The 72,089-nt window shown below is 31.8% G+C and overlaps 3 protein-coding genes across 4 annotated transcripts; all 3 read right to left on the minus strand.

The window, feature by feature from the left end:
* Positions 1–9,708: 9,708 nt before the first annotated feature.
* On the minus strand, positions 9,709–17,694 carry LOC134701040 (plexin-A1-like). 2 transcript variants are annotated; one of them, XM_063562182.1, is made up of 7 exons: positions 17,647–17,694; positions 14,482–14,562; positions 12,827–12,981; positions 12,148–12,295; positions 11,700–11,831; positions 11,283–11,366; positions 9,709–10,662 (listed from the first exon to the last, which is right to left on the minus strand). In XM_063562182.1, the coding sequence occupies exons 1-7, from the start codon at positions 17,677–17,679 to the stop codon at positions 10,558–10,560; spliced, it is 738 nt and encodes a 245-aa protein (XP_063418252.1). In that variant the 5' UTR covers positions 17,680–17,694; the 3' UTR covers positions 9,709–10,557. The 2 variants fall into 2 exon arrangements, with proteins under 2 accessions (XP_063418252.1, XP_063418253.1); XM_063562183.1 differs by lacking the exon at positions 17,647–17,694 and adding an exon at positions 14,974–15,104.
* Positions 17,695–18,157: 463 nt separating this feature from the next.
* Positions 18,158–36,539, minus strand: LOC134701038 (plexin-B1-like). Its single transcript, XM_063562180.1, has 14 exons — positions 36,355–36,539; positions 34,992–35,061; positions 34,248–34,451; positions 33,416–33,580; positions 32,181–32,406; positions 29,259–29,407; positions 28,281–28,411; positions 27,761–27,820; positions 26,991–27,062; positions 26,724–26,790; positions 26,200–26,346; positions 20,654–20,810; positions 18,723–18,887; positions 18,158–18,288 (listed from the first exon to the last, which is right to left on the minus strand). Exons 1-14 carry the CDS (start codon positions 36,471–36,473, stop codon positions 18,173–18,175), a joined length of 1,848 nt encoding a protein of 615 aa, XP_063418250.1. The 5' UTR covers positions 36,474–36,539; the 3' UTR covers positions 18,158–18,172.
* A 1,632-nt stretch (positions 36,540–38,171) lies between these two features.
* On the minus strand, positions 38,172–45,710 carry LOC134701044 (plexin-A3-like). The gene is made up of 6 exons (XM_063562186.1): positions 45,686–45,710; positions 42,686–42,747; positions 41,157–41,299; positions 40,352–40,457; positions 39,273–39,418; positions 38,172–38,217 (listed from the first exon to the last, which is right to left on the minus strand). The coding sequence occupies exons 1-6, from the start codon at positions 45,708–45,710 to the stop codon at positions 38,172–38,174; spliced, it is 528 nt and encodes a 175-aa protein (XP_063418256.1).
* Positions 45,711–72,089: the final 26,379 nt, after the last annotated feature.

The following is a 72,089-nucleotide window of genomic DNA, read 5'->3' on the forward strand; positions in this document are numbered from 1 at the left end:
CTCAGCATACAAAGATACAGATTTGAAATTTTGTAACTCTCCCTTTTGAGGTCGAGAGTTAGAATCCCCACTTTTTATAAAAGAAACAGATGACTGGGATAAAAAAAAAAAAACTTTCAGCAAAGGACTTTTAAGGAGTAATTGAAGGATTTCTTTAATTTAAAATAAATGCTTAATTTTTTTTCGCTATTGGAATTTCCTTAAATAATTATTTTTTAATATCTTGAAACAATTTGTAGTGAACACTGTAAGTAATTTCTTGTGTTCATGCTATTTAAAGAATAATCAATTTCTATTGTTACGAATAACAATGGACTTTGTTTGCGGGATGGAGAAGCAGAGGTTTCCAGAAACCCCGCTTGTCACAACCTGTGGTCAAAATCCATTGTTATTCGTAACAATAGATCTATTCAATTTACACGTGTTTCAAAAATAGAAACTTTGAAGTATAACAATAGAGCTGGGGTATAATTACGTAGAACCGAATGCAAAGTTTTCGGATAACTTTTCTAGCAGTAAGGGAACGACCATTTGACTTCAAAAAGGGGGGATGGAAATATTCCGATCCCCAATTGGATAAAAATAATCTGATCATACAGATGATAAAATAAATATTCTTATTCAACAGTTTCCCCATAAATTGTAGTGAGATTTTGTTTTAAACGTTCGCGAAAAAAAAAATCTCATTCAGATATCCCTCCCCCGCACCCATTTTGAAGTTAAGTGGTTGCTCCTTTATGAAAGTCATTTTGATGATTTGCAGTAGTTTAAATAAACTAAAGATGTCTCGATTGCGCATTAGAAAACGTAAGCTGCAGCTGCGTGCTTACAGACGAAAAAAAGTATTGAGATATTAGGGATCACTACATTTTTATCTTTTCAGTTTTTTTCAAATGATATTTCTTCTCCAAGGAGTATATTTAGTGAATAAATGCATTTATGCGTGAATCGTTGTTTGAGTAAAAACCAGGGGCGAATATTTCTATGTACGTCTAGTCGATTCGGGAAGACCTTTTCAAATGAATTAGGCAGCAACTATTTAATTTTCGTAAGGGTAGGTATGGATTTTATCATGACAAATTTTGATGACAAGTCGAAAACATTTTCAATTTTAGCATTAAATATATTGGCAGCTGAGAGCGATTTTTTTTTTAAAATTCAGTGTAAAAAACATTTATTTTCTCTAAAAACTGGAATGAACTTTTTTTTCCAAAAAAATCCATAGCACCCCCCACCCTTCCCTTCCCCCGAAAATCAATGGGTGCTGTCTAGTTGGTTCGGCAATGATGCTGCTTTGAGTCTTGAGCAGGGGTTAATAAAGTATATTATTTTTTTTTTTAAACAAATAAACAGAATTAAATTTTAGACAACAATTTCTGTAAAAAACTTTATTAATAATTGTTGAAATTGTCAACTATATTCAAAAAAAGTTTCCTCCTTAAATATAAACACGGTTTAACTAATGTCATAAATGCCTACTTTTGTGTACACTTAACCTACACAAGGCCTACATTGAGTATCGACTTTGTGTAGACAAAACATGATTTAAACTACATGTAAACATTGAGTTTAATCAATGGGAACGAAATTCAGTTTAGTTTACGTGTGAGTTACACTAACACAACACCGAATTTATGTCAATGTGAACACGGCCTTACTTCATTGTACATGTACATGTGGTAGACGAAAACACGACCTATAATGTGTATAATTCTGTAGTAAATGATTAACGACGACTAATTAGGTACATGTACACTGGTGGTAAGCGGATGGTCGTAACTATTAGTTACGACCATCCGGAGTTGGGAGATAACTCTAGGGATAAGTTTTTCTTTTCCAATTTTCGTGCACTTGAAGGTTCATTTGAACCAAACCGCTTGTCTCGTACATACTATTCGGCAGTCCGGTGATATAAAAGCCAAATTTGATGCATTAAAACATTCCAATTTTCGTAAAATAGTCATTCAAAAATTCAAGCATGATGGTCGTAACTAAAAAAACAAAAATATTGAGGATGGTCGTAACGTAAATTTGTGATGGTCGTAACTCTGTTTTAAATAAGACCGAATAAGGCAAGTCAATGGTTTTAAACGTGTCTTTTATTATATACATACTAGTATTTAATATGATGTATTTCTGAGAAAAAAAATCATTTTTTACATACAATGTAAAATAAAGCAATTTCAATGCGTGTAACACTTATCAATTCAAAAAATTTGAAATATTAGTTTGTGGGAATTTTGATTAAAGTTCGATTTAAAATTTAAAATTTTTCAAATGTCTTGAACCGAACCAGTCAAGAGTTCACACTTGATTATTTTCAAATCTTCAATTAAAGATTGATACATTAAGTCGAAAGAGCATTAACAAGGAGTCAAAATAAGCTTAAAATATTGATAGGTTATGAAGGTCGTTATCGAGACTAGAGCATACCCGCGAATTCGCAGGTCCGCACCTGAGTTAAAAAACATACGCTTTATTTTTAGCCTGGATGCTTAGACGTCATATTGTTTTTTTGGTGAAATCAAGCAGATAATCAGGTGCACAGTATTGTCCAATGACGAAGTCCATGAGTAGCTTGTAGCCATTCCTACAATGTAAACATATAACTTACCCATGATTTTCAACCTGATTTTTCAATACCGGGATTTGTATGTAATAGTTGACGCTGTACATTTAGTTTGACCTAAGTCCTTGTAACATTATCCTGGCTACAAGCTTAAGCCTGGCTGCAAACTAGTATTTTATTTTACTCTTAAATTCAGTGCATGTAGCAGTGTAAAATATATATCAACAATATTCCTACTTTCGAGGTTAACACAATGTTCATTGCGACACCATGGATTCAGTTTTCATTCCGTACCAATACTTAAAACTAATATCAATGCTATACAGCAATATATAATCGTTATATAATCGATAAAAAATAACGACAACACGTAATAAACTCCTGGATTGAGTTCAATATCGTACCGGCTACGTAGCTGATATCAATATCTATGTAACAACTAGTATATAGCTACATGTTCAATCGTCAAAATCTACGTAGCACTACGTAGCAACTACGATATGAACTCAACCCTGACTCAGAAGAGTATTTTTGGATTCTATTGCCTCATGAACGACCAAAAGACGAATATTTGAAGGCCAATAGTTTATAAGACAATAACAATTTAAAGTCAAGGAGTAAACAAAGACTCAAAGACTTATAAGAACTGCAATAAATGATTTAAAGATGATTGTTCAGTATTGTACGTTTAATAATTTCATCTGCCAACATGATTGCAGATATAAAAAAAAAAGCCGTAGATAAAAAACACTAAAAACAAATATTTTGGAATACACGTGCATTTAATAATTTCATGCCTTAACGTAGAGTACAAAATATATTAATTCTAAACCCTAACATACTTTTGGGCTTAATGCGAGTTGATTAGTTTTCACTGTTGCTCCTAAATGATGAGCGTTTGAAATCAATCAAAAATGTGTGCTGTATGTTTAATAATTTTCTAGCTTAATTTCTGCATATCATTACCAGAGTAACAAATACTATTGTGTGTAGCAAATCATTTATTACATCTGAGTCTATTGCCTTTACAATTAAAAAAAAATAATAAAAGTTTGTCTAAATACTCGAGTTACGGTCATCTTTCAAAGTTACTACCATCTTGTGTCGGTTACGACCATCATCCAAAATACTATAGTTGAAGTTACGACCATCACACATTTAAAGTTACGACCATCATGCTTGAATTTTTGAATGATTATTTTACGAAAATTGGAATGTTTTAATGCATCAAATTTGGTTTTAATAACACCGAACTGCCGAATAGTATGTCCGAGACAAGCGGTTTGGTTCAAATAGACCTTTTAGTGCACGAAAATCGGAAAAGAAAAACTTATCCGTAGAGTTGTCTCCCATCTTCGGATGGTCGTAACTAAAACTAAAACTAAAAGTTACGACCTAAAGTTACGACCATCCACTTACCACCAGTGCATGTAGCGACTATAAGAAACATTAATGTTTTGGTAAACGTTTATATGTACATTGTATCATAAGCATGTTTTATAATCAATTTCAATTAATACAAACACATTTTTTTAAAGTACAAAACGTAAAACTTATCTTACCTTTTTATCACTTAACGTACACTTTTAAAATGGAGTTTAAAACATAATTATCTTACATCTAGATCCAGGTGTTATAGTTCCTAATATGCAATTCTTCCTTGTTGTGTAAACTCATATGACGAATTCATTATATCTAAATAGCTAGACTACTTTAAATTATCTGTTTTCTTTTAACATTGAAATTCATATCCTTGTGTATTTTATGTTTTAAGTGTAAATTTAGATACATATTATGCTTTATTATAATAAAAACTTCTTTAACATCCAACATTCGGAACTCTTCGTAAACCAGCTTAGCGAAGGGATTATAATAAATTGTACTGCTTGATCAAAACGATTTATTGTGCTTCCGATTCAAGTACATGAGCTTCGCTTTTTTGAAATGATGTTTGGTTAACAGTCAAAGGGATTTCAGTTTGACTTTTGCAGACATGACCTAATGCATTTATGTACCTCTTAATTTTCTTTTTATCATTTTGCAGCTCTATACTTTCCAAAGAATACACTGTTCCTTTGCTTTATTACCTATTTTGTATTCGTGACTCCTCCAAGTCCCCTCAACCCTCAAATAACAAAATGTTCTCACCATTTTAACCATGTACTAGTAATGCTAATGTAAATTTGCTATTTTGGGGTGTTTCCTTCACTAAAACATAAATGCTCACGTTGTATTGCTTTTGTGGTATCCATTGTTGTATCTTCATCTCGTCCGTACCTGCTTATTACAACGTATTAACAAAAATTAATACCCATATTGATGACATAACGCTATTGAACACATTCTATATTGTAATCTTATTTTTTGGGGGTATTCAATAAGAAAGCATAGACGTTGTAAGGGGCTGTTGTATCATTTGCTCACATCACCTTTGACACAGTGGTGTCGCAGTAAAATATTATAAGTATAATAGTTACTATAATATATAATATTAAACTCACAACTGAAGTTTTTTTTTAAACTGCCAAAGTTTTTTGCTTAACCAAATAGCATAGTAGTACGAGTAGAACGCGTACATGTCACAGCTATGTAAATTATATAAATATTTAATACGTTTTATTTTAACGAAACCTTCCTTAATATTTTTTTAATGGGAATAACGAAACAATACAAATGAAGAATTTTTTCCTCAACATTTGAACCCTAATAACAAAAAGCTTAACAAGATTAAAGTCGTAGATAAAACAATCACTAAACAATTTATAATTCCTTGAAATCAAGTTTTATCTTTTGCCAGTTTATCAAATGACTTGTTTGTAAATACACAAGTAAGATTATAAAATTAAAGCTTCCTTTTTGTGACTTAGTTTTCCTCGAGCATTACTGAGGAGCTATGCAATATTGAAATGTGAATCAGGTGCAATAGAGGTGTAAACGTTAATGTAGTTTCAGTCTAATTTGATTTCACTTTGGATTTGAGATAATAAAAAAATACCATTTACAGAATTAATAATACAATGTGAATCTGACGAGGTACGTTTCAATATAAAAAAATATATATAAATTTTGAAATTTGAATAAAACATGCAATATTTACGTAGTAAAAATCAATTAAATTATAAAACATTATATGTGCCCAGTGGCCTCACGAAAATAAAGATACACTACATGTAATACATCTCTATTCAAAGCTTTATGATATTCATGACTACCCTCCTCTCCGTGTCGACTGGTTCCTTTTTCGGTATTAGAGTTAAGTTAAATTTTAGGAACATTGATGATACACCAGCTGAAGTCAAGGTCATCACAAATATTAAAGTAATTTCATTCCGCTAATGATCTGTAGGATAATTTTGAGATAAATGCATTTGCTAAGAAGGAAAGTGTGAAGAATAGAAAAAAAAGAATAGGTCACAACAGGCCTTAAAGAAGATCGGTATACATGTATATTTTCAATATTAATTTATATAAAGATAAGCTACTGGAACGTTCCTGATGGATATATAATATATTTATCATGAAATTGTGCTACATACAGTGAATATGAAAGTAAGGAGATGTGCTATGATTGTCAATATAATACAAAAACACACAAGGCTGTAGGTTACTATTATAATAGATCATCACACAGGCTGCAATAATAAGACATCCACATACTATTAGACTTAGTTATATCATGATGGCTTATTGTCATGGTAGCAGGGATTAGGCCAGAGTATCCAGAATGAATCAGCGACCCTAAATAGGCAACTATTCAAATACAGCACTATGTTCTGATATGAATCAGATCATTCTAAATACTTCATAAGTTGGTATGCATTTTGAATAATCATCTGACTTCTGTTATTATTTTGTTTGTCATGTAAAACCTAGATTGCAACTTTTCATCAAGATGAGTAACGGTTACAGACTGATAACTTTGATTTGTTTTTATTTCTAGATACATTTGTACTTGTACAATATGATGTTTCTTCAATTCAACGCTTTATTTACCGAATGTGCTATGATACGATACTGATTCTGAAATTGAATATCAGTTCTAGGGCTTATATCAAAGTTCAGTGTTTGATAACAAGTGGATTCAAAAGATGAAGGGCTGGACATTTGGACTGCCACTATTGAACGAAGATGATGTAGATGGGGACAGAAATTAAGCAAATGGCTACCTACAGGACCCAAGCAGTTGTTGCAAGTATTTTTTTCACATACAAAAGTTTAGGCACTTTCTGTATACGATGCATCATATCTAGCTAACGTTTTTCTATTCTGACAGGATATGGTAATGAATTGATATAACACATCAACAAAACAGACGCCCTACCTTTGCAATGATTTTCATACTGCCAGTCGAAAGCATACGAAGAGAGGCAATATTTCTATTTTCAGTCATAGTGTCGTCTGTGTGTACTAAATGTAGTCAAACCTGACTGGAAATATATGTATTGATATTTATGTGATGATGCACCGAACATAATCTACTACAAATGTAAACTATGTTATTATATTATACTGCAGATAGTGGTGGTACTGTATTCTCTATGTGCCTACTGTGGAAAATTGCAGAGTTTTGAAGCCGTTTTTGTCAAATACAGATTATTTATTTTAACGCATTTTGAATAAATTCATTTTTTAATAGATACGCAGTTTGAAATTTTAAAAGCTACGCATTTTTATTGTGAATTTATGATACTATGAGTGGACTGAGCAATCGTGCCACTTATGAGTGTGGTCATAATAAAATCCAGTGTTTTTTTGTGTACATGCAACGATCTCTGTAAGGTTGAAATCATATTCTTATACATTACATGTTTCATCCGTACCCAGTATTTCTATATTACTTTTGACTTTTTGATTTTTTTAATAGAGATTTATTTCAATTATCGAGAGAAATCAGTTAGTAATGATCTGTAATGTGTTTCGCTGTTCTATAAAATTGATATTTAAAATTGATTCCAATGAGGAAAAAAAAAGACAGAATACAGTCCACTTTTTGAAAGGTTCCAGAACTTAAAAGTTGAGTTTGCGTTTTAACTGTTTTAATTGAAGTGCCACTGACGAAACTTATTCACTGGATTAAAAGCACATCTGGCATTCCAAGTAATGAAACGGGGCATTTTGCCACGACTATTTTTCCCCAATGATGACACAACTTGCAGCCAGTTCGATATATCCTCCGCTTTTACTATCATCCCCTCAACACAGCTGTGTGTTGTTTATTTTACATTTAGTGTTTGATGTTGTTTCTAAAATTATGAATTGCAGTGGGAAAACTATCATTTATCATAACATCTTTTTGAATCTAAACTTTCAAACCTGTTTAGGGAACAACAGTATATAAGTGCATAGTGAGAAATTTAAACAATGACAAATTAAATGCAGAAAATGAAATATGCCCACATAACCAGGTGATAAAACGTTACACAAATTTCATGTAAATACACATGTGATATACTCGTATGTGCAGATCCTTTTTATACGCCCGTCAAAATTTTGACGGGACGTATTATGGTATACAAATGTCCGGTGTCCGTCCGTCTGTCTGTCTGTCTGTCCGTCTGTCCGGCGTAAACATGTCGCACCGTAACTTGAGAACAACTTATCCAAATTTCTTGAAACTTAACATGGTTGTTTCTTATGATGGTCAAATGATCTGTATACTTTTTGGTGAAAATAAGATTAAAACATTTGAGTTACGGCACTTTGTAACTAAAACAGGGATATGTTGTTTTTTTTCACATGTCGCACCGTATCTCAAAAACGATTCTTGATTATGGCTTAAAACTTTAAACAATTCTTATTTATAGTAATTTTAATATCTGTATACTTTTTGGTGATGATTCAAAATTTTTTTTTTTATTATTGAGTATTTTGTAAAAAAAGGGGGAGTTTTTTTTACATGTTGTGTCGTATCTCAAAAATAATTTATGATTATTGCTAAAAACTTTACATTCTTCTTTGTTATATTAATCTAAAGATCTGTATACTTTTTGGTGATGATTTAAAACTTTATTTTGGAGTTATTGAGTATTTTGTTAAACAGGGGAGGTGTTTTTTTACGTGTCGCGCCGTATCTCAAAAATAATTTATGATTATTGCTTACAACTTTACACATTTTTTTGTTATATTAATCTAAAGATCTGTATACTTTTTGGTTTTGATTCAAAATTTTATTTTAGTGAAAAAAAAAACAGGGTTTGGGGTTTCACATGTCCCGCCGTGTCTCTAAAACAATATATGGTTATTGCTTAAAACTTTCTCAGAAACTATTTATGATTATTGCATAAAACTTCCACACAAGACGTCGGGCGTATCATACACTCATGGCGCAGCTGTTTATTGAGATATGTTATACATCATCAATCACGCTGATAATCTTTCGAATAACTATTAGAATATTTATGTATATAAAAAGCAGCTACGAATTTGCTGAAAAAGACGTGTGGCTAATAAATGCATGTGAGCTTACACATTAGCAAAACATTTTACAATATGCTTTGGAAGAAATTCATGGGTCCGTAATCAGTTGTGGTCAACTCAATATCGGTAAGATGTATATTGGTAAATTTTTGCTATCTTCATATTTAATGTTTTTATGGTCAGTGTGGTCTGTTCGACTATCTTATATTTTGTATGGATATTTATTTTTAGCTTTGTTTAGGGTCAAACTCGAGAACTTCATTTATCTTATTTACTCGAAGCAATACTGCTGACACAACTTATAAGGTTGCAATAAACAAACAGACAAACATGATTACGTGATTAGTTATTTCAATAAATATTAACTAAATAGTTTTAAAAAGAATACATCACACTTAGGTAAAGCACATGATGAATGTTTTGAAATCGAAAATGAATATGTATTAACCAAATCCTGAGCAGAAGTACGCGTACAATGAGTAGTACAATGTGGATGCGAACAGATATGATATTGAGATAAAAATAGATAAAAATAGAAAACATCACATTTGTCTTGATAAACGATTTTTGTTTAATATAATATGTAAAACATGACATTTAACAACAACACATAATTAAACACAATATACATTACTCAGTTAATGATATAATATAAATACACTGTAGATATAATTTAGCAACATTTTGCAACATTTTGTAAAAAAAAAACACAGACTCTTTTGCTTTTTTTTTTTAAATTTAATTTAAAACCGCGAGGTCTTTTAAACTCAGCCATCAACATGAATACTCTAAAAATAAAAAAAAATCATGACCATTTGCCAATATTTATTAAGGTTTGCATTTGAGTCTTATCAATATCAGGTGGTTTTTTAAATGTTGTAAAAGTATCATTAGCATGTAAATTAATGCACTGTTCATAATAAAAATCTTAGCTAAAATATATGATGTTGTTGATTTTTGTTTTTTAAAACGTCAATATCAAATTTTCTTCAATTAAAAATAGTTGTGGTATAAAATGATTTTTCATATAATACAGTCATAAAGTAAAAAGTCTGTGAAAAAAGACGTATGAGGAATGATATAACTAGATGTAGTATGTAAATATGTATAATGTAATTAGTAAAGAAATGTATAATATATAATGTAGTGAGTAAAGAAATGTATAATGCATATAATGTATTTTGACTCTGAAATTTTGACTCCACTTCTAACATGTAATGAAGAAATGTTTAACATTTCTGAAGAACTAACAATAATGAATTCTTATTAAAGTACAAAAGTACAATTAGTGATAATAATTATATAAAGTTTGTACACATTTTTTTTTACATATTATAATTGCACGTTCAATATCGCATCAATCCATTTGCCAGATGGTTTTTCATTTTACGAATTCTAAAATAATCCGTTGATCTAACAAAACATTTATTATTGATCTCACCTAATCTATAATAATACCCGAAAGTTACTGGTATATCGTAGTTTGTTTTTATTCAATTACATGTCTACAGGCAGACAGGTTATACAACACATTAATCAACAGTTACTTGAGATGAGAGAGGTTTCTGAAACTAAGAACCGGCTGCTGATTCGTCCATCAAATCTGTGACTTCTTCAAGTTTATTTGCAAATTGTAGATCTTTACTTTCTTCCATGTCCTCAAAATCATCAACAATCTGAATAAAAGAGATAATATGAAATATATTTAAGTTCTTTTGAAAATTGTATTGATAGCACATTTACATTACAATCACCAATGTGTACTATAAGTTTTAATGAGGCATTTTTGCTGTGGTCATTTTCAAGAACAGCAAAAAAATATTCTGACAACCTAACACACATTACATTTAATCACATGATTTAAGAAATAAATAAAACTGTTAAGATAGACAAACAACCTATTTTCTAATATACAACTTATGAAAAAAACATGAAAGTAAATTTAAAATTACAATATGCGCAGATGCAAAAGCTACTTTTAAAATATTTCAATGATATAGTTCGACATGAATCTATTCGTGGTGTAACTATGAGATAGACAATAAAATCATCGTTCTAATTTGAAATAAGATCACTGCCGTCGAACGACGTTACTTCTTAAATTCTAAAACTATAACATCTATATTATGTAAAAAAAGAGTGTTCGAAAAACATGTAATACATCCTTTTAAAGCCTTAAAGATGAAAAGAATTCATAAACTAAAAAGAGCTAAAAAACCTTAAAACTATTTTGTTGCGCTTAGCAGGTACATGCACATGATTTTTTAATAACACAAGCTTTTCCCTATTTGCTTACCTCAGATTTGTACTTCCCAATAAACAAATTATACAGCTGATGAATTGTTGATTGTCGACTGAACTTCAGCTCTGATCTCTGTGTCTGGAAGGAGAGACGATTATAATTAGTGTAGTGTGGATTTGAAACAGATTTTGTTAAATGAATTTTATTAAACTGCTGCATCTCGAGATTTTTGAGACTTATTTTGTCTATAACTACAATCAATATTACAGGGAAAAAACGTTTCTCATCATCAAACGCAAAGTCATATTCCAAAACGAGGAGTTTCAAAAAATGACAAAATCAAACGTTATTCATTAACAGAACGAGTGGAAAACACTGCAATATTCTCAACTTAGAACAGGCATTTTCCTGGTTTTATCAGATAATAAGCATGATATAAATACAGAATGAGATATTAAAAATCATAATTACATTTGATATTTCGTCTATTTCACTCCAGAATTCCTTGTCAGTCACTGGTTCTACTCGAATGAAGAAAGGGTCGATGAGTTTTCTATATCTTGGTATATCTTTATGGAACAACAATTTCTGTGGTGGTGATTCCTGTTCAATTCAATAGTAAATAATCAATGATGATTAATTGCACATTTTACTATGTATCATATTTTTAATGGTACTTTCCATATGTAGATATTCTTAAGAAAACACGAATTAAATAAACGGAACTGTCAACATTTGATAGTGAAAACCACCCGGCAAACAGCAGGTACTAAACATTGTTTTCGACAGGTAATTACATTTAGATTTAGTAAATTATTAATGGCAATATCAAAGTTACTAAATGAAGATAAAAAAACACAAAAAAACAAAAGAAAACAACATGGTATAATGTTTTATAATGAGTACTTATAAACCTGACCTTGTTTACTTTGTGAGCTGTCTGTGTAAAGCTTTCTACGAACACTTGTCTTAGAATATCCAAACATGGTTCCACATGACCAGGTACATTAACATCAAACAGTATGTTTGGTTTACCAATCAGTGGAGCCCAAACTCGTGTACCATAACTAAAATTTAATTATTAGTATCGAAGATATACAACATAAAAAATGTCCTGACTTTTTAAATGAAAATAATTTCGTTCCGGTCCGAAGTCAGTAGCCCGTATTGAAATGGTTGTCGTGTGTTACTGTACATCATATTTGTTTTTTGCTCATTGTTTTGTATATACAACATGCCGTGATTCCTCTCCTTTAATTGTTTTACATTTGTCATTTTAGGCCTTGTATAGCCGACTATGCAGTATAGGTTTTGCCCTTAGTGAAGACAGTACGATAATCTTCTGAATCAGTTCTTTGTTATTTGGACTCTGATGGAGAGTTATGTCTTTGCGAATCCAGTCACATCTGCTGTTTTTATAGAAGTTTATCTGAACAAGAAAATAGCAAAAACATAAAAGTATGAAATAAAATATATATAAAAAATCTGATCAGTTCATCATTGAACAGGTATACGTTTAAAACATGTTACATTGAAAGGAAAATAGCATGAAGTGACCTCCAATATTTACCTGTTGTTTAACATGAAAGTACACTTACCACTCATTTTTCCATGCTTGTAAAACTTCTGTTTCAATTTTAAAATCGTTTCCAATTTTATCCAACATGCCTAGGAAGTATCGCATGGATATTGATAGTGATTGTGGGTCTATCAAACCCTCAAAAGTGGAATCAATGTAGTCCGTCAGAAGCAGCTAGAAATTAAATATATGTTTATCTGTCTAGAAATATTACCCATATCAGCTATTCATTCAAATGATTTGTCTAATATGTATGCATAGTTGCAGTGTTTTCGATTAAGATTCTTATCTTAAAAGGCAATACACTGTTGATAGGTCTATTTCTAATAAGAAAAAGACAAATGTTAAAGTTCACATCCTCGTCTTGGAATATTTGTTCTTAAATCAGAAATCATAACTCAAAAAAAAAATTCATCAGTCAACACTGTATGTGTCACAGATATATAATAATCTCGTTTAATCATAATAAACAGTTGGAGAGCTGGCATGTTTAGGGTACTTAAAAGATTGAGTTAACGGTTTGATTGTGGAAATTTATAGAAATCAATCTAATTTGATTCTGTTTGAAAATTAAATTATAATCCTTTATTATGTTTATTACACCAGACAGAAGTAAAGACACCAAGAGATGGATAATTATAATGTTAACAATTTCTCCTGCCAACGTTGTTATAATGAAAGATGCTACACGTAAATCTCCCATTCTCTTTTGAATTTCGGACAAGTTGTAGGCATTGGTCGCGTGAATTCGTGATTTGTTGATTGAGATTTATGAACAGGTAAAGTTAGCAATGTCAGTTTACAAAGTAACTTCATAATTAAAAATATTGGTAAATTTGAACTAGGATGTTTTCACATTTATTTCAAAATATGTACTCATAGCTTGTAGATCGCTCACATGTTTAAGTTTAAAAAATATCTCAAGGCTGCTTAGTCGCCAGCTATTGAACAGAGAATGTTTACAGTTAAGGGCATACGATACAGTTACAGGGAAGGTAATGACGTTGCTAACGTAATTTGTTATTTTCGCGACGTCAAACTGTGACATATCGGGAAAAGATACATTTTTCGACTGATTTTTATCATTCAAACTGATTTAATTCGAAAACGAGTTCATGGACACCTATTTTTCAAAACGGCATTTGGTTTCATTTTGCAGGGAGATTATGTGACCCAAATTTTATAAAACTGTAAATAGAGGATTTTTTTTAATTGTGATAAACATGCAGTAAACAATTACGTTTTGTCCACATTTCATGAACATTTGAAAAATATGAGTCATTTCTGAATAAAAAAATGCATATTTTTTAAAGATATTTATAAAATACAGAAATTACCGATTATTTAACAAAAAACAATTTGTTTTTATCTTTTATAACAAAAAAGTTATGTCTTTCTTTCGAAAAAGAAATTATGGCCAAAAATCTGAATTTCGAGCAAATATACCAAATTTCGACTTCATTTTACGCAAAAAGTAGCACATGAAGGTATATTATTTATTACATATTTGATTTAATCAGGTAAAAAATAGCCTATATGCAAATTTTCATGAATTTGTAAATACAGGATCAAAACTGTATCGTATGCCCTTAATAACAATAAAGGTACATGTACCAATTTTACTCAACATTCACGTAAACATATGTGTCTGTTTTACCGTTTGAAGATTCTTACCTTGGTATGGAATAATCTATTTAAAAATATGTCCCCGAAGTCAGTTTCTCTGTTTGACTTTATGTCATCTGATAGATTTGGCTGGAAAAAAAAACCACGTAACTTCTGTTTATTTTACGTACTAAGTAAAGGTTTTTTTTATTTTAAAGTAACACATTATTATTCATTTATCCTTGCATTATATCATCATAATGAAATTAAACAAATGAAAATAAATATGTGTGAAAAAAACAATGAAACATATATCAAATTTTTGTAGATTCATGTTGAACTTTATTTTACTCGCTAATTGAAAATGATCTTTTTATTACATGCAAATATAATTTGTTATACATTTCAATCACGCATGTAAAACACTCCATTATGAAACGTGCACCACTTCATAAGATTTGTAAATTGTGAAACGTCAGGTATGTCAAAAAGATGACAATTGAGGTGCCCTGTACAAATGTGTACCAATTTTTCACTACTAATCATGCTAATGAAACGCACTAGCAAGCCGTTCTTCATATCCATACTGTAAACAATTTCAGCAATACAATGCGTCAAAACATTAAGTGCGTATTATAACTATTACTATTTGATTTTAAATCGCTCTTACTTGATGACCTGTTATATCCGACAAACTGATTATGTGGTTATTTTGTCACATGAAAACAAAAACGCATAAAAAAAATCCAGAGTTATAACTGGCTACCCTAGACGCGATGTTTTTTTCATAAACAGTTGGAAAGAAAAATCAAATTCGAAGATGACAAGTATGAAAAACCAAATATAAATTAAGTACGAGCTAGACTTTATATTGTGATGTCATTCTAGTTAGTATATTATATAAAGTTTACAGTTCTCATAAATGTATAAGTTATTGGAATTTTATTAAAATGCAGTACCTAAAGATCGGACAAAACTATTTTGGGCGTTTTTTACTGATCGAACGAAAAAATAGAACTATGCAGCGGTATTTAAATAGCTGAAACATGTTACAATTAAGCGTTAAGTATAGTATTTACCGAATATGTGGAATGCAAAAATGACAACGCGCAAATTATGAAATCTAAGCTGACACAGAAAGATTCATCGGGTTTTCTAATTGCAAGTCTATAGAAAATATGTATTCCCGATTTCTAAATCAGTATTTATTCTTGAGTGAGACAAATGGATTAAATATGCTTGATATCAGTATGTTTGCAATTACAACAATTAAAAATGTCCTAATTTAAAATAAAACTTATGAAATTAGAAAAAACAATTGCATATAGATATCGCCTTTAGTAGAACCGCCTTGAATATTTTCCTCTGCTTCACGTCTTGGACTAGTTGAGTTACAATTAACTGCTTTTATTCTTATGGACAGTAATAAGTGTAACATATTGACCCTAGACATTGTCCAACTGTCTTTAAACATTGTACTATCAATCTTAACATCGCATAGCTAGCTAAGCCTCAAAAGTTCAATGGTCACTAAACAGACCAAAGGCAATATAATACCATATTTTAAATGAACTCTCACGCGTTATAATTTATGAAGCAACATAAATCAACACATATGCAAAATAGGAGAAATGATGATAAATTTCCCAAGTTGTAAACATACGTGTATCATTTGATTAGTGTCGAATATACATTTGTAAGAATCTCGAGTATGTTGATACAAACATCATGTTTTTAGGGTATCTTTCTAGCACTTGTTATATAAGGCATACTGGTCGATTAATATAATTTGTCCATAGAAGTTTGCCAAAGATAAAGATAAAATAAATGTAAATATCTTTTAAATGTTATACGCTATAGCAAAATATCATGCTAGAAAACAAAATGTATTTAAAAGAAAATACTGAGATGAACACATTTTTTGTATTATAAATATAGAATTATTTTCTCAAGGACACTTATAACAAACATCGAAAATTACATGCAAAGGGATAATAAAACAAGAATGTGTTTATAGTACACAGATGACCCATTCGCACTATCATTTTCTATGTTCAGAGGACTGTGCAATTTGGGATCAAAACTCTAATTTGGCATTACAATTAGAAAGATCATATCATAGGGAACATGTGTTCAAAGTTGCAAGTTGATTTTACTCCAACATTATCAAATACTACCTTGACCAAAATTTTTAACCCAAAGCGGGACAGACGAACGAATGGAAGAACGAACGGGCGCACAGACTGAAAAAATATGCTCTAAGGTGAGGCATACAAATCAAATGAGTTTTTTTTCTATCTCGGATAGTCCGGCCAAAGTTTTCTTGATAAACTTAAAGACAGCGTCTAACAAATCTATAAATGCACTGTATAATATACGAACTCAGAATTTAGAAAGTGTGTTCACTTTCATGTTTTATGTTTTATAATGGGTTAGTATGTTTAAAAACAGAATACATGAGGTACAATGTATTAGTTTTAAAGGAGACAATCACCAGATGACACATAATACATATATATATGTAGATAACAGCATCATACGTTATGTATTTGTAAGTTCAAACAAACGTCATCGATCTTATACTACAGTAAGACAAACGAACGTTTCGTCTACATAAGACTCATTGGCGGCGCTGAACAAAAACAATTAGGAAGCAAACCCAAAAAGAGAACGTTAAAGGGTTTGGAAATTCAAAAATAATATCTATGATATGGTGGCGGAAAACGTTAGTTCTTGAGTTAAAGGTTTTATTAACAGCTATAGATTTTAAGCTTTTTCAGTGTTGTCTTGGCCTATGATACTCTCCGGGATAAAAAGTCCACTGTCAGTCTTATCAGTCCAGTGGCTTCATTAAAAATCGATAAACATACAAAACTTATAATGTGCATTAAAAATTTAACTGCGCGTTCTGTTACATAAGTATGGCTTTAGTTATCTCTTGCATGGGTCATGAAACACTAACGTTTGAAAATAAATTAACATATTGTGAACGGTTAATTAGGACAAAAACAAAAAATTGTATCGTATTAGCAACGGTTTGAATATTACTAGTGACAAAAACGTCAGCCAGGAGTGCCCTAGACCCAGATATATTATCAAAGTAATACACATCTATACAATTGAAAGCTATCATGGTTATAAGAACAACAATATTGTTACAGCTATATTAATTAAGCATCATTCTGTAGCAGATGGTTTGAAACTATACACAGAGGATCACATCACTCTACTTACCGAACATGTTTCCTTAAGAGAAAAATATTGCATAATATTATAAACTCTGTCATACGTATTATATATCTGTTAAAACAAACTTATACATATCTTCACTTACTGGTCATTTGTACCTGCTGGAATTAGGGTTTCACTTTGACATTGCATAATTCAGTCAAGTACATATACAGTCTTTACAGTAATGTTGAAGACATGTACATGTATAAATACATATAAATCAGACTAGAAAGTTGTTATCGAGTTGCAAAAATGTATATGATGGTAAAGAAGCAATTACAACTAGTATATATATAAAAAATCAGATATATAAAAGAAAAATTAAAAAATCATTTTTCAAGTTAAACACTTTCTTACAGTTTATTGATATCATAATCGTAACGGCTAATATAACAGTTTTGATACTTATGATGCAAAAGTTGATCTACGTTAAGGACTTTTCTTGTTTGTATCTCTACTGAAGACACACATACACACATATGTTGACTTTAATGTTGTCAACAAGAAATACCAAGTAAATAAAAAGAAGTTAGTATACCAAGTGCCATTTCTGTGTTTCTAGTTCTTCACCTCCACATTTGTCCGGCATCAGTAATGTGATATCCTCTGACGTCACACTTTCAGTTCTTACTCCAGTTGAATTCACTAGCAAATAAAAATAAAATCCAAAAATGCATGTTCAAAGTGTAATAAAAATTCTAAATAAACGTTATGCATGTAATTGAATTACAATAAATTATATAATAATATGTCTTCAATGTATAATCAGTTACTGTTTAACTTTATATATATGCCACTTATTTTCCCCAATACGTTTTAAGACGCGAGACAACAGAAATAAATAAATAAAAAACAAATCTAATCACAGTAACGTGATGACCAACTGTTTCCAACGTGTATGACAGGATCACTATACAATGTTCCAAATCACGGTTACACCTACCTGAAGACAATCAGATATCACAAGTGAACTCAATATAGACTGAGATACTAAAACATATGCACATTTTATACAAACACACTGTTTTGAAATCTACTAATGACAGTAAAAAATGTCGACATTTATGACAACTATTTACCATAAACATCGTCGTCGTCATGTTGTTTATACATAAGCGCCATTTTACTGTCGTCCTGAACGATATAATGTTTTAATGTATTCAGGCAAACCAATCCATTGTTTCTATCACTAGTGTTGTCAATATCATTCAGCAAAAGTTTTCCTGCTTTTCCCTGTTGCCATTCTAAGATAATAAAGAGATATTCGATAACAAAAATTAGTCTGTCGGGAATATGTCCACTGCTTAAAGGCGTCATTAAAATATTATTAATTACACGTAATACAATGATCGTTATTTAAGTATCCGCTGATAAAGCTGTTTCAGATTATTTAGATTGAAAGTAAAAAAAAATTCTTGTCTGAAGTGTCTAAGTCTTCAAAATTACTCGTATTTTTTTCAACTCAAGAAAGTCTTTGACCTTTTGAGACGGGTGCAAACCGTGTCATGCTTACTATCAACTGCAAAACTTAAGTTGATATATTTTATGATAGAATGATTCTTGAGTTAAAAAAAGCGATGTAGTTTTGGAATCATTTTTAGCTCACCTGGCCCGAAGGGCCAAGTGAGCTTTTCCCATCACTTTGCGTCCGGCGTCCGGTGTCATCTGTCGTCCGTCGTCGTTAAGATGGCCACCACGCCTAAAAATAGAACAAAGGGGGTAAAATGCAGTTTTTGGCTTATAACTCAAAAACCAAAGCATTTAGAACAAATCTGAGGTGAAATTGTTCATCAGGTCAAGATCTATCTGCCCTGAAATTTGCAGATTAATCGGACGACCTGTTGTAGGGTTGCTGCCCCTGAATTGGTAATTTTAAGGAAATTTTGCTGTTTTTGGTTATTATCTTGAATATTATTATAGATAGAGATAAACTGAAATGGTCAGCTGACCCCTTTAGGAGTTATTGCCCTTTATAAAATTGAGAATGGAAATGGGGAATGTGTCAAAGAGACAACAACCCGACCAAATAAAAAAACAACAGCAAAAGGTCACCAACAGGTCTTCAATGTAGCGAGAAATTCCTGCACCCAGAGGCGTCCTTCAGCTGGCACCTAATCAAATACATACTAGTTCAGTGATAATGAACTTTATAGTCCATTTTATACAATATGTTCGTAAATCTTAGTTATCTTTTACAAAAATCTTCTCCTCTGAAACTACGTGGCCAAATAAAATCAAACTTGGCCACAATCATAATTTGGGTATCTTGTTTAAAAAATGTGTGGCGTGACCCGGTCAATCAACCAAGATGGCCACCGAGGCTAAAAAAAGAACAGTTTTTGGCTTATAACTCAAAAACCAAAGCATTTAAAGCAAATCTGACATGAAGTGATATTGTTTATCAGGTCAAGATCTATCTGCCCTGACATTTTGAGATGAATAGAACCATCCGTTGTTGGGTTGCTGCCCCTGAATTGGTAATTTAAAGGAAATTTTGCTGTTTTTGGTTATTATCTTGAATATCATTATTGATATAGATAAACTGTTAAAAACAATAAATGTCGGCAGAGTAAGATCTACAAATAAGTCAACATGACCGACATTGTCAGTTGACCCCTTTAGGAGTTATTGCCCTTTTTAGTCAATTTTTAACCATTTTTTCGTAAATCTTAGTAATCTTTTACAAAAATCTTCTCTTCTGAAACTACTGGGCCAATTTAATTATAGATTGAGATAATTGTAAGCAGCAAGAATGTTCAATAAATAAAGATGTACAAACACACCACAATCACCAAAACACAATTTTGTCATGAATCCATCTGCGTGCTTTGTTTAATATTAACATCGACCAAGGTGAGCGACACAGGCTCTTTAGAGCCTATAGCTATTTTAATTATTACATTATTGGGAGTCGATTGATTGATTGTTAATAACCTAACAACATCCTGTCAGTTGAAGAATGCAATTATGCATATTTGATACTATATGTCTCGTAATAAGAACTACATACCCAAAGAAAGTTCATCATTGTGTGGAATCTCCGAAGCAGGTTTATTTTTATAAATCTGTTCACAACATTTCTGTTTCACCTGTGATATTGTATCACAGTCAAGAACCTTAACAGGATAATGCTGGTCACTGTTTCCATTCAAATCTATTTGCAATGTCTAAAAACAAAAGTTGTAAACTTATAACTTGATTCATGTATGACAGAATGTTTTTTTGTTCCTCGAGTTATATGTATTTAATATATACTGAATAACATAGAAAAAATGAATATCTACCGTATTGGAAATTGTATTTTAATCTTATAATATTGATACCTGTGGAATTACCAGAAAGGCAAGAAAAGCTTTGAAGACGTACATGTTTAAATAAGATACACAAACATCACAATGATGACAAGCAGGTCGCAAAGCACTACATTCCGATGATAAGCTGACTTTGAGAGAAAAAAGAAAAAAGAAAATTATCACAGAAATTTTGGATCGGTGAACATGAACTCTTAACAAATTAATAAGGGTCAAAACTGTCTGAAAAAAATACATTTGTTATTTGCGGACTTCTTTACCTTCACTTCAAAACCAAATTGATGATTTCTTATCACTTAGGGTGCATTTCTTTCTTACACACACGATGCAAACGGCTAAGCGCGCACATGTTTTGTTCATTTGTTTCTAGCATACGTTTGTAAAGTTTACATAAACTTCGACAAACTATACACTCGCTAAAAATGCGTCAACAGTTTGTCGTTCATCGTGTGTTAGAACAAACGCTACATATGTTTCTAACTTCACCCTAATTAAACGACGTATTTATGGCACCCTCAACGGAGTTGGGGTGACATATTGTTATTCTACGTTTCTTTTTTTTCTTTTTTTATGGCACCCTCAACGGAGTTGGGGTGACATATTGTTATTGTTCGTTTCTTTTTTTCTTATTATTATATTTATTCTTCCACACTTTTTTGTCCATGCTATTTCTCAGAATTGGCTTGAACAATATTGATGGAACTATACCATAATGAGGACCACTATATGAAATTGTGCAATCGGGGTATGGCACCATCAAGATGGCTGCCGTTGCCATGGAAACGAAACAAATGTGAAAAAATACGGTTTTTTGTTTTGGTGAACTTTTTGAATACTATTTAACTCAGAATCATTATATTTTAATACAATGTAGGTGCCCACTATATACAGGTGTTGAATGATTTTGGCACTCATTGGAACTACTATGTTGCCATGGCTACTACTCCAAAAAATTCAAAAATCTCAAAATTTTCCAAACTTAATGAAACTTCACAGTAACGATGAGCAACATTGGAAGATGTGGAATTTGGCGTTGGAATTTCCAAAATATCTGTTGTTACCATGGAAACAATGCAAAAAGGTCAAAACTTTGAATTTTCACAGAACATTCTAGAACTTCAATGTTTAATTTATTCTAGAGACATTAAATGGTATATGATTGTGGAGGGAAAAAATTGCAGCGGGGGTTTGACTTTGGAATATTCAAAATGGCCGCCGTTACTATGGAAACAGCAAAAAATACAAAAAACTTCAAAATGCTTCAAATTTATTGAAACTTATAACAAATGTTGCTCAGCTAATGTAGATTTGACTTTTGAGTTTGGAATTTCCAAAATGGCCGCCGTTACCATGGCTACCGCTCACCTGGCAATAGGGGAAGGGTGCCATCCGCTATTGCTTGCAATCGCAATTCTAGTTATGGCACCCTCAACGGAGTTGGGGTGTCGTATTGTTATTCTACGTTTCTTTTTATTTTTTTTATTTTTATTTTTCTTCCACACTTTTTTGTCCACTCTGGATCTCAGAATTGGAAGAACCCAAGTTGATGGAACTATACCATAATGTTAACCACCAGATGAAGATTTGCTTTTTGGGGTTGGCACTTTCAAGATGGCTGCCGTTACCATGGAAACGGAACAAATGTGAAAAAATCCAGTTTTTTGTTTTGGTGAACTATTTGGATACTATTTAACTCAGAATCATTATATTTTGATACAATGTAGGTGCCCACTATATACAGGTGTTGGATGATTTTTGGCACTCATTGGAACTACTATGTTGCCATGGAAACTACCCCAAAAAATTCAAAAATCTCAAAATGTTCCAAACTTAATGAAACTTCACAGTAACGATGAGCAACATTGGAAGATGTGGAATTTGGCGTTGGAATTTCCAAAATCGCTCTTGTTACCATGGAAACAATGCAAAAAGGTCAAAACTTTGAATTTTCACAGAACATTCTAGAACATCAATGTTCAATTTATTCTAGAGACATTAAATGGTATATGATTGTGGAGGGAAAAAATTGCAGCGGGGGTTTGACTTTGGAATATTCAAAATGGCCGCCGTTACCATGGAAACAGCAAAAATACGAAAAACTTCAAAATGCTTCAAATTTATTGAAATTTAAAACAAATGTTGCTCAGCTAATGTAGACTTGATTTTTGAGTTTGGAATTTCCAAAATGGCCGCCGTAACCATGGCTACCACTCACCTGGCAATAGGGGAAGGGTGCCATCCGCTATTGCTTGCAATGGCAAATCTAGTTATGGCACCCTAAACGGAGTTTGGGTGACATATTGTTATTCTACGTTTCTTTTTGTTTTTTTTATTTTTATTATTATTTTTCTTCCACACATTTTTGTCCAGTCTGGAACTCTCATATGAATAGACCCAAGAAGATGGAATTATACCATAATGTTAACCACCAAATGAAGATTTGCTTTTTGGGGGTGGCACTTTCAAGATGGCTGCCGTTACCATGGAAACGGAACAAATGTGAAAAAATCCAGTTTTTTGTTTTGGTGAACTATTTGGATACTATTTAACTCAGAATCATTATATTTTAATACAATGTAGGTGCCCACTATATACAGGTGTTGGATGATTTTGGCACTCATTGGAACTACTATGTTGCCATGGAAACTACTCCAAAAAATTCAAAAATCTCAAAATGTTCCAAACTTAATGAAACTTCACAGTAACGATGAGCAACATTGGATGATGTGGAATTTGGCGTTGGAATTTCCAAAATCGCTGTTGTTACCATGGAAACAATGCAAAAAGGTCAAAACTTTGAATTTTCACAGAACATTCTAGAACATCAATGTTTAATTTATTCTACAGACATAAAATGGTATATGATTGTGGAGGGAAAAAATGGCAGCGGCAGTTTGACTTTGGAATATTCAAAATGGCCGCCGTTACCATGGAAACAGCAAAAGTACAAAAAAATTCAAAATGCTTCAAATTTATTGAAACTTATAACAAATGTTGCTCAGCTAATGTAGACTTGGCTTTTTGAGTTTGGAATTTCCAAAATGGCCGCCGTAACCATGGCTACCGCTCACCTGGCAATAGGGGAAGGGTGCCATCCGCTATTGCTTGCAATGGCAAATCTAGTTTATTATTATTTTTCTTCCACTATTTTTGTCCGGAGCAGTTCTTGGAATAGAATGGACCAAAGTTGATGGAACTATGGTATAATGTTGACCACCATGTGAAGTTGTCCCTCTGACTTTGGAATGGTCAAGATGGCTGCCGTTGCCATGGAAACGGCTAAAATGTGAAAATTTTCAAAATTTTCAAAATGCTCCAATCTTTCTCAAACTTTTCAAAAATGGTAAATGGCATGTGCTGATGTGCTCTTTGACTTTGGAATTTCAAAAATGGCTGCCGTTATCCTGGCAATAAGGGAAGGGTGCCATCCGTTATTGCTGGCAATTACAAATCTAGTGTTATTCTACGTTTCTTTTTTTCTTATTATTTTTTTTCTTCCACTTTTTTTGTCCAGCTTATATCTTGGAATTTTATGAACCAATGGTAATGGAACTTAACCATAATGTTGACCAGCATGTGCAGATTTGCAATCGGGGTATGGCATTTTCAAGATGGCCGCAGTTACCATGGAAACGGAACAAATGTGAAAAAATAAAGTTTTTCGTTTTGGTGAACTGTTTGGATATGCTTTAAGTCAGAATCATTATATTTTAATACAATGTAGGTGACCACTATATACAGGTGTTGGATGATTTTGGCACTCATTGGAACTACTATGTTGCCATGGAAACTACACCAAAATTTTCAAAAAATCAAAATGCTCCAAACTAAATGAAACTTCATACTTATGATGAGCAACATTGGAAGATATGGCATTTGGAGTTGGAATTTCCAAAATGGCTGTTGTTACCATGGAAACATTGCAAAAAGATCTAAAATTTCTAAAAAAATGAAAGTGCTAGAAACTGGATGAAACTTTACATGAATAGTAACTAGCATATGCAGAGTTGCATTTTGAAGTTGGAATTTTCAAAATGGCCGCCGTAACCATGGAAACAGCAAAAATATCCAAAATTCAAAAAATGCTTCAAACTTAATGAAACTTTGCAAAAACGTTATTAGACATCTGTAGATGCACTATTTGACTTTGTAATTTTTAAAATGGATGCCGCTCACCAGGCAATAAGGGAAGGGTGCCATCCGTTATTGCTAGCAATTACAAATCTAGTTGTTTCTACTTTTGTAGCGTTTAGAAACAAACCACAAATGCCACACAACGTTTACAAAATTTTGGTTAGAAAGAAATGGACCCTTAATAACATACTTTTGTTAAGTGTTTAAAGTTTGTTTCTACTTTTGTAGCGTTTAGAAACAAACCACAAATGCCACACAACGTTTACAAAATTTTGGTTAGAAAGAAATGGACCCTTAATAACATACTTTTGTTAAGTGTTTAAAGTTGCATATTACCTACCCAATCGTACGACGTTTGCTCATCGCAATTAATACGTCCCACACATGTATGCTCACACTATACATTTTCATTTACAGGGATTTGCAACTAATATCAAACAAAACTGCTTCAGCATAGTTATCAGGAAGAAAAAATGAAATTGACACTACTATCTCTTTTTATTTGACCGATACCATGTTTGCATCTCAATTTAAAGTAGAAACAAATTTTCATGGTGATATATATCTTCAATCGAAGAATAGTTGTCTTATGTTATAATTCACTAATTGTGTCTCATTCGCAATTTTGACATTTGACTGAGAGTGACTTCGAACGCGGCTAATGGGTGCATTGTAAGAGAGAGGTTCCCAGACTGGTCATCAGGGTAATTTGGTTTTTTTTTTGCCTTTGGAAGTTTGATAAACATGTAGCGATTTTGATTTTGATCCAAATATACGTTGCCAATTCTTTTTTCTTATTCCACATCTCTTACATAAATCTGTAGAACTTATGATAGGACCTTTTTTTTCAGTCAGCATGGTATCTGGGGATAGTAATATAAACGATAGCCAATATTTTGTTCACCTCAGAGAAAGATACAATGATATTGATTTGTTTTCCTACTTGATTAAATCAAAGCTGTTAAAAGTTACTTAATGCAATTATTTAGAGTATTTTTTTTAAATGTGCACTCGTCTGAGTATGTTTGCATAATAATATCGGTTAAGATTGTAATTCAATATTTAACATGTTTATGTACAAGTAATGTCATATTACTGATATTTTACTTACAAGACTCTGATGTTCAATCCTCATTTTAAGTAGCTTCTCCTCTGCAATTGTATTCTTTGAATTACCTGTCAGTGCATCTATTGGTCCCATTTCAATAATTGTTTGCACTGCTCTATATAGCATAAACAGATGTATCCCGCTGCGTGACTGCAATCATACAATGAAAAACAATTATTTTTTGTGAATGATCAATTCATTTTAGCAAATAAATTTTCCTTTGCATTTATAGTGAATTCTAAAGTCTCCTTAACACATTGTGACGTTGCTAATAACTTCTGTTCAGACATTGTGATGTCCCTGATAATGCATGCTCTCGTCTCAAATCCGCAATACGTGAATTACAGAGCGACTAATCAGGGCGTTAAAGGCCTTACTAGATTTAAACGAAAATAATATGATTATGAACAGATATTTTAACCTTTACTACACGATAGAACATGTTACACGTTAGTTATTATATACTAAATAGTAGATTTTAAACAACTACAACACAAGTTTTACCAATGCTTCAGAACATTACATACCGTTAAATGTTTGTACAGTCCTATCTGTAACCAATTGACCATTAATCTCATAGTTATCGAGTCAAACCTGTTCAATACAAGTAAAAGCCATAGAATGTGAACAATATTTCATTAACGTAAGGAGCAAGGAGCACATATTCAACTATATATGTAGATGATCTTTCAGAGTTTCAATTTAGTATTGTCAAAATAAAAATCATCATTAAAAAAAAACAAATAAAGATTTGAACATATGCATACTGTTCTTTCAACTGAACTTTAACTTACCTTCGGAATAAAACTTTCTGTTGCTTTTTCGTCGATGACCGAACCATATCCACCAGTAGACACTGAACCAGACTAAAAATATATTATCATAATGTTAGTTAACAAAGTTGAATTCAACAAAGAAATGAAATACAGTCAATATAATGGCCAAAAAGAAAGATGTCTTATATTTGTAGGGAACATTTTGTCGTTTGTCATTTTATTATTTGTCATGGTGCTTCATGATAATTTACGATTCCCTAGGAGTTCGCATTTTTGTCATTTTACTTTTCATCAGATCGAGCTGATGCGTCAAATCCGTTTCAACTGATGTTAACCGTTGTTGTCTTATGTTATGTTGTCACAATGCTGGCACATGTATGTGGAGGAGCGCTAACAAGCATCATTATTCTCGCCACGGTACTTATGTCTATTATCTCTATCCTACGTTAGAAGCCTGTGATCAGTGGTTGTTCTCTTATTGCAGTCTATAATATCTTGTGTTTAGATTATTGCTGTAGTATAAATCAGACCGTAATTTTTTTTCTGTTGAAATGTTTGACATTTTTCAATCCATGGACTTTACTTGATAACTATTAAGTGGTTTTTTTTAGTTGAAGACTGTCATGTGATCGTTATGAATAGTTTCAACATAGTCATTTGATCGTTATGAATAGTTTCAACATAGTCATTTGATCGTTATGAATAGTTTCAACATAGTCATTTGATCGTTATGAATAGCTTCAACATAGTCATTTGAGTACTAAGAAGATAGTACAAAATAAACTTACTCGAAGAAGAGTCTCATATTTCCAAGCAATGAGATCGACAACACAGATGCAAAATGAGCCCTAAAATGATAAAAAAAATCAGATGGTTTAGTATCAATTGAGTATCATTTATAAGACATGCATTGTATTAATAAGCCATAAAACAGAAACATAAATTTTAAAAGGAATTCAGTTGTAGTGTTGATAAGCTGTATATATTGCAGCTTTAATTTGTAGTTTATATTTTGCTCCTTTATACTTTCTGAACCAAATAAAAATATTAAAAAATAAGATCACTTAATATATGATTTGAGTATTGACATAATTCATAATTTGTATTCTTGCATTACACGAGGCATCCTAGAATACAAGTTCCTCTTGGAAGTTAGTCAATTTCTTTACCTCTTCTGTTATGATGTAATCTAGTTAACCGTTCCGTGGTATGTAACAAATTGTATCAAATAATGAACAGAACGGATAATCATCAATGCATATATTTACTTTTACATTGAATAAAAGGAAAGATGTATGTTATTATTACTTCTCTTGCATAGTCAGCATATTCGGTCGATCTAATGTTTGGATAAGTGACTTCAGGAAAAGCTTATTTGACAGCAACATTTCAAACTTTTCGATCGCACTTTTTATTCCGGCTTTCCTGTCATCTGTTATCTGAAATTAAATCGACAAAATGTCTTTAGTATCACAATTTAGAAACTATGTTTTTGTCTGGTTACTCTAAAAGCTGATTATGTGCCTTTATGGCGTACATGTATTTAGTGTATAGTTTTGAATCAGTAAATATGAATGTTTGAAATCACATATTCCTATCAGCAAGTTTGTTTTCTTTCCTTTTGGTTTATGTTCAAAGAGAATACGTAAAAATCACAAAAAACGAATAACGCATTAAAAGTTCAAAAAAGATAAAAGCAGGAGGATAGAAGTTACGCTATCATAAAATTCAGCCGGTCTATAAAACATAACCATTGCATAAAGTTTCGAACATGATTACTGTTTGATTTTGTCGAAGAACAACGATCTTAAGTTTGTGTTTGTGCTATGTGAACCATATCATTAAGTGTCCTGTGGTGACCATCATTACTGGCTATAGTAGAAGATTAACGTTAGTCAGAATGGTATCACCAAGCCGGGGCACATAAAACCATCATTGCACTTTTTATCAAGATCGTTTACTCAGTTTTTAGTAACTTCAAGTATATTACATGCGTCATGCTTTGTATACTGTTGTTTATCTTCCCGCCGTATTTCCTGTTTGTCATGGTTATTATACGTTAATGCCTCATTGGTATTATAAAACTGCGATTACATATTTGATTTAAAACAATTGATTATGTTGCAAAAAGATATTTGAAAAAAGCATATTTGCCCATTTTATTTTTATTTATTTCCATACAACTTGCTAAACACGAAATAACTTTTATTTCAACGGATAAATAATATATGAATCGTACTTTAACTTTTTTTTGCCTTAAATGAAATATAATTATACACCTCTTACCTCTGAATCATGAAGTAACGGATTATTGCTTATGTCTTGGTTCGGAAACAGCTGATGCAGTATATAGTTTTGATAGCTTGAATATGGCACTCTTGTAGTAACGAGGTCCGATTTTATGTCCCTGATATTCATTTGGGCATCAGCGAATTCTAAAGAATAAAAGAATCCAAGAAAAACGTATTAATTGGTGTTAGTTTAAATAAAAGAGTTTTAATAAACCCAGTGTTTGTATACATTTTTTAACTTCTTATGTTCTTAAATTCTTTTCTTATACAATTGAAGCTTTAGAACAAGTGCAATGCAATTACTTAATATTCCAGGATCACAACTATTCAATACCTTATTTGATCGGTTTTGATTTCTAAAATTGTCAAAAACAAATCTTATTTAAACTTTTCATACAAATTTGGTTACAAACGTACCAGTGAGAGCGTTTACAATTTAATTTTCCATATAATTTTAAATATTACTAAGGGACACAACTTTAATTTCTTTATTTAAACGGCATTGTGTTTTGAATATTTGAAAGACAATGCAGATATAAAAAGTGAACAAGAATTGTACACGTAAGGGCGCTTACTGGATAGACAGACGTACGAATAGATCAGACGGATGGACGGACGAATGCTCGGTATTTCCAGGCCCCCACAGTGCGTTGCATTGTGTAAAACAAAGAGCATCTCGAGTTTAAGATGATTCACTATTCCAAGAAGTCAACATTTGACTTGAAACTCAAGGTTAGTTTTCAATTCACACATACATTGTTATTTTTTATGTCTTTTATGCTTTTGTAATTGAAGAAAGACCCAGTAAAAAGCATTTATCTAACAAACAAATAAACAGAAACTAAAAACACCAATCACAATTAGACTCTTGTATGATAATCCTATTTATCGTATGAGTAGACATTTGCGGAAACTAGGTCTATACCTAGGATTACACTTTATACTTACGATTATTGGTGAAAATAACAAGGGGTCATCTCAAAATACAATAACAAAAAAACAACACAGATACATGTACAACAAAAATAATAAAAAGGTGACTTCTATATATAAAAAAACGATTAAAGCAACACGTTAAAAATGCATGTGTCCGAAGCGCTTTTCTGGATTTACCAACAGGACCGCACAAAGCCGAATATTTGAAGACAATGATTCAAGTACCGAATATGTAGATAGATGTGTGATATATTTATTATCAGCAGATGCAATAAACTTTCACCGAGAAACAGGGTCCTTTTAATGCAATGTTTAGTATAAGAAAACCATCAAAAATATTGTTCAGAGGACACTCTACAAACAGTTTCATTTGAAATAATAATTTTTGTGTCGTTTTTGTTTTGCACGATTACAACTTGACTTTGAATTCGCAACTGTTGCCTTGCCGACTTAAATAGATTGTGATTGTCATGACAATTTCTTTTCGGCTGCTACTCTATTACATCATTTTTTTTTTTATCTATAACAGTCAATTTAAAAGATTTGCGTATCAACTTTGTGTTGAAATAAACAGCGACACCATGAGAGATCACACAGGCTGCTCCGGATGTTGTAACACTTCATTTTTTTGCCAATCAATGCTTTTGAATAGGGACATATGGTCGGAGACCCTCCCCTTATTTTGGGTTGGAATCCCCGTTTAAAGATAGCTGAATCAACCCCTGCGTCGTCAGTGCACTCTTTATTACAATTCTATGAAAATAAGACAAGTCTCGGAACAGGGGTAAAAGCTCATGTTTCGAGCATACCAGTCCCACCAATGTTCATCGGGGATAATTATCGACACCGCTAGAAAAAAACGTTCATACTTAATGATTGTCAAGATCTGTATTATAAAAATTGCATAAAAGAAAAACAACTTGTAACTCGTTTGTCATATTTTTGTTTTGTTTTTGTAGACATAGATAGCAAAGTTTTAACTATTTTAGTACACCTATTCTTACATTTCAACTAGGTCTAGCGAACTTACTTAGATTTCCGACATGCAGAAGTTCGTTGATAACTGATTTTTTTCTCTCGAAAAGTTTTGATTTCAAAGTTATACCGAACGGCAAGAGAAATGTCATAAAAAAAATAGCTCAAAAACACCCGTCCGCTGTATTTCCTCATTTTCTTTAAAACTGAATAAAAGAGAGAGAGTATCAACATGCTAACATCCTCCATGGTTGATTGCACCTTAACTAACACAAAGTATTGCTGACTTTTTTCAACAATTGTCCCAATCTTGCTACTGCAACGACAATTGCGATAGTTTGTGTGTCTCCTGTTTAATTATTTTTTTTAATGATGTTACTAATTCAATCTATCATGCGTCATACACTTACAGCATCTTCAACCTAGATAACACACTATAGATAAATAATGTTGACACATTGCTGCAAATATATTATTTGGATCGACGGTTTATTTTAACACTTTGAGAAAGACCAAGATTTAAATGCTACCTGTTGGTGTAATTGTAATCCTAATCGTAGGTGTATGACAGTTTTCGCAAACGTCTAGTAAGATGCAACTGGAGTGACCAGTGTATACTTGCCAAATCAATTATCATGTTACTGTAAGTAAGACACGCATACCTTTCAAAACCCTTTAATATCTGTATATCATCTAAATCAAAAGGAATACATTGTATTTGGTTATTCTTGTTTTTCTTAGGTTTTTTGACAAGATAATTTCAACAATGCAATTATTTGGTAATATCCCGGTTCTTAGAAATTTGTTAACAAAAAGATTTTTAATGATAATCATTTTAAATCATTCTTTGCGATGAATTTATGGTGAATTTAGATGACGGATTTATAGATGAGTACCCATTTTGTCTCAATCAATAGTATACAATGATGATAATCATTTTGAAGTATTTTTTTTGCGACGTAAAGTTTCGTACGTCTGAAACAATAGTATTAAATAAAAACTTAACCTTCTCTACTAGCTTTTCGTATCATTTCTTCCCTTGTCATAAGTTCCATTTTAAATTCTTTGATAGCCTTTTTCTTCTTCTTTCGTAAAATAACTACAGCAGACACGCCAATAACAATAGCTGAGGCCAATGCGGCAGCCAAAGCACCAACTACAAAGGCTAATGTATTGACGTCTTCTTTGTATTGTAGATCGCCAATGTACGCTTTGATATTTCCAACGTTTACCTGTTTATTTTTAAAGAAAAATAATATATAATAATATAACCACACTACATTTCCTTATTTTAAATAATGTTTTATTTGAGTGCCTATGAAACTGATCATTTCATATCAAGGAAAAGGCCAAGTATTGTATATTAGTATCACCTCTAATTTGTAACTAGGCAGAAAGAACATACTAGAAAGAAAAGAAAAAGAAAAATTTCCTGCGCATGAGTGTAGTTTTCTAAATGTGTAAAAAAAAAAGTATTGCTGATGTTGGTATCAAATTAAAGCTGAGTGGCTGATGATCATTGTACACCATTTATAGCGGTGTGGGCTTTGTTCATTGTTGAAGGCCGTACGGTGACCTATACTTGTTTATGTTTGTGTCATTTTGGTCCTTTGTGGATAGTTGTCTCATTGGCAATCATACCACATCTTCTTTTTTATATTATAGAAATGTATAAAACTTAACAAGCTTAGTATAGTTTGCTCGTCTTTCAGATCTGCAGTACCTCTATTTATGTTTTTCGAAGTTCGAGGAATCGATTATCTCTTTTTATGTACTAGTAATTGAATGTATATATATATTATTTCTGTCAGGACACCATTCGGTGTAGACTTGCCATGCAATTATTGTCACTTTTGAACCTAGACACAAGTGCTACGACTTCTGAAGATTGGAGAATTTGAAAACAATGAGGCAATGAGCTAGTGGTATTTTTCATAGGGGCGGATCCAGTCATTTAAAAAGGGGGTCCTAACCGAGAATAAACGGGGGTCCAACCACATGTCTCCATTCAAATACATTAATCGTCTAAAAAACATAGTCCCCCCTCCCCACACTCCGGATCTGCCACATGGTTAGTAGACGGGGATCATTTCAATAACATTAAACATCTGCAAATGAAGTTTCAAATATTAGAAGGACTTTTAATATTTAGCGTATGAAAGGTTAATTATTTTAGGTAACGTTAAAGGTTTTGGGGTAGAGAAAGATATTTATTTTATAACTATAAAGAATAAAACTTACAATAACATAAACAGTGTTCACATCTGTTTGGTTAGTCCTAGGTACTGATTTAGGTGGGAAACATGTGATAAGTTGCATAGTTATATCCTGTAGGAAACAACTTCCATCTAAACCAACATGTATACTGTAGTCCTCACGTCGAGCTCCATTCAAAATATGTCTACCCTTTAAAGGAACCAAAAGGAAATAATATCCAACAACAAAAGTTGTTATAATTTATGTAAAAAATGTTACAAAAATGAGACATGATTACATGTTCTGAATTATGCGAAGTGAAAGCAACAATTTTTACGTATTGCAGGTAATAGAAAATCATAATGTTTGTCATAGAATCTAGTTCGAAGTCGTCCATCTGTGTCGATATCGTAAAAATGATAAAGGTATCATGCAGACCTTCAAGTTATGGTTGTGTCCTTTAGTTATATATATCCAGATTGGTGTATTCCATACGGGACAGGAACTGAATACTGTCCTATATAATCAGAGTTCTCCCTATTATCTATGTGTTTGGGCTGTTTTCGATGTGAAGATATTTTGCTGTTTTTGACATTCCTCTGTTTTTCTTCTTTCGCCACAGTTACCAACTTGTGATTTTATTTTTAACAATATCACGATATTTATAACTGAAACAAACTTAAATAAATATAAGAGACTTTTAAATGTATTTGAATGCTCGACAAAATTATAATTTATTTATAAGTAGTATAGACATTTAACTAGTTTTCAGCAACTGCAAATATTTTTTTGTTTTTATGTTGTATGTGTATTTTACATTCCTTACACATGTATGTGTGAAATCTGTACGTATTATATCCTAAACTTTGAAATTTACCTTGACTTGAATAGAAGACTTCTTGTCATATTCGTATACACCTTGAAACCTTTCGAAAGTAGGATCAGTAACATATTCTATTGGAATATGAACTGTCAATCCATCAAAATGAACAATTATAGTTTGATTGGTTGTTCCATTATCTAAATTTGGAGGTGTTTCACAGACAGCTAAAGAATCGTCTGGAACGTCGCAAGGTTTATCCTGAAAACCAAAATAATGAATGTTTGTTTTTAATCTTAAATATATTGTTTTAAAGTTTAGTTATTCAAATATACAACAATTATTACAAGTAAAAAATTTCAACGCCGTGTCAAGACCTATAGTTATATCATATTTACAAGATTTAATATAATTTGTTTTATTTTTTTGACACTAGACGTACGTAGGCGATTCTAATGAAAAACAATATTTCAGAAAAACTGTGAGAGATAACGTATAAAATAAAAACGTCACAAGTTTGGTGTTTATCAGAGATCATTATTATTGATCTTCATTTTAATCAATTTTTTTCAAACTGTTATATTTTTTTACTGTAACAAGATCGATATGATCTCTTTTTTATGATTGAGAATACAAAAGTGTAAATGGACATATTATCATTAGGAGTTTAAACAGCATACTATGAGAGTAGCTCGTCTTCGAATTAAATTGACAATGGACTGAAATGGCTCTTAACATATTTTTTTTGTTTTTTATGTACTTAACGTTATCTTAGTTTCTTTGTGTAGATTTGTTACTTACCACTTTTTCAACAGTGATATTTCCTACATTATTGAATCCTTCTCCACGAATAGTAAATGTTGAACCTCCACTAAAAATTAGCATAAAAACAATTGCAGCATGAACAAAATATGCAAGTAATCACAGTCATGACAGTTTGATTTTGTTAAGAAGTGTTGAACGTATGCATTAAATGATTTAAAGACATAACATTATTGGTGTATATCTTTCTTAAGGATGGAAGGGAAATGTGTTATATATACATTATACGCAAACAGGAAAGCAATTGGACAGCAACATAAAAAACAAAAACAAATTTGGATTCAATATCATTTTAATCATAGTTTTATTACTTTTATAATTTAATTCGTTACTCCTCACACTCATTATATTTAAGAAATAATTCATGACAGCCATAGATTTGTTGGAAATTTACACATGGCCTGGGGCGTGATATTTGAATTTTATTCTGAGCGTTAGCGAGGCATATAGTTAAAGAATATCAAGGCCCAAGCCATGTGTAAATGTACAAAAAATATATGGCCTCCATGAATTATATCGATTCTAATAGGACAAATAAGAGCATTTAAATACTGAAGCGAGGATGGGTATGCCGTGTGTGTAGCTGTTATTTTTAATCCCGGTTAAATAAAGCTTGCATTGATTAGTTCGTTAATAACCGCTAGAAAAAATATGTTTAATTATCAAACCTAATATTTGCGATTATTAATTAACATGTTTTCTCGTAAGCTACCGTCAAAACCAAAATCGAATTTTTCGTAACGAAGGAGCTGCCATGTTGACTCGCTGAAATCAGTTTATATGCGAATAATGTAATAGAATAGAAAATAAAACAAAACCTACCTCAGAATTCCATTTTAATACAATATTATACGAACTTCGATGGTTACAAAAAAATTATATGGTGTTTTTATACTGTTACTTAAATTAGTATATTAATAACTTTTAAAATCGTATTATAAATATCAAGATAATTTGCATCCCTTAATGAACCCCTGATTTTGGAGAAAGTGTTCCATGATGAAATTGACATTGCACAAAATAAAGCTGTGTTACTATATTTAGGAAATAAACAGAACTAGTTGTAGTATATTTTAATTTAATTCTTTTTATTATGCATTCGAATAAGAATAAAAGTTCTTTTGTGTTTTGTTTTATTACAATTTTAATACAATAAAATCGGCAATGTGTTTGCAAATAGATTCAAATACATGTGGATTTATGTGGGAGGTATATTATAACATCCATTATTAGGTATATTTCTGAGTCTGCGCTAAGTATAGATGTATCAAGAATTTTCACACGATGTTGTTTACAAAGCGAAAGAAGCACGTCATATTAGAATATTTATTTATACACGTACCTCTGGAAAGACTTCTGTGGTTCATTTGAAATATTGAATGTTGGATCAGGTAAATATCGGAACGTTTCATTAATTGTTAAATTTGTCAAATCATCAATCACAACCTGTAGACGAGTCATATTTCGAGGTTTTCCAGATTCGCCAGTTTTGCATTTGATGATTGTTCCTTTGTGGGCATTAAGGGAAACGCTGTAATATACATAAAAAACGTGGACATATTATATTTTACAACATATTTTTGGCATATTCCGAATTACATTGAGATCTCAATTATGAATGATAAATATGCATAGCTACAATGTTTTTCTTGAATAATTGATAACCAATAGAATGAAGACGCCTATTTCACTCATACCTTTCGGAACATTGTGATGACTTACGAAAATGATAGTAAAGTAATCAAAGGTACCTGGATTATAATTTAGTACGACAGACGCGCGTTTCGTCTACATAAGAGTCATCAGTGACGCTCATATCAAAATATTTATAAAGCCAAACAATTCAAAGTTGAAGAACATTGATGATCCAGTTTTGACTTTTGATAATTCTACGAACTGTGTAAAAAAACGATATAGTGTATACTGTAAGCTTGGTTCGATTTTCAATGTCTGTGTCTACAAAAAATTTCCTGACAGCGTTATTTCAAGTCTAAACAAATATCTTAAATCTTCTTATAGTATTCCGTTCAACCTCACCATACAGTTTTCCAATAAGCCTTTAATAAAGGACCATTGATACGATATAGCCTGTCATGCTCTATCGGTTGACTTATTCATAAACTATAACAGCGATTGCATCACTTTACGATTTGTTCACAGTCCAATGCACTCGACAGTTACTGCTTTCAAAAAGGAATACGTTCATCTTAAAGGACTAAATTGTAAATCCAGCGACAGTTAAACCTGTAGGTCGTTTTTAGCGCATTTTTTAAATTTGCTTTGTTGTTTTAAAAAATCTGTTCTATGATTTGCATTCTAGATTTTCACTCCGCTCTATACACATATGGATAATTTAAAATAAAAAAGAGTAGGTATGTAATCGCCGATCCGAGACTATATTTACGGTATTGTTTATTTCTCATCGTCAAAAGCCTATACATGTAATTGCTTATATCAACTTTATTTGAATTTTGGTGGATAGTTGTCTCATTGACCTCTGATTATCTTAATAAACAGATTGTAATCAGTTCTTGCTATACTACTGATCGAATAAACACTGAGTCTTTGCACAAAGAATCGACCCGCAATTTCAAAGTAGCAAACTAATTTGCTTTGTTTTTTTCAGTATGAATAAAAGGATTTTGTTTTGTTTACGTAAATGACTAAACAGCCAACACGACATGACTTACAAAATGTCACCTAGAGGACAACATAAATACTTTCAACAAAATTAAGATGGTATATCGATAGTACTAAATATGTCAACCTCTGCAACAATTTGGGTCTATTTATTTGTGAATAAATTTAAGCATAAAACAAAACATTTTACCGACACAAAATTTACCGAGGTGTTGACTACTGGGCTGGTGATACCCTCGTGGACGAAACGTCCACTAGCAGTGGCATCGACCCAGTGTTGTACTGTAAAAGAACGTGACGTAAACGAACAAACTCATTTCAAAATTACAACATAGAAAACTATAGACAGTGCGACACGAAACCCGCAAAAGACTTAGTTAACTTATGTGCTCCGAAAGGAACACACACCATACTCAACATATGGCACACGTCGTGTTGCTAATATGAACAGAGCACAAACACAATATAGTATAAGTATAGTATAGAATAGTGCAAACATTCATTTCAATATATGAATACCTACCTAAGATTCCTGAAAACTTGATTCAAAACTATATGAGTTTCCCTGAATAAAAAATAAATAAATCAGATTCAGTAAATAATAAAGCACTACAAAATGAATTACATGGTCAATTAATAGAAAATGAATTCATGGATATTGTGTTGCACGCGCATTAAAAATGTTCACCTGTAGGTAAATCAAATTTATAATTGTTTGTTACATTTATTTTCGGGGGAAAAAAATTGTCATATACATATATTTATCATTTGTAACCACACTTGATAGTGGAGTAATACGATATATGATACATTTTGTACTACTACAATTAGTTGAAATTAAACAAATAAGAATCCGCATGACTTTAAATGTAATTTCAACCGTTTGAAGGAACTGAATTAGATTGAAATTAATTTCTTCTAGTTGTCTCCCATAGACCGTTAGTTGTTTTCCCGCGCTTCATGGGATATAGCCATTCAGCACGACAGGGCCAACTCGAATAGACTTGTTTCTCAGTTGAAATTTTGTATCTTGCTTATGTGAATTTATTTGATGTTATATGAAATGTTTTTATTTCAGTAGTAATTATGTATTACTTGACTATATTTTGTCGACATGATATTATGTATCATAATGTGCAATTAAAATCAGCACATGGCACTGTCGTGTGGGTATTCAATTTGAACTTTAGTTTGGTTTTTTATTAGTATTATGTGCTTAGAGTTGGGTAGTCTATGGGTGTAGTAATTGTAGAAGAACATGATTGCCAGTTATGACTCGAAATCATTTACCTGCAAATTATATCGTCTTTGTGACGTAAGTGTAAGGATATAGTGTAGCCTACAATAACGCCATTTGGATGTTTGTGGCATTGGCAATCGTATCTTTTCTCCTTATCGTTATAGATGTGTTGTAATTTCCAAATAATATGTGATAAATAATCTGACAAAGAAAACAATTAATGTTAAGGTAAAAAGTAAAGAGTTGTTTACGTTCAGAGCGCCTTTCTGGACACTATTATGGTGCTAAGGGTATATAAAGCCGAAACAAGTGAAGAGCTATATAATAAATACGAAATACAAAATTAATATAATTGTGATGGATACATGTGATAGGATTACCTGCATTCTATACAAATCTCATCGTCACAAAACGTAATATTGTATCGATTCTGTCCTTTAAAATCAATATTTTGACCACTTATTATTACAGTTGTACCCCCAGACACAATGCCTTTTGATGGTCTAACATTAATGATCCTAGGTTTCTGAAAAAATCATTTTAAATTTTTTTTCAAAGATAACCGGAAATACAAGAAAAGCTTAATTATTACATTTGTCATCTTGAGAGTAAATGTTCATTTCTACGACACTGTTGTCTGATGAAAATATTCATCTTTTTTTTTAAATTAACAATTTATCAATCGTAAATGAAGAAAAGGAATGTACTAAAAGAAATTTAATCTCAAGGATGTATATTATGTATGTTCAAATATAAAGGTCTTTTAAAATATTGAAAAATGTGCAGTGCCTATGTGCGGACAAGATTTATAGCAAATCTTTCATAAAATCTCCTTTCATTAATTTCGACATAATCATGAAAATATGACTTCAACTCCTTCAGACAAAGCTAGCCTTACACAGATTTGAATATTCTATTTAACCTTTTGTCGATAAATATTAGTCAACAAAAGAAACGATACACAAATTTGACTTAAATTTATTCTAAAATATGATAAATAGGAAAAACAGTTATTTCCTTTTTTGTATTTTGGGTGAAAATACGATTTTTCAAATACTAGTAACAAAAATTCCCCCAAAAATCGTGTTTTTGTCTTAAATCAATGGTTTTGATTAGAAAATAATGCTGTAAAAATTAGACCAAAAGGTCAATTATTTACCTTGGTACAGTGTATCTAGTTTCATTTTTTTGGAAAATACCTTTCCTTGTATCGTTTCTTTTGCTGACTAGTAAAGATTCCCAAGTATTCAGGTATAGAACATTCTTGGTTTTAAATATTTTAGCTTAACGTTCCTGGAGACGATGATTCAGAAAACCATGCATCAAATTTATAAAATGCTGGGGTTTTTTTTAAGTGAAATAATTTATTATACATCTTTTAGATCTTTTAAAAAATGACAAAACTGTTACAGCTTTTTTGCTGATTGTGAACATTATAACCATGCATTCTATAAATTACCTTAAAGCTGAAATATGTAGTATTTGGGTCGCTGAAATTATTTGAATTGACTGAAACGAATATCCCTTCTGTCTTGTTTTTGTCTTCGCCGATAACACAAGTCAATCTGTGCGAATAGATACATAGATGTATGGTCAGAATCATAATACATCATTCTTGAATCCTGGAAGATTGATTCACGCTTATTTGATGACATGATTTAGGTATATAATGATATAATTTTGACACTTCGTGCTTAAATGTTGATAGTGGCTTATACTGCATGTTTGATTTAATTTAAGTGTATAAACGGACATATTTGTTCTACGTGTATATAATTGGAATCTATACATTCGTTTCGCAAAATTAGATAAAATGGATATCTGAAAACCTACTGCTTTGTTAACGTCTACAAATTATTATAAAATTTATTTAAAATTCATATAAAATATTGAGTATTCAATTTAAATCGGCCGAAGTTCTCTTTAAATATTTCCACACTAAGTTACAACTTTGACTAGGGATAAAATAATTCGATTTAAAAAAAAAAAAAAACGGGCACTTTTTTTGCTGTCATTTTTATTTTCAAACTCACATCACTTTTTTATTCTGAAATACGATTCAGGTCGGTTGACTTATATTAGGCCTTAACGTTGTGAATATTTACAGTCGAGTTTAAACAAATAACCTACTCAAATCTTAGTCTACTCTGCATATGTGGATAGCTTTCAAAAACACATGTTGCATGTATTTCACTATTTTGCATGTACAGAAGGTGTGTTTTAAATTCATGTATCGTTCATTATCAGTATTTATCGAGTGTTACCTAGTTCCGGGTATTGTAACTGTTACGTTGTGACACATAACTCCACTTATTTCAACAGAAATACTGTCATTCACATTTCCAAGAAATTTTCCAACAACCGTTACTAATGTTCCACCATCAACTGGTCCACTTAATGGAGAAACCTATAGAAAAAAATAAAATATATGAGCTTAAACTTATTGCAGACCAAAACACTTTCGAAAAGAGTAAAAGTGTAAAACCTCTCCTTTTCATGATTCGTGTTGTTTATTATGTTCTAATATTTATCTGTTTTTGTTTTTCTGTTTAAACCATGGCGTAGTCAGTGATCAGTCAATAGTAAGTAGCCATGGCAATCCATAAGTTTGACCGTCCCTCTGGTATTTTTTGGCCCTCTGTTACATATACAGACTACATGTTATATAGCTTAAATTAACATACATTGAATTAGAGTACTTGGTTTATATTGTTCACATTTATATACAACTACGTCTTGTGGGTAAATGTATTAGTTGGAAAAAAATCGTCATTGTTCATTTATGTAATTGAAAAGTCATTCAGATCTATAAATCAATGCGATACGCTTAATTTATTGACCAAATTGCAGGATAACATAATGGGTGTAGCTATGTTTTACCTTACATGTAAATACATTAAACATTTCATTACTCAAACATCCGCAGTTTTATATTTCATACTTATGTATAAATCTCCTCATTGTTCATTTAAAAAAAACACTGTGTAACATAAACAAATTGTAGTGATTTAACATTTAACTTATGCTCGTTATTCAATGATACATCATTTACACTTACTAGTTTTTTTCCAAAATTGCTTCAATTTTTACTACGTGTTAGATTCGCAATTAGAACTATGGATATTGTGTAATCACAACAAATGTAACACAAAGCCGAAGTTGTTTTGTTTAAATACGCGACATAAAACATTTGTTAAACATTTATTACCTACTGCTCCGTATAACTAAACTACAATACAATCCAAACTTTTATTGGTTAACGTTCAAGAGTAACTTTAATCCGAAATAATTCTTTTGAGAACACACAATTTGATTAAAAGTAGAACATAATATGACGACGCGAAAAAGTAAAGTGTTTAAGGTTCATTAAAATATAGAGGTAGAGATGTTTCATTTCTCTCATAAACAAATATTTCTGTATTTCTAGTCTTTAAAAGGGAGATGAGGTTGAGTGGTGATTTTCCTTTTTTTAGTTCAAGTCAAGTCATTTTACAATATGTACATAATTAGTATAGAAAGATAGAAATAATTTATCAATTTATGTCTTAATTTGGATAAAAGTAGTGGTTATTAAACTATTAATGGTAAATGTAACCTCTAACAATAGAAAACTGGTTTTCCAGAGATGAAATCAAAAATATGAAGTTTAGACATATAAAAGAAATAAGATGATGTCTATTTTAGAGTACAACACTTTAATAACTAATGATATTCTGTTTCTTGATGTCAATACACTTTAACAAAGCCCTTTTTCGAAACAAATTAATATTTGTCTTTTGTGAGAATGTAATACCTTATTAATTTGTGGAATACACGTCACGAGTTGAGTATCTGAGTCGAGTGAACAATCAGCATCTGAAACACAAAAATAAAAAGCACTAAAACCTTATCTCATACGACATGCAAGAAAACGCAATTGTTTATATAATCATGTAAACTAATACTATCCAATTATTGTCTTTTTATGAGATTGATATAGCCAAGGATGAATATCATATATCAAGCGATTGATAAATCATCGTATAAAGCTGATTGAAAATATTTCCTATCAAAATGGCTGAAGCAGAAAACCTATCATCGAAATCGCTTATTGATTCAAAACACTGAGCCATGACCTACAGGAAATGGCCTCAAAATAAGTCTTATAGTAATAGCAGTATATATCTTACGCTGATTGAAATCCACAACGTCACAACGAACACGAGTAGTGATAAACATATATCGCAAGACGGTTCAAGAAACATAGTCGTCCTAAAAGGAATGAAAATTTACCCCAGAGAAAGAAATATCGTCTCTTTTGTCTTAAATCTTTGTGTACAGTATATCGTATGGTTGGCATTTAAAGGATACACACAAATTCAAAAAGAAAGCAGATGGACGATCATTACATATCGTCTATTAACTAAATTCTTTTTAAAACAATTTAGTGCTGAAACAAACTGATGAAATCTTGTATTTGTATGACACAAGATATTTAGTACTGCAATCAGAGTTCATTTTATTAAACTTCAATGAACAGTAAGAGTGCCCATCTCTTTTGCATATTGCAGGAATATTTCATATTATGGCGAAATTGTGTTGAAAGGTCAAACATCATATATTTCCCAAATTCAAACGTGAAAACGTAGAAGGAATTTTCGGAGATATAATAAGAAGAATGCAACAAAAACGATAACAAGCATATACAGAAAAGGATGTAAAAAAGACACGCTTAGCTTTTTAGATCAACAACAGCCTTTACAAAATTGCGTCAAGGTTGAATCTTTTTATGATATATCAATTTTAACACAGAAAAAGTACATGTGGCCTTGATCTTTCCAAATCTATTGATTCTAACCATGCTTATCATTTTTCGCATCGGTTTATAACATTTTCATTATTTAAATTGTAAAACAGCAGGTTCTGGATATGTTTACGTTTTTTCTTTATTTAACACAGAATTGACTTCACGTCACTACGACAGAGTACTTGTTCTTGACTAATATGTACTTAAAGTGTCTTAATTGACCAGAACTTGCAATTGATTTTATACTTTTTCGTTTAGTCTGCAAAAGGTTTGTTTTGTATCTTAAAATTGGACAAAAGATGTCAAAGTTGTCATCTCTTCCAACATTTTTGTATACCAACATCAACTTATTTTCTCATTGAGGAGTTGCGTGCATTCAAATTGAAACAGTACCTGTGGGAAAAGGGATTTGCCAAGCGCTTGTAATCATAGTTTATACCAAGTTTGACATGCTCTTTATCTCATCGTATTTTAAAAACGGAATTCACAAATTTACCAACGTTCTAACCGAATCAATTGATCGCAAAAACAAAATACAAAAAACAAAAACACGCGAAACCATGCGTTTATAACCACAGTCAAGCCTATAAAAAAAAATTCAGAAAGCGGAGGATATTCCAAGGATCAAGAAGCGAAAATACAAAGATAAAAGTAATATTAAAGGACTACATGTGTTCCAACATACCACCCATCACTAATAAAACGTTTCAGTGTCACTCATGAGCATTGGATTTCAGTTTTAACAAATCCCAAATCATATAAAATATTTCCCGAACCCCTATGATAGCCACCAGGCCACTCAATAATCTACGGAAAGTTTGGTATCGACGCGGTTATTTTAGTGAGTCATGCAAATAGCCTTTCGAAAAAGCCATAGAAGTGATATGATAAGAATCATCTTTTCCATGTTAGCCAGCATTTCAGCAAGTCGTATCATAAACTTGGTGAATTTAATAAATCATGGTAGTGTTAATGATTGAACAATCATATACTTGAATGATGCCCAAATAAGAGGTGGGAGAAAGGAACTAAATGGTCTTTATCCAAATGGCAAGTACTGTTAATTTGATTGAGGAACATATTAATCATTTTGTATTCGGAATATCTGTCAACATGATTTTACAACATCCACTCGTATACACGTATATCCATAGTAATGAAGTGTCGTTGCACAAATTATATTAAGCCATTGAAATTTTAAGAATAAAACAATTTACGCAAATTTGTTAAAAATTTACTATACAGGACTGGGTTGCACAAACTTCTATTAACGTTAATAGTTTATTAAAAGTACACTTACATTTAATAGTCTATTACTTCCGGGTTTTTTTTAAATATACAGTCAGCAAGAATATCCTGTGATGAGATTGTCAAACTTTTAGATATTGATTTTGACTATCAACCTAATTTTAATCACCACACTAAAAATATTTTTCGTATTTAGCATCCCAACAACTTAATGTTTTAAAGCGCATTGGCTGCTACCGTGCTAAATTGAATAAACTGACCATTTTCCACACATTTATTTTATCTAATTTTAATTTTTGTCCTTTGGCATGGCATTTTTGCAACAAAAATAACACCACCAAATTGGAAAAAAATCAGGAAAGGGCTTTACGATTTATATATGAAGACTATCTTAGTTCATATGATGAACTACTTTTACGAGCAAAGGTTCCATCACTGAAAATAAGACGTATGCGTAACATGGCTATTGAGTGTTTTAAAATTTTATATAAATTGTGACCACCATGCTTACATGATTAAGTTGTATTGAAAGATTGTAATTATAATTTTAGACATTCTGATAGACGTGTAGATATACCTAGGGTCCGAACATCAAACTATGGTAGGAACTCTTTTAAATATATATCCAGGTGCTTATTTATGGAATGATCTACCTCATGATTTTAGAAAAATTGCTTATTTTAGTCAGTTCAAAAATATCATGGAATGGACTGTACAAGTTTGTGCAGACTTTTAATTAATATATTATGCAAAATTTACCATCTAGGTCATACATGTACCCCATTTTTCAATTTTTTTTATGTGCATTTTGCCAGCTTTTATGCCTAGTTTACACTTATATGCTTTTAGCTTTAATACCTAGCTTATGCTTATATTCTGCTTTTAGTGCTTTATTTTCGTGCTGTGAAATTTATTGCATGTGTATTATATTATATTTTGTATTGTTATAAAATTAATGTTGTATTGTTAAAAATGTCTCTTATGTCGGTTAAAAGCTCATTAGAGCTTATGTTGGTCTACGTTTATATACCTTGCCGACTCTAAATAAAGCTTATTTATGTTGCACAAAATTTAATTAACGTTAATAGTCTTTTAACTCACTAGTAAATTTTTAATCGAACGAAGGAGCGCTATAAATTCATTAATTGCACATTTAAAATGGATGCCATACAAGTGCTTGGATTACTTGTACCTTAAAATCAGCCGGAAAAATACTATGACAGGCTTTTCAACTTTATAATTTGTCAGACTGCTAAAAAAGCTTCGCACGGCCGCTGACATGTCCCACATTGTATGATTTCGTCACAAAAAGAATCGTTTTTGTTATTATTAAAATATTTAAAGAAAGAACAGATAAAAATTGATAAGTTCTTGAAGCATAAAATTAACGAAGATATAATTGTGCTTGCTATGATTAATCCTATTCATTACGAATCTATTAAGGAAAAAATCGTTTCGTCTTAAATACGGCAAATTTCATTAAACTGAAGAAAAAAACTTCAGACGCATCCTTGGAAATCTTTGTCCAAACTGAACTGTATTGATTAGTATAAAATCCTTCCTCCCAAATGAACAATTTGTTAGCGCAGGACGAGATCATTCAGCATGTGAAGACCTTTCATAACAGGGGTTTCCCGGTCTTATTTTGGACACACATCACACATAATCTTGTGAGTAAAATCATATGTTAAGAAGATTTCATGAAATTAAAGTCTGATTAGTTCAATATTGAAAATTAATACACATTTCCCCTAAAAAACACGTAGTTTGCTGTATTTATATATATAAATGAAGAAATCTCTGAAGACGCTTTGATAAAGAGTGCTTCCTTTCACTTCCGCATTTCAATCATAAAGAGTGCTTTCTTTCGCGTCCGCATTTCTATCAAGTATGGCATGCCAAGTTACCATTTTAATGATTACTACAGACGGGAGACATAAATAACAGAATAGTGCACAATAACATACATTGTAATTCGTAGGACATAAGAGAAATTACGTGATAGTTTTGATATATTACAAACTTTAAGTGATTTAACTTAGATTGTGTTTTATTGAAGAGGGCATGGTGTATATTGTCCATAATTTTTATAACCAATACATAATTATCATTATTTTTTTGAATCTGAAAACTGTAATAAAGATGAAACGAAACTATCCAACACTTTGGTATATATTGGGCATAAACTTCAAATAAATAATATCTGATATTCACATTGAATAGGGTTCATAATAACATAAACATTATTTGACGTATGGGGTCGCCCAGATATTCCGACACCTCATTAGTCCGACACCCCACTAATCTGACATCCCACTAGCCCGAAAAAGGTTAATAACTGCCGTAATAGAAAATATACTTCATGAGTAGAGCTTCATGAGGGTGTGGATGTGGATTTACATCTTAGAGAATAATTGTAGGGGGAGGAGGATTATAAAGAATAGAGAACTAGAGGCTCTAAAGAGCCTGTGTCGCTCACCTTGGTATATGTGAATTAAACAAATTAAAGGAAGCAGACAGTTCATGATAAAATTGTGTTTAGGTGATTGTGATGTGTTTGTACATCTTACTTTACTGAATATTCTTGCTGCTTACAATTATCTCTATCTATAATGAACTTGTGTAGTTTCAGTGGAAAATGTTAGTTAAAATTTACAAATTTTCTGAAAATTGTTAAAAATTGATTATTAAGGACAATAACTTTTTAGGGGGTCAATTGACCATTTTGGTCATTTTGACTTATTTTTGAGTTTTACTTTGCTGAATACAGTTTATCTCTATCTATAATAATATTCAAGATAATAACCCAAAACAGCAAAATTTCCTTAAAATTACCAATTTAGGGGCAGCAAGCTATTAACAAGTTGTCCGATTCATCTTAAAATTTCAGGGCAGATAGATCTTGACCAGATAAACAATTTTACCCTCGTCAGATTTGCTCTAAATGCTTTGGTTTTTGAGTTATAAGCCAAAAACTCCATTTTACCCCTATGTTCTATGTTTAGCTGTAGCGGCAATCTTGGTTGGTTTGCCCGGTCACAAAACACATTTTTTAAACTAGATAGCCTAATAATGATGCTGGCTATGTTTGGAAAAATTTGGCCCAGTAGTTTCAGAGGAGAAGATTTTTGTAAAAGTTAAGTAAGATTTACGATCTAGAGAGCCTGTGTCGCTCACCTTGGTATATGTGATAAACAAAGGAAGCCGACAGTTCATGACAAAATTGTGTTTAGGTCATTTTGACTTATTTTTGAGTCTTAAATTGCTGTATATTATTGCTGTTTACAGTTTATCTCTATCTATAATAATATTCAAGATAATAACCCAAAACAGCAAAATTTCCGGACGACAGACGACGGACGACGACAGACGACGGACGTCGGACGCCAAGTGACGAGAAAAGCTCACTTGGCCTTTTAGGCCAGGTGAGCTAAAAATGGACCAATAAAAAAGAATAGAGAATAATTAGGTGCTAAAATATAAAGATTAGAAATTAGTGGGGAAAACTTTAAAGGATTAGAGAAAATGGCAAAAAAATAACAGATATGAACGACCTCTCCTCCCAAATCCAGACACACCTTCGAAGAATAGAAACAGATTATAGCATACCCCCTATCTGGTATTACTGTCAAAGAAGTACCATGACCATATGCATATAAAGAAACCGAAAACCTTGCAAGTTTTGGTAAAAGAAGATGGGAACTCATTCTATTAAAAAAAAAAATGTCAGCAGTGCAGTCTCTCTTCATAAAGAATAATGTTCACATGATTATAGAACGACCATTTAACTTCAAGGGTATAATGTTTTTTTTTTCTCTAAAAAACTATTCCGATCTCAGATTTGATGGTAAAAAATATTCTGGTCAAGCAGATGACAAAAAAAAATGTTGAATGCAGATCCCCCATACCTTACAGTGTTAAAAATGATTGATAGCGTAAAAAAACCCAATCTGACTCAGAAAAAAAACATACCCTCCTTTTCTTAAGTTAAATGGTTGCTCCCTTGTGTGTTGGATGCAGTCAAAACTGTTTAAAGATTTTTTTAACTGTAAACACATTATCATTTCAATTCATCTAAACCGTGCACGAACTTCAAGTTCGAACAAAAAAAAAAAAAAAAAAAAAAAAAAAAAAAAATGAGAGCTATCGAATTGTAAATTGATAATTAAATACACTTGCAAATTGGCGAGTCTAAGTTTAATACATCAATAGTAAAATTAAAAATAAGTGGTAATTTGTCAATACAAAATAGACTTTATGAAGATTAAAACTTGGATAAAAAATGAATAAAATGTGATGTCAGAATGTATTTTAATTTAATATAGTCATGACATATTTGCCACTGGATATTAGACAAACAAATAACTTCCAATCATGTACAAACAGCAGTGTTTATTTACTCTGTTTACAAACAGCAAACTTTTTTCTATGTTTAAAACATTGACATGTACTTATTTTCATTTGTTCATTCTTTGTTGCATCTTTTAAACACAACTTATCTGTTGTATTTTGAACAACACAAGCAAATATGCGACACGAAAATTACTCTAGCAAACCAAAACCCCTCTTTTGAAATTGACACTGTCAAAGGAAGGTAACAGTTTTAATTATTCCGATTTACCAGCATTTTTTTGGATGTTGTAAACTTATTCTGACAGATTCATCACAGATAACGAGGCAAACTTTACAAAAGTCTATTTCGTTTACCACTATCTTTAGAGTAAAACGTATTAACCTCAAATAATTCACTCTGCAATTGAGTAGTGTATAAACATTGTTGTATATAGACAAACTTAACTAATGTTCTTTTCAAAATATTTCTGTACACTGAACTAATCATCTCATATACAATTGTCTAAGTGGTAAAGCCTAACTGGAGCCTTAACTTTCTTATTTCTCTGCTTTCGGAGTGATACATAGCTGTGTATCGTCATGTTTGTCATTCGAGTTTAGTTTAAACAAAATGTTCGCTATTCTGCGTCTCAATCATTCTATATTTTGGGGGGGGGGGTGAATATATCAGACTACTTTCACTAATACATATCTACCAACCAACCGTGATAAATTGTCTGAGTCTCTATTCAATATTAGTATATACTTTCATTGTACAGTGGCAGCTCAAATGTTATTGACATTTTTTCATGTCGGATGGCAACTATTACAGGGCCTATCTATTTTATTTATTGTTAACTGATTGTTCACGGCCTGAACATGCATGTCAGTTATATTTGCCACTGGACATCACGCAAAATTATAATATTGTTAGTACTTTGTGAATAAGTTACTAGTTTTAGAATCATATGCAAAACAGTGTGGCTGTGGCCATTGATTGACGTCCTAAATTATTCCATTGACTGAGACAGATTATGTGAACTTTTGTCTGTAACGATCACTGCTCACTATGTACTTGTTAAAGACACTTAAACTGTGGGGTTACCAAAGGTTCTCAATACCTAAATAAAGTAATTCGAAAAATTAATCATGAATAACACAATGTTATATGATTTATATCAATAATATAAATCAAAACATAAAGGTTATTCCTGATTACTTTTTCGGATTATTTCATTATTAAAGTCGTTAAGAACCTTTGGTGACCCTGCAGTTTAATATCTATGATAAGTAAGTAGTGAGCAGTGTCGTTACAGAAAAACGTTCGCATAATCTGTCCCAGTCATTGGATGAATTAAGGACGTCAATCAATGGCCACAGCCACACTGTTTTGAATATGATTCTATTATTTTGAGGACTCTCAGGAGGAATAGTTTTAACTGATTGGATTATTCATTTGAAATCATTTTTTTTTTTAAAAAGTTGTTCAATTATTCCATGTTTGATTATTTGAACGGTCAGACTATTGGAGTATCGGACTAATGGGGCGTCGGACTATTGGGTTGTCGGACCAATTAGTTGCCGTACCAATGGGTTGTCGGACTAGTGGGACTTCGGAATAACCGGACTGTCCCGATTTCTAATTCTTTTTTTTCTTCCCTCATGTATTTTTTTCGCGACTTTTCAATCCCTTTCAATGACAACACATGCAATTTTTTGTATCTTGTTTGAAATAAATAAGCATCTAAATTGCTCTCATTGGAGGTTAAACATTTACTGATTTTACCACGGTTGTGCCAGATACTATAGTATATTTTCAATTCCCAAATCTTTTGACCTAAATGTTGCTGAACAGACGGCCTACTTTGATTCGTCCATCTCGAGTTGACTCGAGCTATTAAATCAGTGTTAATGAGCATGTGCACAACCTTCCAGAATCGAAGTGAAAACTCGACTCGAGTGGAGTCAGTTCTCAAAATGGAAGATATAAATATAGCAGCAGTTGTCCATTTTCTTTTATGGACGTCGACAATAATATTTAAATTAGTTACATAAAGGAATTTATGACAAATGCTTATTAAGTCCCAAATTCCCCTCGTTTTTTTAGACTTTTCTATCATTTTTAATGACAACACATGCAATTTCTTGTAAAATCATATGCAAAACAGTGTGGCTGTGGCCATTGATTGACGTCCTAAATTATTCCATTGACTGGGACAGATTATGTGAACTTTTGTCTGTAACAACCACTGCTCACTATGTTCTTGTTAAAGACACTTAAACTGTGGGGTTACCAAAGGTTCTCAATACCTGAATAAAGTAATTCAAAAAAGTAATCATGAATAACACGATGTTATATGATTTATATCAATAATATAAATCAAAACATAAAGGTTATTCCTGATTTATTTTTCTGATTATTTCATTATTAAAGGCGTTACATGTAAGAACCTTTGGGGACCCTACAGCTTTAATTCTATGATAAGTAAGTAGTGAGCAATGTCGTTACAGACAAACGTTCGCATAATATGTCCCAGTCATTGGATGAATTAAGGACGTCAATCAATGGCCACAGCCACACTGTTTTGAATATGATTCTATCTTGGAATTGGACGTGTTTTTGGTGTCAATTGAAAGAAGACCCGTTGAAAAATGATGAAAATCCCAGGAGCCGTGTTGACGTTGTGAAAAATTTATGAAAATCATGATGACGGTGTGAAAAAATGATGAAAATCACAAAAATTCAAGATTGTCACAAGTTAATATACAATTAAAATGTTAATAGTCACTTAATAGTCTATTAGTAAAAGTGATTTGTTCAACGCCTTTAAATCACTTTAGTAACTAATTGTCAATTAGATATTCAATAGTCTATTAGGAGTTAATAGTCTATTAACTTAATGTGATTAACTTATTTCGCAATATGTCTGTAGAACACTTAATGCAGCCCGGAATTAGCAAAGAACTATTTTCAAAGTGATTAAAAGTAAACTACGAATACTAGATGAACAGTTGTGGTTTACCAAACCTTTGGAATGACAATTTGAATGTGAATGGAAACAAGTTGAGACTATATAGACGTTATAAGAAGGACCTTCAACCTGAACACTATGTTATTAACGCTATGCCACGCCACTTACGAAGTAATTTATGTAAACTTAGATGTGGAACTTTACCTCTGTCTGTAAAGACGGGTCGTTATACGAAACCACCAATACCGTTAGAAGAAATAATTTGTACATTGTGTAATAATGCTTTAGAAGATGAGATACACTGTTTGATTAATTGTGACATTTACAGTGACTTAAGGTTTAATTTGTTTCACAGAGCTATGGTCATGGATAATTCTTTTTGTACAAAGTCAGATTGGAATCAATTTTTATTTAAAATCAGAATGCTGAATTACAGTACGAGTTATCTATCTTGGTGCATAATATAAGAAGACGTCGCGCACTGCAGAGCAATCTACACTCTTTTTTGTATATTTCCGAAAAAGTCAAAGTTACATTCATTTTTTTTTTTTTTTTTAATTCATGATTGTATATTTCCGTAATAGTCAAAGTTACATTTAATTTTTTGTTTTTTTTAATTCATTTCATTCATGTTCTATTTATTTACTATTTTACTGAGAGGTATTTAATAAAACAACCGAAGATTACTTCATTTTATTCTCCGCAATCTGCTTATTTAACCCCTTTAAAATATATTCTTTTTATTTATTTTTGTTACGTCATACTTAATTTTGTCATTTCTTTTTTTTAAAGATATGTTGGTTTTTTTTTTAATTACTTATTTCAATTTTTTATGATGAGAAATATCCGGATAATTTTAAACATTTTTAACATTTTACTATGTTTTTCAATTTGTATTTGTTAAATAGATATATATTTGTATATATAGTGTCTCATAAGCCTGTCTAGGCTGGGTATTTGTCTTATTTTATTATTGTTCAATGTATATTATATAATATGTATAAAAATCTGTAGACAAGTATGTGACACTTTAATAAAATAAATTATTATTATTATTTATATTATCTTAATAGACGTTTGTGCAACCCAGTCAAGGACAACAACTCCTTAAGGGGTCAATTGGCCCTTTTATCATGTTAACTTATTTGTAGATATTACTTTGCTGGTCATAATTGCTGTTTAAAGTTTATCTGTATCTTTAATAATATTCAAGATAACAACCAAAACTAAATGTCCTTATAATTACCAATTCAGGGGCAGCACCCCAACAACGGATTGTCCGATTTGTCTGAAAACTTCAGGGTAGATAGATCTTGACCTGATAATCAATGTTTTTTTCAGTCTTTTCTGTTTGCGTTTTTTATTGTATCAATTTATGAGTATTATGAAGTATAGTTAATTTGAAGACATGTAAAAACTACAATATGAATATACATTTACAAGTCTGCATAATGGACAATGACACATTTTACATACCAATGTTACATGTATCACCTTTCCACCCGATGGAACATCCAAATATGCAGTTTCCTGTTTCTAGGTCACATGGGCCGCTGCAGTTAGATGGGCACAGTTTTTCACAAAAGGCACCATAACGTGTAGGAGGGCAACCTGAAATTATGTGATGTATAGGTGTTCCTTCGCCAAAACTTTAGTACTGTTCCTTTAAACCAGCATTATCAAAATACTTTTTTTATATAAGAACATTGTAACAATTTTGAGTTCACTTTTATTTAAAATATCTTTCTATACCAAGCCAATCATAATTATTAGAAAACATTTACCGTTTTGTGTTCATTTTTTTGCTAAATGTGTGTTTAACATTTTTAAATATATAAGTATTTTGTATCATTTTTATTTACAAAACTTAGGTTAGAAAGCATTTTTTCTAACCAAAATTTTGTAAACGTTGTGTGCCGTTTGCTTAACAAGTAGAAACAAATACATTGTCTAATCAGTGTTTACTGACACCGTTTGTACTTTCAATAATGCATGCACATGTTGTTGGTAAACAGACTTATTACAAAAGTTGAAAAAAATACATCGTTTAATCAGGCTGAAGTTAGAAACAAATGTAACTAACAAACGATAAATGACAAACATTTTTAGCGAATGCATAGTTTGTCAATGTTAATGTAAACTTTGCAAACGCATGTTAAAATTTATCAAAACATGTTTGCTTCGTTTGTGTTAGAAAGAGATGCACTTTATATGTACTACGAAAAGTTTGTAGTAAAAAGGATTTTTTTTCCAGGATGACATTGTCGCTCTATTACATTTATAATTTTTTTTTTTTATTCCGATTTGTCGATTCATACATTTTCCAACCTATATATTCATATTTTCTCTTCTACATACTCACCTACAATCCCGATTTCACAAATGTTAAGTGAATAATGTATGCTTTGATTTGGAGATATATAAGTCAAGTATCTAAAAACTGCACTGATTTTTATCTCATTAGCCAAGGACTCGTTCCTGTATATGACAGTTTTATATTCCGAAAAGTCGCTTGTGTTTGATGCATAAATGGTGTGATAACCTCCAAGTGTAGTGTTTTCTAAAATGAAAAAAATAAAGATTCCTCACGATTAACTAAAACTAGAATCGAATTTATAACAGTGTGGTTGTTGACATTGATTGGCGCACTTTGATATCCCATTGACTGGGACAGATTAGGTGAACGGTCGTCTATAACGCCCATTGCTCACGACGTCCTTAGTATAGACATTTAAACTGTGGGGTCATCAAAGATTCTCAACGCCTAAATAAAATAATTCGAAATACTAATCAGGAATTTGTGTTTTGAAAAAAGAATGACTTACTGGCTTAAAAAATTGCAATGCATGTGTTTATTGATTATCTTTTTCGGACGTCAAAGCTATTTAACAATTGCGATTGTCGAATTATGTCATCTTTAAAACTTTTTTATCTGGTCTAAAAATTTATTTTAGAACGAATGCATAATCCACTTTCAAAAGTTGTGCAAATACATAACATATATAGACAAAATATACTTCTGCCCTGTCTTTTTCGTACTTGAAAGTTATTGGATAACAAGAAAGCTATTTGGATTAAACCTTGTGAAATTTGCATGCATTTACGGTATTGTATTGGTAAAACTGTTCTGCTATACTGCTACTACTTTGTGTAAACACTTAGCAACAGAAACGCATTCATCTTATTCATATTAAAATCGACCCAATTTACATAGAAATGGACGACTTCGTGCATTTTGTGATCGCAAATAAAATATGTTCCGGACCATACGTGTATGGTCCAAATACTCATACGGCCCGAACACATACATGATATTCTGTGCGTTATAGGTCGTCTATTCATTTTTTTCTTTCTTTTGTTGATGGATTATTTGTTTTAAATACTTTAAACTTACTTGCAAATAATTTTAAACCAAGACTTGAATTAAATGTCTAAACAAACCATGATTTTTTTTAAACATACATCACATCCATTGAAAAGACTGAAATTTGCCAGGTCTTTAATTTCAACTTAGTGAGTTGACTAAACTAATATTGTGGACTATTTCCAATTTTCATGCGGTATCCTTATTGTTTTTCTCTCGCTCAACTTTCGTGTTTGTTTTTACATGCCAAGACCTCTTGGAGCTTTCATTCTATAAAGTGTGTATTTTGCTAATGGTTGAAGGCCATACGGGGGCCTATAGTTTGCTAACGCCTGTTGGTCCCTGGAAAGATTTTTTTTTAGTATGATTGTCTATCACACCACACATTCTTTTTTTTTACATGCAGTTATATCTATGATAAGAATGCGAATTGAATTGTCATGGAGACAACAACCCAACCAAAGAGCAAAACAAGCCCAAGACAACATATATTCGTATCAAGGGAATTGCTATAAATATATTTATTACAGGTTAGTAGTATAAGGCCATACTCAAGTTGTAAATAGATCTTGTCGTCAACTTTTGCAACCAGCTTTTAATCTATGTTTCTATAATGCACCGTTCATCTTTATTTTGGCCTCGACCTTTCCATTGGACAGACAATTTTGTTTTCGACTATTTTTAAAAGATGAATTTATTTACAAAATTATACAGGACGCATTTGTTCCTTCTGTCGGAAGTAAGGAGCCTCTGGCCTTTGGAAGTCTTGTATGTTTATTAATTTTTGTTCATTTATTTGTTTAGGATTTAAGTACGGCGTACATTTTCACTGAACTAGTACACTTTTTATAATAGTTTTTTGATATCACTCGGGCAAAAATAACCATGAATATAATGCCTACCCATTAAAGTATAGTTTGTATCAATTATTTCTTAAACCTACCATTTTTTTTGTCGGTGTTGGATTTGTGTGGCATCAAAAAATACAAGAGTATAAACTACACAGTGCAACTTCCAACAAGAATACAAGATTAATGTTGAATTTCAAATACGACCAAAAGTAAAAATTTGCTCGCAGCAGAAAAATTCAACAGTATGATTTTCAATTGAAATAAAATAATTGTTATAATTTACACACCGTTACTTTTTCCAATATAAATATTCGAACTATTTTGTTTGTTGTTTCCTTTATAAGTTTACATCATTTTTAAAAAGACCAGTGACTTCGATCTTTAGTAGACTATAAAGGAGGTGTTCATTATCTCTCTTCTGCTGTAAGTTTAATTTAGTTATTTTGTCATGAGTGCCATCTCGTATGTTTTTGAATAAAGGGGTGTCAGGTTGTCTTATACGTCAATGATATGTACACACCCAAAAAAATTGACAAAAAATAAAATAAGGTGCAACATTCATTCTCCATCAAAAGAATACATCCAAGAATGTAATTTTTTGTAAGAAAAATACCAATTTCGTGAAAAGTTGTGTGTTGGACTTCAGAGCCAAGGCAAATTGACAAATATCTGAATGAACGGATCGATTTATGGTTTATAACAACAACAAAATAATGATTTTTTTTGTCATCTTCACAAACATAGCCCACATGGTTAGCATTGAATAAATAGAAGGTCTTAAATGATTTTGTTCTCTTACTCAATAAGATATTTTGTGAAATAACGCGGGTCCCCATTACTTAAAAGTTTGGGTTTTTTTTACAATGAATAAACTTTTTTTTTATCATTATTTATTGATATCAGGTCTCAACATTATCATTCTTAAAAGTAAAACTGTAGTAAGTGATGGTAAAAAAATTATTTAAAACAAATTCCTTAAATGATTTGTGAAAAGAAAGATTCATTTTATGTATCAAAATGTGTTAACAAGTGGTTATTTAAATCCCCACTTGAAGGCCTCTGATAGACTGAGTGAGCATAACATCATCGCCAACGACAAACAAGTTATAGGTGAATTTTTCAGTATAATTACCAACAAACGTTTTACCGTCGACCACACTGTTATGAATTTAATTCTATATACACATTGAATATTAAAAACTAAAGACTCGAAAGAGCCGTTGTCGTCCACCTGCATCTCTCAATTGTGTTGCATATTCATGGATCGTATATGCAAAAAAATGCAAAAAATTGGGAAATAATCGTTTGCAATAAATTCAATTAAGAATCGACTTATGGTTTTCGTCATGCTTAGTAATTTGTAGATCTTGTCTTGATGATAATTTTCGTTACTTAAAATTTCCATTATCGATTACGGGTTTCAGCATTATAGGCAAAATTGCAAAATAAATGTGAAACCATTGTCATTAAAGGGTATTGACCTTAGAAGGAAGTCGATTAAAGGTTGCTCTTTGTAGTTACAGCTGTTTCTCAAACCACGCATCTTCTGGGGAGAAATAGAATATTCATAGATAATTAATATTGTTTACATATTGGTTCCCAGTTCTGATATGTAAGTCGCATATCATAGAGACATAACTTGGGAATGTTACCAGTAAATATACATGTGTGAATATTGTTTATATTGACATATGTGGTAACCCTATATATTCAAGGTAGGGGTAGTTTAGAAATTTAGTGTTAGTTTAACACTCGGGGCATATATATATGTTGAAAACGTATGCCGCAGCCCTACTTTTTTTTTTTTTTATCTTTCATAACATAGTAGTGCATGATATTCATGAACTTTCCATTCTAGGATATGATTTTTTTTGAAAGCTTCATAGTAAAAGTGGTACAGTTTTAGCCGTAAAGGTAGTTCCTATAGAAAAATGCAGTCAACTTTTACAGAAATGCAACTTAAAGATATCGGCCATGCAGACTTATTTGTAAGTATTGTCTTAATTATCATGTTTACTCTCCCATGTGTCTATCTACCTTTTGCGCTTTTCAAGTATGTATGCAAAAATGAAAACAAAATAGAAAAATGATATTAAAGGCCAATAACTTTTAAATTAGTAAGGTGACTGAGGGTTCCTATAAAGCAATAACGTCTATAACATGTATACAAGGCGTCATCAGTTTTAATGTCCGTTATCATTTAATTTAGCTTTATCTTTTTACTCAACACATTTTTCCAGTTATCTATGGTTGTTTAAATTCCTTCCATTCTCAATTTAAAAGTAGTAATTTACCCTTATGTTCTATTGCTAGCAAAGTCGATCATGTGTTTGCTGTCAGGTTCATCGAACACATGTTATAAACTAGATACCCCATTAATGGTGAACAGTAAGGTAAGATAAAACCCTAAAATGGTTGATAACTTACTTACTTAGTACTTATTTGCGTTCTATTCAAGACGTCACATTCAACTAGTATTCATTTTGATTTTCCACAAAAATACAATGTACGCGGATAAAATTCCATTGGTTTCTTGGACAAGAAAAACACAGAGCTTAGGCGTTGATAAAAAATAAGGTATTTAATCGAGTGTGTTATGACATTTGACACATCCGACTCAAATATTAGGTTAATTGACGTCTATCCTCTATGTTTTTATACCATTATGTGGTTGAAATCTGTACAAATCTTGATAAATCTTTCTTACCTAGTGGAATGTTTTCCTCATTTCAAATCATATTTGATCTTAATAAATAGTTGAACTAAATTAGATTGGTTTAATGTGGTCCTTATTGAACATACTCCTTTGGCCCAGAAGTATCAAAGGAGATCCCATTTGTAAAGATAAATAGACGACGGACGACGAGGCAAGTGATGGACAAAGTGCACATGGCTCTTCGGGAAGGTGAGCTTGTTCTCACCAAGCAAATAAGTTCTATTCAATATGCAGACATGACAGACAGCATACATAACGTAGAACTGTAGAACTGTGTAATAAGATTATAGTTAAATTTTAAGCATAACAACTATTCGTTATTGAAGTACGTGTTTCGTTAAGTCTTATAAAATTTGTAATCCATGAGGTTTTCAGGATTTGTACGTTTACAACTGAAGTCCTGTATACATTTTAAAGCTTTCAATATTATGATTGTTAATTGATTTACGTCCAGTGGCAAATGTTTCATTAGTTAAAAGACGTTTTGTGCTTGTTTGAGACCTGTGCACTTTGTCGTTACGCAGCATCCGATTTAATGTCTCTACTCTGACTGGACAAGGCTGCAAATTTACACATCCCGCATTAGAAACATACGACCCACTTTGTAAGAGGGTTTTGTTTCATATCGAGAGAAGAACAATAATGACCATTTGGCTACATGTATACCCCTGTCACCATTGTTAAAGACTGTTCATAAGTGTGTATCTTATGATTGTACCACTAACTAACTACGTAAATAAGAGTAAACAAGTCTAACGTTTCATTGGAAATATAAACATGTTGTTTAAATTAGTTATCAGTTTCGAAATTTGGAGTGTTATTATATATTTTATAGTTTACATTTGATATCTTTATACTAGTTATAAGACACAATTAAACACTTACCACTTATAGTAAGATATATTTTGGTCACCAGACCTATGTTTTCGAGGTCCATTTGGAACTTTATTGCAGTTCCCTGTAGTGTTATACACGATGATTTATTCCCGTCATTGGATAATCCCGACTGGTCTGTAATATTTGTATGCCACACAACTGAACGCCCAAAAGCATAGTTATCTGTAATTGTAATGAAGTGCAACGCCATATTACTAATAATCTTACTAGTATTCATATTATTTTTAATTGTTAATTGAACTGTTTAAACTGTATAATTATCAATGTTTTAACCACCTTACACAACTGTGCAATTAGTTATACTTAATTCAATTTACCAACATAGTTTTGGACTTTTAACATTTGGTTATATTTGATGTAGTTTTTTTTTATATCAATAACAGATGAGAATAGTTGAAATAAGTGTAAATGTATTCTTTCCCGCATTTTTCAAATTTTCCAAAATGGCGATTTAAAACACGATACAGTTTCTTGGTTCAATTCAAAGACTGTACCAGAGCTACATGTATGAATTAGCTAAATAGAAGTGATCGGACCTTAACAAAATAATGTTTTTATTTATACTTTGCTTAATATTCATTGAATGATCAAACAAATAAGTATACACAATCACTTACATATGTTACAATAGGGTCCTGTCTGATTTCCTTTACATCCTTCGGTACAAACTGCAGTATCCTTATTGCAAATACCACGTAAACAATTGCTATCAATACACCCCCAAATGCAGGTACCATTTCCTGGATAGCAATGCTGGTCTATACAATTTTCTGCACACTGGATCTCGCAGTTACTACCCCAAAACGTTTTTGGACAGCCTAAATGAAACATGCGCTAACAAACAATTAATTCTACTTAGTAATACAAGTACAAACAATGGCTCCTACATTTATGGTGAAAAATAAGTTGTTTTAATAGACTACGTGATAGTTACATCTAGCCCTTCTTTAGTACTGCATACATCAATTGTATCCCTTTTGAAAATCCTCGATCAACCCCTGTATATCGTAGGTGAGTATAAAAGGTAACGGTATACATTTTGAAGAACTTACAGACAAGGTATATTTTGAAAATAACATGAATGCGAGAGAAAATGGCATTTCGTTGAAAGCAATATAATTTATAATTTTTTGTAATATTTTGCATTTAAAATTTTTAACTTAAAAAAAATTTACTTTAGTTGCCTACGTCCATGCATGCATGGACTAAGTCTGTTGTATTGGTCCTACAAGCATGGACTAAGTTAGCGTTAGTTCCCTTCTTCAATGCATGCATGAACTAAGTCTGTTGTGTTAGTCCATGCACGAATAACGACAGTTGCCTTCGTCCATGCATGCATGGACTAAGTCTGTTGTGTTAGTCCATGCATGGACTAAGTCTGTTGTGTTAGTCCATGCATGCATGGAGTAAGCTTAGTTCCTAAGTTTTCATGTTTACATATCATGAAAAAGTTTAGTCATACTAGCAAGTGTTAGCAATTTATTTTTTAAGGTAAATTATAATGCACAAAATGTCTTTAAATCATGATTATTAGGTTGAATATGAAAAAATCAACTAAACAGAAAAAAGGTAATCACATCAAATTAAAAAAAATAATTTAACTAACATCATGAAATTAAGAGGTAAGAAGAAATGGAGGTTTTCTAAACTTGATGTTGATTTCCAGTTTTATTTAATACCTTGCTTATAATGAATATTTCCAAACTAGAAGAAATTTGTTTTTACAGGTTGTTAAAGTGGCATAATCTGTCAATATCATTATCACCGGTTTGATTTAAATTTTCATACTTGTATCATAACATACATTTGTGCCATAACATTATATGTTAGTTACTATGATGAAATTGGGGTGTTGCTAAACGGCGGAAACGGAAAACGGAACGGAAACGGGAAGACATTTTTATATAGACGGAATTTAAAGGGGCACTAGCTGTCAGGAGGATTTTGAAAATTAATAACTTAGCCTTGATAATCACAAAAATTAATGGTTTGTTCTGTGGTAGTTTGAAAATAAATTACCTGACTTGCAATGTATAGAAAATAAATAACTTAGCAGGTCTAATCGAAAGTATGAGATGGCACCAGATTCTTCATAAATTCATTTTTTTCCCAAAAAATCGGGAAACACTTCCCAATTTTTTTAATTACAAAGATATAAATATTATTTAAACATACTTGAAATGTCTGCAAATTGGTTTCATTTAACTTGGGTGATATTGTCTCGGGAAAACTTACCTCACTTTTATTTTAACAGGGCTGTATACGTACATGTAGGAAATTTCAAAACCAATTGCTTGTCTTCATATCAAATTGTGTTCACGGCCTTGCAAGAAGAAAGTTCTGTTTTCCCTCAGACTTATAGCCCTGATTTTTCGGGATCAATGTTTCTTATTTATTTGTCTTTTGTTCATTGACTGCCCTTCTGTATTCTGTTAGTATTGCATTCCTTTTGTAATCTTGTAATTTTGTTATGCACATTGGTCTTTTGATGTTGTCCCTAGAAACTTCAGTCTTACACTGCATTTATACATTTTGCTTTGAGACCAAAATATTGTCAAAATAAAATTATATAAACAAGACTTCATTTTTAGATTATGAAAAGGTCTTCAGAACACCCAGAAAGCATGATTTTGCATCATTTGTTCTATAGCTTCTTGGGCCTTTAGTGGCTCCAAAACCCTTCAAAAAAAATTTGGCCTCGCTCCGCTCGGCGTGGTTTGGTTGCCAATACATTTAGAAGTGCCCATTTATAACTTATCTTTAACACTATGCTAAGTATGTATGCTAATACATGTGTATGCAGTTGGGAATTTAAAAGATTCATTTCTGCAGAGGAGGGTGATTAATCTAATTAAATGGTACATAATGACTTGACTATACTATATGTATTATTTTATAATAAACAAATCATTTTAAAATTGTATGTTTTCGAATATCAAAAATATAGTTGTGAAAAAGAATAATCAGTCAAAAATCTTGCTTCAATAGTGCAGAAAATAAATATTCTGTCCTCTTAGTTTACAAATAAAAAAAAATCGATCAAAAACAAATCACCCTGCCCCCCCCCCCCCCCCCAGTAATATCAAATGGTCGTCCCCTAAATGATTGAGCCCAAAAAACTAATATATAAGATTTTTTATATAGCTCACAGCTAGTGTCCCTTTAAGGGGGAAAATAAAAACTATGAATCAATCAAGGATTTTTATAGGATTTGTATAGTAAGAAGGCTCCTTACTATACAAATTCTTAGAATCAATGAATAGATCTTGTTTTGCTGGTAATTTTTGCTATTAAAAGTTTCTATCTATCAATATAACAGGCGAACATGCAAGTGAGAAAGCTTGTCATATAAGGTCGATTACTCCTATAAGAAGTCATTCGATCGGTTTGACGTGAATGAACATTAGGTAGAGCTCAACATACTTCAGAAAAATTGAGAATGAAAACGGGGAATATGTCAAAGAGTCAAAAACCCGACCAATTCGTAGACAACATCCGAAGGCCACTATCTTAGAGTGGTATTATCAGACTTGTTAGGCACAATAATAAATACTAGTTGATTGTCCTTGCTCAATTGTAGTGCTAAGAATGTGTGATTCTTTATTCTTCCACTGTGGCCAGTTTGATTTGTCAGTGAGCCATTCGGGTCCCTTCATCCAAAGATCCAGTTCTAAGAATTTGGTTGCAGTTACTCCTCTCGATAGCATATCTGCCGAATTTGAATCTGTCGGACAGTACTTCCATGTGTATTCTTGAGTTATTTCGTTAATTTCCTTCACTCGATTATTAACGAAAACGGGTAATTGTTTCTCAGTAGTGAGCCAACTTAAGGTTATCTGACTGTCACTCCATAATGTGACGCTTGTAACATCCAAGTGTGATTTCAAATGCTTGACGAGTCTTGCGCCTATCAAAGCTGCACTGAGTTCTTACTTCGGGATTGTTTACTGTTTCAGAGGTGTCACTCGATTCTTTGACATGATAAGTACGGTTTTTTCCACTGACTAAATATGCGCATGCTCCATAGGCTTTCAAGCTTGCATCCGTAAAAACATGTAATTCTACATTGTCTGATTTTTCTTTGAAATACGGTCTATTAATTTCCAAATGTGAACATTCACTAATATCTCGTAGTACACACTTCCATTCGAGGAAAACTCGAGAGTATATTGTGACGGGTACCATTTATCAATTGTACTTATAATAAATACTTTTCTTCAAACTTCAAATGTGTATATTTGTATGCTGTTCAATTCTAAATTTCACTCTACTTATTCAGAGACAAAGATAGAATCAGTGCATTCACCTTTCAGGATTATTTTTATAATTTCTATTCAGATTCAAATAACTAACAACTGGCAGAATATGTTATAATGCAGTCAGTTTTTTTATAGAATTGTATCTACTCTTTACTATGGGGAATGTTGGAATTAAATCTGTATTTACTGTTATGAGACGGTCCCCGTATTTATTTACTTCATTGAACCGAGTGTTGTTTTTACTCGTATGTACATTTTTTGATTGTGTCATGTGAACTTACAGTTTCCTCAAGTCATTTCGGTATAGGGAATTACAAGTTTTATGTCATAACATTTTGTTAAACTTGGTAATGAAGCGTTTTCATTGGTCAAACGATTACGGAAGGTCACGAGTATTTTTAGCTTATTGGAAAGAATTTTAATTATTATATTCTATTTACAGAACGAACATTTTAACAAATATAAAGTCGCTGCGAATGATTTTTGTATATCTATTTAATAAATATAAACATTTCATAACGGCCGAAGTGAGAAATGCCGCAAATGATTTCCATTGGTTTACTGTTCAATCTTGCAGTTGCGCGGTAGAAAATCGCACAGAAACTGCACGGAAAATGCACAAAACTTGCACAATTTTTAAGTACAAGTATAAAAGAGAAAAACGCGAGTCTGACGTCATTCTGGCTAAGACGTTGATAAAATAATAAGGAGATATTCTTTTGAAAGTAAGAATAATAGATTTACTTTACTTTTTGTAAAGTTTTTAACATTTTAAAGTGCACATAATTGTTTAAAAACGATTTACGCAAATATTTTACCAAAATTTCACGGAAAACTTGAGGAATCTAGGAAAATTATGAGAATTTGTCCTTGTTTAATAATAATATTTAAATTGAATTACTATACATAAACCATAGAATTTACGTATACATATTTTTCTGATGAGAAATTTCGTACGTTAAAAATACTTTTTGCCGAATCACTGTCTGAAGTTTTCATGTAACTTAACGGAACAATTTTGACAGTACTTATATAGAATTTTCATGTCACTAATAAAGGGTGATTCAGTAAATTTAAGTCTTTTGCACTAGTTAAGGGTTCTAATAGGGTTTTCAGACAATGAGATAAACATAGAAATACACATTACTAGTGAAGGAAACTAGTACAAATCTTCCATATTTTTGGTTAAAAGACCAAAACAGTTAGTCAATCATTTTGTACAATAATGCAAAACATCTTTTTTGTAATCAAATATCTATACATGTATAGTCAGTCAAAACTTTAAAGGAACATTGTTAGTAAAATAGATAATTGTACTTCTTGCCATATTTTGTCATTCATAATCTTCTAGTCACTTTTGAGACAATCGTTTTTAGCCAAAGGATACTAAAACAATGTCTCAACAAACATTATTGTAATAAAATTATAGTTCTTGATTTTAACTTCAGTAAAGTTCACTGTTAAGAATAAAGGTCAGGGGAACATGAGACTTACGTTTTTAGTAAAAGGAAGCTAATACAAATTCTTTACTAAACTCTATCATAAACTTGGAGACTTACGTTTTTAGTGAAAGGAAGCTAATACAAAGTCTCTACTAAACTCTTGCCATCATTAAAAGCTTTCAATAAGTCACATAATTGCCTATAAGTAAACTTTGTAATAACCAAGTTTGGAAATCTAGACTATAGCGTTAGCCTGTGGAAGCAATTACACTGTTTAAGCAAAATTCTAGTTCTTATAATTATAATATTTATTTTCATGAATTACGTCCCAGTATAATTAGCGTGAGGTCAGATGTACTTTTAATACATAAATACCCATTATTTTGTTCTGTGAGGTCAGATGTACTTGGATACATGAGTACTTACAATATTTTTGTCCATATCTGCTCTTATTCTCAACAAACGAGAGAACATCATAGCAGTTAATGTTACAGTAGTTATACTCTTTATGAGTAGTTTTAGTATTTTTGATCAACCTTTGAATAGATACCCTAGGCAATAGTTGTCTGGAAATTCACTTAAAGGTGTACTTATTATTGATAAATTTGCAAGTTGTTTTTCTTATTGGTCTTGAGCTTGACTAAAATTGTGATCTCAAATATATGCCACTGTTATGTTATTGTTATGCTATATATATATATACTTTTGTCAGAAATAAAGTATTTGCAACTTTAAATATGAATTGTTTGCTGTCAGTATCAAGAACCCCTTCTTTCAGTTCATTGTTAGGGTGTTGCCAGAGGTTTTGATTTAATACGTCGGGATTTTATATCCAAAGTTTTCGGTGTATGTGTTTCTGCCCTTTTCGCCAATTGACCCGCTACATATTTTCTGGCATCCTCGGTGGGATTCATTCATTTATTGAGTGGATCTAGTGATACGTACCCTTTAAGTGGTAGTACGAGCAGTAGCAGTAATGGTGAAAAGAAGAACACATATACCACCTGTAGGTAGTGGAGATGAAAGTGGAAGAGAAGTCATTATAGAAGACACTGATGATTATCAGACCGGACAGAATGATACTACAGAGACAGAGGCTACTGGCTATACAGATCTGTCCGACTCAGAAATCGAGCAAGCTGAACAGACTATGGTTTCAAACACCAGGAATTTACCGCAGAGTACACCAAGTACCAGTGGGATACAAAAGAATTTTCAGACTTTAGATTTACGACGAAGTTCCAGGTTATACAACAAGAGACAAAAGAGTAATAAATTACAGAAAGAAAATTTGGTGGAGGAGACACGTCCTTTGTCACCTAATGAACATACCAGCATTTATGGTACACTTAAGAATGCCATACAAGATATGACTACCCAGGTTATTTTTGCAATACAAGCTGCTTTTAGTAGCAATGTTATTGCTCAACCATCAAGTACAAATACTATCAAATCAAATGAAGAACCACAACATAGGAGAAAACCAAGACATGTAAAAAGTTCCTCAACATGTAAGGCAACTAGAAAGTCAAGTATACAGAGTAGTTACTCCAGTGATTCCAGCTCAGAGGAAGATTGCCATGAACCTGTAGATTCTGATTGCAGTGTATCTACCGATAAAATAACACAGTCAAAACAGAAGTCAAGTTCACATAACGTCAAGCTTCCATCTTTTACTGGTCAAGAGAAGTGGGAGGTTTGGTTCAATCGATTCGAAGCAGTTGCAAAACTTAAATCTTGGAATGAGGAAGATAGACTTCAAGAGTTGTTACCCAGGTTACAAGGAGACGCTGGAGACTTCACGTTTGATCAATTGCCAAAGAAGACTATCAGGAACTACAAAAAGTTGGTACAAGAACTGAAAAATAGATTTGGAGTCATAGAGACCACCAGAACATACCGGCTTCAATTTAGTAGAAGGAAACAGTTAAACGGAGAGACACCAGAAAAATTTGCAGCAGAGTTAAAAAGGCTATATGACAAAGCCTACAAAAACAGATATGCAAGTACACGCCAAGAAGATCTATTGCAGAGATTTCTCTTGGGACTCATAGATTATAAGGCCCGTATTCATATAGAATTAAACAAAGACCCTGAAACAATAGAAGAAGCAGTGCAAGAAGTCATTACCTACGTTGAGACCATGAAAAATCCGAATCAAGGAGAAGAAAATAATAAGAAGGCAGTACGACAAGTGAAAGGAGGACAAAAGAATGAAAGCATTAATAGAAAGGATAATGACAAAAAGTCCGACAACTACCAGGGAGGGGAGAAAACGTCTGTTGAAAGCCAGATTGAAGACAAAAATAAAAGTCTAACTATTAAAGAAGGAGATTTGCAATCTTTATTTAACAAGATGTTTGAAGACAAAAAGCAAGAATTACAGCATAAGACATATGGTAGACCAGGAACCAGTCAGACATCATTTCAATCCCATGATAGCCAACCTAAGGGTCCAAGACAGAATGGATTATGCTATTACTGTGGACAACCAGGGCATTTTGCAAGAAATTGTTTTGCAAATCCAGATAGAGTTGCAGACAGATATCCGTCAAAAAACACTAACTTTAAACCACAATGGGGACAAAATAATGGTAACCTTGGTCCCAACCCTAAAATGGGGGTACCACCACCAGGCTTTCCATTAAACTAAGGGTGGGCATCTCTGATGACCGGGAGGTGACCCATACAGTTTTAGATGTTAAAGGTCAAAATTTGAATGATGTTAAAGTTCAAAAAAGCAGTTCAATTTCTGAGAATAAAAGTTTAAGTACAAAAAAGGGGGGTCTAGATAAAATAGATATTGATAGTTGTCATGTTTTGAAACCGGTAAGAATAAATGAGGAGGTTGAGCATTCACCCTTGATTAGAGGTGATAGTCCTCCACTTAGTCACAAGAGTGAACAGGAGGTTGAGTATTCACCCTTGATTAGAGGTGATAGTCCTGCTGGCACTTGTACTGCGGAAGTATCGATGAAATCGTCTGAAGGCCTAGATGATGTTCAAAGATTTCCACCAGTTGAAACTCATATTATTGGAAGACAAGTTTTGAGGAGTATATATCCAAGGGAGTATTGAAGGAATTGATGTTACATTTACTGCTGATACTGGAGCTACACGAACTGTTATTTCGATTAAAACATTCAGAAAAATACTTTCATCCAAAAGACCAAAACTTCAAAAATCTAGTTCTTTGACTAGTGCTGATGGACAACCATTGAAAGAGTTGGGAAAAGCTGTTTTTAACTTGACACTGGGTGAGTTGGCCTTAGAAAAGGAACTCATAGTTGCTGAAATAGAAGATGAAGCTCTCTTAGGTTTAGATATCCTAATGAAAGGAGATCAAGGCCCAGCTGATATAAAATTAACAGAAGGAGTTATCTTGCTTAATAGTACCACTATCCCATGTATCCAAATTGGACAGACGGAACCAATAAGAAAAGTTAGATCAGCTGATCATTATGTCATACAACCAAGAAGTGAGATACTTATTGATGTTTTTGTTGACCGTTTCGACAAAGATTTACACAACTGCCCTCAAGACTACCTAATAGAACCTTGTCCACAATTTGAAGATACCTATCCATTAGTAATGGCCGCCTGTCTTGTTGAAATTGGAGAAGGAGTGACTAATAAGGTCAGACTCATGAATCCTTTTGATCAAGAGGTAAAGCTGAATCAAGATGCAGTTATTGGAATTGCAGAAAAATTAGATACTGATCCAATAACGTTTTTTTCACAGGAAGACAGTGAGGAGTCACAGAACTTTAACTCTGTCCGACAAATAAAATCAACAGGTTCCAAACCTGTCACATGGCAGACAAATGAGGGAATAATAAGAAGTCTAGCAATTAAAGGAACAGATATTCTCCTTACCGGCCAGTCCAAAGAAGGAGTATTACACCCATGCCAAAATATACCAGAAGAACCTGAACTGTATTTGTGTTATATATTTTTCTTTCTTGTGATTTTGTTTGTACATGAATAATGATTATTGATATAATTAGGTATTTAATTGCATATATTTAGGATAGAGTAAATATAGAAAAATTGTTTTTTTTTTAAAACTCAAAAAGTCTGGTAGTAATTGATTTTTTTGTTGGAAATTTATGAAATTCAAATTGGAGAAAATTTTATTTGTACATTTAGTACCATTATATCATATTGTTCTTGTGGTTTTCAAATTTTAATATTTATTGATTATCATAACCAATTTGAAGGGACACAAATTCTAAAAGGGGGGTAATGTGACGGGTTCCATTTATCAATTGTACTTATAATAACTACTTTTCTTAAAACTTCAAATGTGTATATTTGTATGCTGTTCAATTCTAAATTTCACTCTACTTATTCAGAGACAAAGATAGAATCAGTGCATTCACCTTTCAGGATTATTTTTATAATTTCTATTCAGATTCAAATAACTAACAACTGGCAGAATATGTTATAATGCAGTCATTTTTTTTTATAGAATTGTATCTACTCTTTACTATGGGGAATGTTGGAATTAAATCTGTATTTACTGTTATGAGACGGTCCCCGTATTTATTTACTTTCATTGAACCGAGTGTTGTTTTTACTCGTATGTACATTTTTTTATTGTGTCATGTGAACTTACTTATCTGTACAGTTTCCTCAAGTCATTTCGGTATAGGGAATTACAAGTTTTATGTCATAACATTTTGTTAAACTTCATAACTTGTCGAAATTCGTTGACAGACAAGCACCTGGTTTCCTTTCAGCGCCATCTTTAGTAAACGGTAATGAAGCGTTTTCATTGGTCAAACGATTACGGAAGGTCACGAGTATTTTTAGCTTATTGGAAAGAATTTTAATTATTATATTCTATTTACAGAACGAACATTTTAACAAATATAAAGTCGCTGAGAATGATTTTTGTATATCTATTTAATAAATATAAACATTTCATAACGGCCGAAGTGAGAAATGCCGCATATGATTTCCATTGGTTTACTGTTCAATCTTGCAGTTGCGCGGTAGAAAATCGCACAGAAACTGCACGGAAAATGCACAAAACTTGCACAATTTTTAAGTACAAGTATAAAAGAGAAAAACGCGAGTCTGACGTCATTCTGGCTAAGACGTTGATAAAATAATAAGGAGATATTCTTTTGAAAGTAAGAATAATAGATTTACTTTACTTTTTGTAAAGTTTTTAACATTTTAAAGTGCACATAATTGTTTAAAAACGATTTACGCAAATATTTTACCAAAATTTCACGGAAAACTTGAGGAATCTAGGAAAATTATGAGAATTTGTCCTTGTTGAATAATAATGGTTTAAATTGAATTACTATACATAAACCATAGAATTTACGTATACATATTTTTCTGATGAGAAATTTCGTACGTTAAAAATACTTTTTGCCGAATCACTGTCTGAAGTTTTCATGTAACTTAACGGAACAATTTTGACAGTACTTATATAGAATTTTCATGTCACTGATAAAGGGTGATTCAGTAAATTTAAGTCTTTTGCACTAGTTAAGGGTTCTAATAGGGTTTTCAGACAATGAGATAAACATAGAAATACACATTACTAGTGAAGGAAACTAGTACAAATCTTCCATATTTTTGGTTAAAAGACCAAAACAGTTAGTCAATCATTTTGTACAATAATGCAAAACATCTTTTTTGTAATCAAATATCTATACATGTATAGTCAGTCAAAACTTTAAAGGAACATTGTTAGTAAAATAGATAATTGTACTTCTTGCCATATTTTGTCATTCATAATCTTCTAGTCACTTTTGAGACAATCGTTTTTAGCCAAAGGATACTAAAACAATGTCTCAACAAACATTATTGTAATAAAATTATAGTTCTTGATTTTAACTTCAGTAAAGTTCACTGTTAAGAATAAAGGTCAGGGGAACATGAGACTTACGTTTTTAGTAAAAGGAAGCTAATACAAAGTCTTTACTAAACTCTATCATAAACTTGGAGACTTACGTTTTTAGTGAAAGGAAGCTAATACAAAGTCTCTACTAAACTCTTGCCATCATTAAAAGCTTTCAATAAGTCACATAATTGCCCATAAGTAAACTTTGTAATAACCAAGTTTGGAAATCTAGACTATAGCGTTAGCCTGTGGAAGCAATTACACTGTTTAAGCAAAATTCTAGTTCTTATAATTATAATATTTATTTTCATGAATTACGTCCCAGTATAATTAGCGTGAGGTCAGATGTACTTTTAATACATAAATACCCATTATTTTGTTCTGTGAGGTCAGATGTACTTGGATACATGAGTACTTACAATATTTTTGTCCATATCTGCTCTTATTCTCAACAAACGAGAGAACAT

The sequence above is a fragment of the Mytilus trossulus genome, unplaced genomic scaffold (genome assembly GCF_036588685.1).
Source record: "Mytilus trossulus isolate FHL-02 unplaced genomic scaffold, PNRI_Mtr1.1.1.hap1 h1tg000211l__unscaffolded, whole genome shotgun sequence".
In the NCBI taxonomy this organism is placed as follows: Eukaryota; Metazoa; Mollusca; class Bivalvia; order Mytilida; family Mytilidae; genus Mytilus; species Mytilus trossulus.

Bases quoted from the DNA above. Each gene is read 5' to 3' on its own strand.
- LOC134701038 (XM_063562180.1), bottom strand. From the start codon at position 36,473: ATGACTCGTCTACAGGTTGTGATTGATGATTTGACAAATTTAACAATT. The intron at 26,791-26,990 runs GTAAGTTAAAGT...TGTATTGAACAG, and splicing joins CAGAAAGTTTTATTCCGAAG to GTTTGACTCGATAACTATGA. The intron at 18,888-20,653 runs GTATGTAGTTCT...TTATTATCTTAG, and splicing joins CAATGATGAACTTTCTTTGG to AATGGCAACAGGGAAAAGCA.
- LOC134701040 (XM_063562182.1), bottom strand. From the start codon at position 17,679: ATGCAATATTTTTCTCTTAAGGAAACATGTTCG. The intron at 12,982-14,481 runs GTAAGAATCTTC...TTTAATTTCTAG, and splicing joins ATAGATTATTCCATACCAAG to CTGCTTCTGACGGACTACAT. The intron at 11,832-12,147 runs GTCAGGTTTATA...TGAATTGAACAG, and splicing joins CAGCTCACAAAGTAAACAAG to GAATCACCACCACAGAAATT.
- LOC134701044 (XM_063562186.1), bottom strand. From the start codon at position 45,710: ATGGGGTACATGTATGACCTAGATG. The intron at 41,300-42,685 runs GTATTACATTCT...TTTTTTCTATAG, and splicing joins GTATTCCACAAATTAATAAG to GTTTCTCCATTAAGTGGACC. The intron at 39,419-40,351 runs GTAATTTATAGA...TGATTTTTTCAG, and splicing joins CTACATATTTCAGCTTTAAG to AAACCTAGGATCATTAATGT.